This window comes from Salmo salar, chromosome ssa10 (genome assembly GCF_905237065.1).
Source record: "Salmo salar chromosome ssa10, Ssal_v3.1, whole genome shotgun sequence".
In the NCBI taxonomy this organism is placed as follows: domain Eukaryota; kingdom Metazoa; phylum Chordata; class Actinopteri; order Salmoniformes; family Salmonidae; genus Salmo; species Salmo salar.
The window spans coordinates 15,902,545-15,974,378 of record NC_059451.1 but is presented as its reverse complement, the minus strand read 5'-3'; the positions used below and the strand labels follow the sequence as shown (position 1 = coordinate 15,974,378).

Genomic DNA, 71,834 nt, shown 5'->3' with positions numbered 1-71,834 from the left:
ACTGCGCCTTGGTCTCCTTTAGACGACCCGCGTTACACATGTAGCGAATACTTTTTTTTTTACATTTTGTTTTGTATACGTTTTAATGATTCAAAATAGTTTTCCAAATCAGATACATTTTGATTTGTTTGAAAAATGTTCCTAATAAAATAAAGAGATTTATGACATACTGATGTTCAATTGTGGAATCAGTGTAGTAAAATAATATGTCAAACTTAAATATTTCAATGGTTGTATGCATTTTGTTGCAAAGATATAGTTTTACATCAATCCAGAACACCTCACTATGTAACAATTACAGAATAAGTGTTCGATAGATTCCGTTTCTAGTTCACAAAAACTGCATTCACTGGTAACATTAGGTATATATTTACAAATCAAGCTATTACACGGGTAGAATCTATGGATAATCATAAAGGAGATCTGCTTTACTTTATTGATCACCATAAATTTGTGTGGAGTGAGCCAAGCATGGCGCCAGTTTACATCTGTCACGACTTCCGCCGAAGTCTGTCCCTCTCCTTGTTCGGGCGGCGTTCTGTGGTCGACGTCACCGGCCTTCTAGCCATCGCCGATCCACTTTTCATTTTCCATTTGTTTTGTCTTTGTTTTACACACCTGGTTTCAACTCCCCAATTACATGTTCATTATTTAACCCTCTGTTTTCCCAATGGTTTTTGTGAGTGATTGTTTGTTGTATACGGTCCGTTATTTGTGGGCTAGTATTATTGCTTTGTAATTGTATACTTTTGAGTAAATGACATTTTATTACTCATATCTGTTGTCCTGCGCCTGACTCCGCTACACCAGCTCCACACAGGATTTGTTACAACATCAAACAATGAAGCCCAACAAAATATAGCAGGAGGAATAGAATTCCTGTATAAAATATCCCTTAATAAATGATTGTTGAATTTATTATCTAGTAAACCTATGCCATTCACCTGGATATCGCTTACAATAGGAGATGTTCCAAAATATGCATTATTCTGAAGTAAAGATTTTATCCCACTAAGTATAGCTTTTATAACAGTGTCATTATCCTAGCTTCAAACCTCACAGTTGTATCTTTCCATAAATTCTCTCCGCGTAAATACTAACTAATTGGCTGACAAGGACAATGTTTTTGGAGAACCAGTTACGGTAAAATTTCATCTTGTTTCTATGTAATATCGACCCATTATTCCATATAAAACATTTATGAGATGAAAAGTTGTGTTTATACAGCAAAACCCAGGACATTAAAGCCTGCTTGTGAAAAGCCGCCAATTTCACAAGAAGTTTACCCACAATATAGGGACATTGTAGTCAAAAATTAAGCCCCTAGCTTCTGAAAAACAAAATGAGATATAATATTCCAAAAACGATGAAGATTTTTTAAGTACCTTTTAACCCAGTTGACATTTGATATCTGATTAAATAGAGTGAAGTCTCAGACATTTAGACCGCCATCACAAACCCTGTTGGTGATAACATCTATTTTTATCTTATGTGGCTTGTTTTTCCATATGAAGTTGTACAATAGCCTATCTAAGGTACAACAAGTGGATTTGGGAAAGTCAATAGATGAAAAAAGATAAGATGCACGAGATAGCCCCTCAGCTTTTGATAAAAGCACTCTACCTTTTGATAGATTCAGTCACAGGATTCAAATTAAGATCATTCACCGCCTTAAGATTTTTGGTGATTTTACACCGAGGTATGTTACAGTATCTTTTTCAGAGATGCTGATTGACAGCTCCTTTCATAACAAACATCTCACATTTGGAAAGATTTAATACTAAACCTGAGGTTTTGGAGAACTGCTTCACAATATCCAAAGCTAATCTAGCTTGTGACACATTTTTCAAAAAATGGGAGGTGTCATCCGCCAGTTGGGATATCTTGATCTCTCTGGCCTGGAATGTAATGCCTTTAAATTGACTTTGATAAACTAATGAGCATAAGATTTGAGATACTAACAAAAATAGAAAAGGTGAGATTGGACAACCTTGTCATATTCCTTTGTAAATGTTAAACCTTGAGAATGTTCCATGAAAGAGTTTGATACAACTACTGCCACCATTATACAGAGTTCTAATAGCATCAACAAAAAAATGACCAAACTTCAAATGCTTAAGACAATCAAAGATAAAATTGTGACTTACGGTATCAAATGCTTTCTGAAAATCCAAAAATAAGATAACAGGGAAGTCATCCAATAGACCAGCCTCAGATTATTAGATATATGGCACCCTTTCATAAACCCTGATTGACATTCATCAATCAGATCATTCAAGCATGACTTTTACCTTTTCACAAAGATTGAGCCTATAATTTTGTAGTCGTTATTTAGGAGTGTGATTGGACGCCAATTATCAATATTTAAGAGATCCTTGTGTGGTATAGGTATAAGAGTAATAACCCCTTGCTTCAGAGAGGCAGGTAGTTCTCCCTTCTTTATAGCCTCCTTAATAAAGGTTTCGAGTAAATATTGTGCCATTTCTTCAGAGAAGGTTTTGTAAAATTCAGAGGTTAATCCATCACAACCTGGAGATTTGTTATTTCGTAATTGACCAACCCCATATTGGATGTCCATAATTGATCAATAAATAAAGACTGATTTAATTCTTCACTAACCGAGTTAACATTCTCTATAGAATCAAGGAGATCCTTAGAGTCACTCAAACTGTTATCTAAGGAGTAAAGATTCTCATAAAACTTAGTGGTAAAGTCTGATAATAACTCTCTATCCTCAGAGGTTACCCCATTAATCTTACATTTCCGAAGTGTGCTTAGTTTCCCGCTCCTCTTTTCCAAATTAAAAAAGTATCTTTTCGACTTTTTCAAGCCATTGTTTTCTTGATCTTATGAAGTTGATTCTGTAAATCATTCAATTTAGCTTTCTCATTAAGATCAAGATGCTCAATCTCTGCGATATCAACAATTGTCCTAGAGAGCTCAGCTACCTCACATCTCCTTCTTAAAGCAAGCCGTTTCCCATAAGTAATACAGGCTGAGCGGATTTTACATTTCAGCAGTTCCCAATATTTCCCATATTCTGCATTATAGGTAGCTAGATTCCAGTAAACAGAAATTAGATTCTTAATCACGTTTTTAAATCATTATGCAATAACAATGAGTTATTTAATTTCCATTAACCACCAGAATATTTCTTATCATCATTACTGCACATTCTACAGTCAGCCAAATGACTATGATTCGTCGGGACTGCAGGCAGTATTTTTACTTCTACAGTCTTGGGTTCAAGACTAGAGGTTATCACCCACAAGTAAATTATTTAAAAAATATTTTGTTTGTTTTTAGTTTTTTACCCCTTTTTCTCCCAAATTTCATGGTATCCAATTGGTAGTTACAGTCTTGTCTCATTGAAGGTTGAGAGCCATGCGTCCTCCGAAACACAACCCAACCAAGCCGCACTGCTTCTTGATACAGTGCCCACTTAACCCTGAAGCCAGCCGCACCAATGTATTGTAGGAAACACCGAACACCTGGAGACCGTGTTAGCGTACACTGCGCCCGGCCCACCACAGTTGTCGCTAGTACGCGATGGGACAAGGACCTCTCAGCCGGCCAAACCCTCCCCTAACCCGGACGACGCTGGGCCAATTGTGTGCCGCCCCATGGGTCTCCCGGGCGCAGCCGGCTGCGACAGATTCTGGACCGCACGTAAATTCTTGATTCTGGTGAACGATCTCTATTACTTCATGTGTACTGTTTCTCTCCAGGGTTTTTAACTCTTCATATGTCAATTAAGTCCAGCTTTGGCAGAAATTCACCAATTTGTTCACACCAATGTTAGGCCTATGGGGCAATCTATCAGTCTCATTATAATAAACCATATTAAAATCTCCACCAACTATAATCTGACTGGATGGATATTTTCTCAGAAGACTTTTAAGAATTTCTTTAATTTCCTCTAGAAGTAAGTCAGTTGGAGGACTAGAACAGTATCCATATAAATTACACAACACAAATAATCTGTCCATGTGGTTGATGACCGCCACTAGCCAATCTCCATTGGTGTCCATTTGAGTAAACAAAAATGTTCCTTTGAAATTGTGTGCTAAAATTTCAACACCAGCTGAATGATTAATCCCGTGGGCCAATCCAACTCGGAATTCCAACTCGGGAACTCAAGCCTCTTTCTAAAGCTCCTTTGCGACCTGAAGATTACTGACGTCATGATTTTACCTTGAGTTCCCAGTTTTGAACGTGGCATGAGTACCACAGTATCAGTCATAATACCCATAAAACCTAGAGGTACAACCCAGAAATGGTTCCAATCTTTTTTTGTTGTTTTTGATTTATTTATTTTTATTATTATTATGAACAAAACAAATACAAAAACAGAAATATACAAACAAGAGTACCTAACAGACAGTATTACATATCGAGATACATTTTCAATTTGTCAAAAAGTTTTATGGTAAGTATTGCTTTTTGGTTTTTACACTTACTATCTTAAACAATGTGAAGAGGGTTTTGTTCTCCGCCCACTTAATTTTATGGATAAAGAATCTACCATGAATAATAGGGTCCTTATCATTTGGATCAAAATAAAACAATATCAGAGTCTCTCAAATTAACATTAATAGTAGTTTATTTTCAAATAAAATATTTTAACTCACTCCAAAATCTTCTGACATAAGAACAGTCCCAAAATAAATGGTCAAGAGTTTCTGGGTCACAACCACAAAATACACATTTGTTATCAATAGCTAAATTGAATCTGTGTATAATAAAGGTATTTACAGGGTAGATTCTATGAATGAGTTTGTATGATACTTCTTTCACCTTAGGGCGGCACACAACTGGCCCAGCGTCGTTCGGGTTAGGGTTTGGCCGGGGTAGGTCGTCATTGTAAATAAGAATTTTATCTTAACTGACTTGCCTAGTTAAATAAAACAATTTAAAACCTTATTAGATATACAATATTTGACAGATAACAACAAGAATTTGTTCCAGTTCACTTGTCCTAGGGCTGCATTCCAGTATATTTTAGCAGGGGGAATAGTAACATCTTGACATAGGTTTCTTATATACATGTTATTACATTTATAGTTTAAAATGTAAATTCCTTCTAGCTGTATTGAGGCTACAAAATCCTCAACGGTTGCACTTGGAGTACTGTTATATTCTCCTAAAAGAATAATAGCACCTCAGGGACAGCTCTAACAACTATTTGAAACTCCTCAGGAGTGAATGTAACATTGTGTGTAATCATGAATTCTGGACAATCATATAGTTGTCCATCATTATTTAATAATTGTTTAACCCAGATAATGCTGTTGTCAAACCAATTTCGGAAAAACAAATACTTGTTTTTGTATTTTATGTCTTTATTATTCCAGATTGTATATCTGTGTGGGGGAAAATTATGTTTGTACATGAGGTTCCGAGTTAGAAGTACTTGTTTATGAAAGTTAGCAAGCTTAATAGGGATCTTACCCACATCAAAGTTGCATTTGAGTAAGAATTCTAGACCACCAATCTGTTGGAATATTAATCGCGTTACCGCACTGGACTCCTCGCAGCACCCGTCTACACCACTCCGGATTCTGGGATCTGAACCCGACTCCCTTTCGATCGTCCAGTTCCAAAAGGCGTTCGCCCATCTCTTAGGACTGATTGACCCATGTTCAATGAATTAGGGATTATATTCCAAATTAATTCCTTATTTCTTAAATAGTTTTGTATCCATTTGATTTTAAGATTATATTAGAGGTTTTAAAATCCAGAGCACTCCCTCACTTTGGGTGCTACATATTACCGCTTTTCTTAAATAATGAGGTTGAGTCCTCCGTATGAAGTTAAATAATTTAGTATCGACCATTTTAGTTTTTGACAGAGGAACTTCCAAGGCAAGGGAGGTATAAACGAATCTGGACAGACCTTCAGATTTTGACAAAAGTACACGTCCAGAAAAAGAAAGGAAATGGTTACAATCGTTTTTCATAATTTTTCCATCTGTGATTAATATAGTCTGTGTTTTGTGTAGGTTTACCCTGGTGTGACATTTTGATAACCGTGTAAATCTCTCGGACAAGGTAACTTTTATCAATATATTTGCCTGTAATTACCCCCACCGCACCCCAGCCCACTCCAGCCCACCCCCATAAAAAATTGAATGCTAATTAGCTGCTTAAGTGGCTATCATACAGAACTAGACATTTTGTCATAAGGTTTGACAACATCCCTCAATGAAAGTTTCTCCATGCAAACATATCAACAAGTAGAAAGTAACCAAGCAAGTAGATATTAAAGCCATTTTAGTATCTCATGTAAATAATTGATATTGTTTTTCTTGTGTTTATTCTTGTCAATAATTTCTCAAATTACCCAGCTAGCTACCTTAGCATTTTTATATTACTATAATTTGTTGAATTACCCTCTGGTGTTTGTAGCGAATTAGCAAACCCTGGGTCTCTCCGTCGATCAGAAGCAAGGATAGCTCTGTGCTGTACCGGTTTGTAATCACTACTACTGCGATAAGCACACACATGCATTTGATCGTTTTCCTACCTCTATAATCGAGAGGCATCGCTGAAGCGGTGTGATAAGGTAACCTCTGTTTGCTAGCTGCTAACAAGCTATTTTGGTTAGGTCAAATATCTGTGGTTATCTAATAGGTGCTTATGAAAATTTGTTAGATAACCACCAACCGTAGTTACATGTACAACACACATTACATTCCATACAAGTAAAAAGAACACCAACATAGGCTAGCATAATGACTGTTGTGACCTTTTTATTGACAAATTAAGCTTGCCTGAGGCTAGTACTGTTCAGACTGGGCTAGTAGACAATGTGACGAACTAGCCTGATACCAGTGGTGTAAAGTACTTAAGTAAAAATACTTTAAAGTACTACTTAAGTCATTTTTGGGGGTATCTGTACTTTACTATTTCTCTTTTTGACAGCTTTTACTCCACCACATTCCTAAAGAAAATTACAGTTGAAGTCGGAAGTTTACATACACATTAGCCAAATACATTTCAACTCAGTTTTTCACAATTCCTGACATTTAATCCAAGTACAAATTCCCTGTCTTAGGTCAGTTAGAATCACCACTTTAATTTAAGAATGTGAAATGTCAGAATAATAGTAGAGATAATGATTTATTTCAGGTTTTATTTCTTTCATCACATTCCCAATGGGTCAGAACTTTACATCCACTCAATTAGTATTTGGTAGCATTGCCTTTAAATTGTTTAACTTGGGTCAAACGTTTCGGGTAGCCTTCCACAAGCTTCCCCCAATAAGTTGGGTGAATTTTGGCCCATTCCTCCTGACAGAGCTGGCGTAACTGAGTCAGGTTTGTAGGCCTCCTTGCTCGCACACACTTTTTCAGTTCTGCCAACAAGTTTTCTATAGGATTGAGGCCAGGGCTTTGTGATGGCCACTCAAATACCTTGACTTTGTTGTCCTTAAGCCATTTTGCCACAACTTTGCTTGCAAGTATGCTTTGGGTCATTGTCCAGCATCTTCACAAGGTAGTCCTTGAAATACATCCACAGGTACACCTCCAATTGATTCAAATGATGTCAATTAGCCTATCAGAAGCTTCTAAAGCCATGACATAATTTTCTGGAGTTTTCGAAGCTGTTAAAGGCACAGTCAACTTTGTGTTTGTAAACTTCTGACCCACTGGAATGATGATACAGTGAATTATAAGTGAAATAATCTGTCTGTAAACAATTGTTGGAAAGATTACTTGTGTCATGCACAAAGTAGATGTCCTAACCGACTTGCCAAAACTATAGTTTGTTAACAAGAAATTTGTGGAGTGGTTGAAAAACGAGTTTAATGACTCCAACGTAAGTGTATGTAAACTTCTGACTTCAACTGTACTTGTGTTCCGCCATGTACTTTTTGTATTGTTTTGTTGTTAATAATAATAATAATAACAATTAAAAAATAAATAAAAGAAACAAATAAACAAAATAATAAAAAAAGGCTTCGAAGCCAATGTTCGGCCATATTGTTCGGCCCAGTTGCCTAAACATCAGACTGTTACCATGGTTACTCCATGAATATCAGTCTGAAAGAAGTTGTTCAAAAGAGCCAATGGTCTCTACAAGGCAGAATGCTGAATAAAATTATATTTGCATGTTACCGGTTGTACATGCTGTTGGTCCTTTTGTCAGTAGGATGTGGAGTGTTGCACGGGTAGGTTCTGTTGCTTTTCTTTTCAATATGTTGACGCATTGCATGTGATGCACAATATGTAAACAATAGCCGAACATAACCGACTGTAGTTGACCGAAGTGCGTTTCCTCGCAATCAGCTGAAAGTGTTTGCCTTTCGGTTAGGCTCGGCCATATTGTGAAAGATGGAGGCCTATCATTCATCTAGTGTATACAGTGCCTTCAGAAAGTATTCACACCCATTGACACATTTTCCAAATTTTGTTGTGTTACAGCCTGAATTAAAAATTGATTCAATTTAGATGTCTTTTTTGTAATTGACCTACACAGAATACCCCATAATGGGTATGGAATTGTTTTTAGAAATTCTTTGCAAATTAATTAAAAATGAAATGTCTTGAGTCAATAAGCATTCAAACCCTTTTTATGACAAGCTTAAATAAGTTCAGTGGTAAACATTTGCTTAACAAGTCAAAAATTAAGTTGCATGGACTCACTATATGTGCAATGATAGTGTTTAACATGATTTTTGACGTGGCCAAAGCTTTTGATATGGTAGACCATTCCATTCTTGTGGGCCGGCTAAGGAGTGTTGGTTTCTCTGAGGGGTCTTTGGCCTGGTTTGCTAACTACCTCTTTCAAAGAGTGCAGTGTATAAAGTCAGAAAATCTGCTGTCTCAGTAACTGCCTGTCACCAAGGGAGTACCCCAAGGCTCAATCCCAGGCCCCACGCTCTTCTCAATTTACATCAACAACATAGCTCAGGCAGTGGGAAGCTCTCTCATCCATTTATATGCAGATGATACAGTCTTATCCCCTCCCCAGATTTTGTGTTAAATGCTCTACAACAAAGCTTTCTTAGTGTCCAACAAGCTTTCTCTGCCCTTAACCTTGTTCTGAACACCTCCAAAACAAAGGTCATGTGGTTCGGTAAGAAGAATGCCTCTCTCCCCACCGTTGTGATTACTACCTCTGAGGGTTTAGAGCTTGAGGTAGTCACCTCATACAAGTACTTGAGAGTATGGCTAGATAGTACACTGTCCTTCTCTCAACACATATCAAAGCTGCAGGCTAAGGTTAAATCTAGACTTGGTTTCCTCTATCGTAATCGCTCCTTTTTCACCCCACTGCCAAACTAACCCTGATTCAGATGACCATCCTACCCATGCTAGATTACGGAGACATAATTTATAGATCAGCAGGTGAGGGTGCTCTCGAGTGGCTAGATGTTCTTTACAATTCGGCCATCAAATTTGCCACCAATGCTCATTATAGGACACATCACTGCACTCTATACTCCTCTGTAAACTGGTCATCTCTGTATACCCATTGCAAGACCCACTGGTTGATGCTTATTTATAAAACTCTCTTAGGCCTCACTCCCCCTATCTGAGATATCTACTGCAGCCCTCATCCTCCACATACAACACCCGTTCTGCCAGTCCCATTCTGTTAAAAGGTCCCCAAAGCACACACATCCCTGGGTCGCTCGTCTTTTCAGTTCGCTGCAGCTAGCGTCTGGAACGAGCTTCAACAAACACTCAGACTGGACAGTTTTATCTCAATCTCTTCATTCAAAGACTCAATCATGGACACTCTTACTGACAGTTTTGGCTGCATTGCGTGATGTATTGTTGTCTCTACCTTCTTGCCCTTTGTGCTGTTGTCTGTGCCCAATAATGTTTGTACCATGTTTTGTCCTGCTACCATGTTGTTTTGCTACCATGTGGTTGTCATGCTGTGTTGTCATGTGTTGCCGCCTTGCTATGTTGATGTCTTAGGTCTCTCTTTATGTAGTGTTGTGTTGTCTCTCTTCTCGTGATGTGTGTTTTGTCCTATATTTATATGTTATTTATTTATTTTTAATTCCAGCCCCCGTCCCCGCAGGAGGTCTTTTGCCTTTTGGTAGGCCATCATTGTAAATAAGAATTTGTTCTTAACTGACTTGCCTAGTTAAATAAAATAAAATAACAAATAAATTGAATGACTACCTCATCCCTGTACACCACACATACAATTATCTGTAATATTCCTGTCGAGCAGTGAATTTCAAACACAGATTCAACCACAAAGACCACAGAGGTTTTCCGATGACTCGCAAAGAAGAGCACATATTGATTGATGTGTAAAAATAAAATCTGACATTGAATATTCCTTTGAACATGGTGAAATGATTAATAACACTTTGGATGGTGTACAGTATCAATACACCCAGTCACTACAAACATACAGGCATCCTTCCTAATTTAGTTACCGGAGAGGAAGGAAACCGCTCAGGGATTTCACCATGAGGCCAATGGTGACTTTAAAACAGTTTCAGAGTGTAAAGGCTGTGATAGGAGATAACTGAGGATGGATCAACATTGTAGTTACTCCACAATACTAACCTAATTAACAGAGTGAAAATAAGGAAGCTTGTATAGAATAAAATTATTCCAAAACATGTATCCTGTGTTTGCAACAAGGCACTAAAGTAATACTGAAAATAATGTGGCAAAGCAATAAACTTTTTGTCCTGAATACAAAGTGTTACATTTGGGGCAAGTCCAATAAAGCACATTACTGAGTACCGCTCTCCATATTTTTAAGCATAGTGGTGGCTGCATCATGTTATAGGTATGCTTGTAAACATTAAGTACTGGGGAGGTTTTCAGGATAAAAAAATTAATGGAATGGTGCTAAGCACAGGCAAAATCCTAGAGGAAAACCTGGTTCAGTCTGCTTTCCATCAGACACTGGGATATGAATTCACCTTTCAGCAGGACAATAACCTAAAACACATGGCCAAATCTACACTGAAGTTGCTTACCAAGAAGACAGTGAATGTTCCTCTGCCGAGTTACAGTTTTGACTTAAATCTGATTCAAAATATATGGCAAGACTTGAAAATGGTTGTCTAGCAATGATCAACAACCAATTCGACAAAGCTTGAAGAATTTTGAAACGAATAATCAGCAAATATTGTACAATTCAGTTGTGCAAAGCTCTTAGAGACTTGCCCAGAAATACTCAGCCATAATTGCTGCCAAAGATGATTCTAACATGTATTGACTCAGGGGGTTGAATACTTATGTAATCAATCATTATGTATTTTTAGCTCATTGTGGATAACAGGAAGTCTAAAAGCTGCAGCCACGCCCCAGTTCTCATTGATGACACTGAGGTGGAGCGTGTGCCCAGCTTCAAATTCCTGGGTGTCTACATCTCAGAGGACCTCTTCTGGACCCTCAACACCTCAACCCTGGTCAAAAAGGCGCAGCAGCGCCTGTACTTTTTGAGGAGGCTGAAGAAGGCCTGCCTGTCTCCCAAGATCCTGGTGAAATTTTACTGCTGCATGGTCGAGAGCATTCTGACTAACTGCGCCACAGTGTGGTTTGGCGGATGCTCTGTGGCCGACCGGAAGGTCCTGCAAAGGGTGGTGAAAACCACTGGTTATCACTGGTGCCCAGCTCCCTGTCATCGTAGACCTCCAGCGCAAGCGGTGTCTGCGTAGGGCGCGCGGCACCATCAGGGACCCAACCATAAGACTGCTGAACAATTAATAAAATCGCCACCGTACAATTTACATTGATCCCCCTCTCCCTTTTGTACACTCGCTGTTTGTTTGTTATCTATGCATAGTCACTTCGCCCCCACATACATATACAGATTTTCTCAACTAGCCTGTACCCCCACACACTGACTCGGTACCGGTGCCCCCTGTATATAGCCTCGTTATTGTTATTCTTATTGTGTTACTTTTTATTTTAGTCTACTTGGTAAATATTTTCTTCTTGAACTGCACTGATGGTTAACGGCTTGTAAGTAAGCATTTCACGGTAAAGTCTACACTTGTTGTATAATAAAATTTGATTTGATTTAATTTGACTCTGACACTGCTTTGCAAAGTCTGATTAAGGACATTATTCAGTTCTACATGTACATGTCTACCTCGGTAACCTCATTCCTGCTATCCCTGTATTTCAGTTGCATGCCTCTTTGCACTTTAAATTTGCCTCCATTGCACATTTAGACTTGTCATTTGTACTTGCCATTTGCCTTCATTGCACATTTATACATCCCACTTAATAACATACATTGTACTTAATTGTTTCACTTGTACATTTTTTGAACTCTTTTATTTGCACTTCCGGTTAGATGCTAACTGTATTTCGTTGTGCTGTACTTGTACTTGTTCAATGACCAAGTTGAATCTAATCTAATCTAGTTATAAACTCAGCAAAAAAAAGAAACGTCCCTTTTTCAGGACCCTGTATTCAAAGATAATTCATAAAAATCCAAATAACTTCACAGATCTTCATTGTAAAGGGTTTAAAACACTGTTTCCATTGCTTGTTCAATGAATCATGAACAATTAATGAACATGCACCTGTGGAACGGTCGTTAAGACACTAAGAGTTTACAGACAGTAGGCAATTAAGGTCACAGTTATGAAAACTTAAGACACTAAAGAGGCCTTTCTGCTGACTCTGAAAAACACCAAAAGAAAGCTGCCCAGGGTCCCTGCTCATCTGCGCCTTAGGCATGCTGCAAGGAGGCTTGAGGACTGCAGATGTGGCCAGGGCAATAAATTGCAATATTCATACTGTGAGACACCTAAGACAGTGCTACAGGGAGACAGGACGGACAGCTGATCATCCTCGCAGTGGCAGAACACGTGTAACACCTGCACAGGATCGGTACATCTGAACATCACACCTGCGGGACAGGTACAGGATGGCAACAACAACTGCTTGAGTTACATCAGGAACGCACAATCCCTCCATCAGTGCTCAGACTGTCCGCGATAGGCTGATGGAGGCTGGACTGAGGGCTTGTAGGCCTGTTGTAAGGCAGGTCCTCAGCAGACATCACAGGCAACAACGTCGCTTATGGGCACAAACCCACCATCGCTGGACCAGACAGGACTGGCAAAAAGTGCTCTTCACTGACGAGTTGCGGTTTTGTCTCACCAGGGGTGATGGTCAGATTTGTGTTTATCGTCGAAGGAATGAGCGTTAAACCGAGGGCTGTACTCTGGAGCGGGATTTATTTGGAGGTGGAGGGTCCGTCATGGTCTGGGGCGGTGTGTCACAGCATCGTCGGACTGAGCTTGTCATAGCAGGCAATCTCAACGCTGTGCGTTACAGGGAAGACATCCTCCTCCCTCATGTGGTACCCTTCCTGCAGGCTCATCCTGACATGACAATGCCACCAGGCATACTGCTCATTCTGTGCGTGATTTCCTGCAAGACAGGAATGTCAGTGTTCTGCCATGGCCAGCGAAGAGCCCGGATCTCAATCCCCATTGAGCACGTCTGGGACCTGCTGGGTTGGAGGTTGAGGGCTAGGGCCATTCCCCCCAGAAATGTCCGGGAACTTGCAGGTGCCTGGGTGGAAGAGCGGGGTAACATCTCACAGCAAGAACTGGCAAATCTGGTGCAGTCCATAAGGCTACACCAGATACTGACAGTTACTTTTGATTTGGACCCCGCCGTTGTTCAGGGACACATTATTCCATTTCTGTTAGTCACATGTCTGTGGAACTTGTTCAGTTTATGTCTCAGTTGTTGAATCTTATGTTCATACAAATATTTACACATGTTAAGTTTGCTGAAAATAAACAGTTGACAGTGAGAGGACTTTTCTTTTTTTATATAATTTTTCTTCTACTTTAACAGAGTATTTTGTGAAGCTCGTTGACAAAAAAATGACAAATCAATTTTAATCCCACAATGAAATGTGGAAAATCAAGGGGTGTGAATACTTTAAGGCACTGTATATAATTAAATCATAACTGCTTTGTCATTTGTCACGAAGCGGCTCGAAGTTCGTAACAAAAGGGAGACAAGGAATAACAAAATATATTTATTAAAGTAAACTAAATACAATTAACAATGGTGTGTGTAATCAGTAATCCGTAGTGTGATGCGGGGTGTTGAAAGGTGCCAAAGCAAACAAAAGGCCACAAAAACACCACAACAAAACCTATAAAGGTGTCTGCATGGAAAGTCTCCTCCATGAATGGGGGAAGTGCTGTATTTATCCTGGGACACACCCGGGCCCAGGTGTGTCCCATGTCGCTGACGACCCTCCCGGCTCCGCCCACCGGCATCCTAATAAGGAAAACAAGAGCAAAGAGAAAGAATACAGCAGACAGAGTGGGAGGGTCGTCACACATTGCTGACATACATTTTCAATCTGATACAAATCTATATTCTCTGGACAAATAGACTTTATTTTCAATCTAATATAAATTTAGTCTAAAATCTCATATCAATTAAGGCATATTTTGATTATTATGGTAGCCTAATGATTATAGATAATACAATGCTGTAATATTTGTATTTATTATTATTCTTAATAAAAACAGGTGGTCGTTTCCTTTTCACGCATGGAAATCTGTTGCCTCTTGAAATTTCAGCTCTGTTGCGCTCTCTAGAGTCATATCGCCCAACATGTTCAATGCAGAGATGTAGGTAGTAAAGACGTTTCATTTTTTTATTAAAGAGAAGTCTTCAAAAAAAAATTCAATTCTTAAACATTTACATATCTAAAAGAGCAACATTTGAGAAAACACAATTTGTCCCCATACGGATGATTGATCAGATGGTAGCCGTCATCCTCGATTCCCTCGTTCCCCGTGAACACTCGCACAACTTCCCAATTCTTGCACCTTTGCCAACAGCACATTGCTGACCCGCATCACACTGTGGGTACAGAGACACAGAGAACATATTTATTTTTGCTCTAGTACACTGTGGCCTGCTTGAAATTATCAGACACAGAATAATGGTCACTCAAAAGATAAACATTTCAATGCTCAGGCATTTAACATGTTTCTACAATACAATTATATTACAATAAAGTAAATCCTAAACCCAATCCTCTTACCATGGGAACCCAACCAAACTTCTAATCCTAGGACAATGTCTGCTTACTGTAGAGAAGAAACAAGTTTAGTTCCATCTTCTGGCAAAGATGAACAGAGCAAAGTACAGAAAGATCCTTAATGATAACCTGCTCCAGAGCGCTCAGGACCTCAGACTGGGGGCGAACATTCACCTTCCAACAGGACAGCGACACTAAGCACACAGCCAAGACAACGCAGGAGTGGCTTCGGGACAAGTCTCTGAATGTCCTTGAGTGGCCCAGCAAGAGCCTGGACTTGAACCCGATCGAACATAACTGGAGAGACCTGAAAAGAGCAGTGCAGCAACACTCCCCATCCAACCTGACAGAGTTTGAGAGGATCTGCAGAGAAGAATGGGAGAAACTCCCCAAATACAGGTGTGCCAAGCTTGTAGCTTCATGCCCAAGAAGAATCAAGACTGTAATCGCTGCCAAAAGGTGCTTCAACAAAGTACTGAGTAAAGGGTCTGAATACTTATGTAAATGTGATATTTAAGTTGGTTAAAAAAATATATAAATTAGCAAACATTTCTGAAAACCTGTTTTTGCTTTGTCATTATGGGGTACTGTGTGTAGATTGATGAGGGGGAAAAAACTATTTAGAATAAGGCTGTAACCTAACAAAATGTAGCAAAAGTCAAGGGGTCTGAATACTTTCGAAGGCACCTTAAATTAAATACAAACTGAGTATCTCTTATTTATAACTCAATTTATTGCACACCCACGACATAATACCACAGACATTGAATAACATTATTCTTGTTGGATGTACCGGCTGGAGGTAGCCAATCAAATCAAAGTTTATTTGTCACGTGCGCCGAATACAAACAGGTGTAGACGTTACAGTGAAATGCTTACTTACAGGCTCTAACAAACAGTGCAATTGTTATGTAAAAAAAAAAAAATATATATATATATATATATATATATATATATATATATATATAGGTATTAGGTGACCAATAGATAAGAAATAAAAACAACAGTCTCACACAGGTTAAAGATAGACATGTAGGTAAGGAACACACACAGCAAACAGCCTCACCAAAGAGTCCTTGGGCGGTGGCACTAGAGGAAAGAAGGAAAAGGGGTGATTGTTTGGTTCCTCTCTTCGGCCACATGGTACATCTCGCTGGCCACTTGGCTTCTTCTTATCCCCATGCTCCTTGCCAAAGTCATAGCTGCTTTTGCCATAGTCTTTTCCCTAAATCTCACACACACACACAAAACGTACAACAAATATTAGAAGTCACATGCCATAGTGACAAGGCTGAAATAATTGAATGCAAACTTCCTTATCAGTAAACATCAGACCTCAAGAAAGCATGACCATTGGTCAACAATGCATTCCAGATGTCCTGAAACAGAGGGAACAGCACCCAGACTCACTGGAGCAAACTTAGGTGGCTGAGGTAAGGACAGCTCCTCTCGTCCCTCTTGTTGAGGTGTCCTCCAATCTCTTTCCTTCCTCTTCCAATCAGCGATGTTGTTACTAGTGGACCTGAACCCATCAACAGCCTAGGGACAAGAGAATTGCCTTATTGGGCAGACCCACGCACTGCTTTATCCATATACTGGATTGACTGACATGTTTGTGGTAATTTAAACTTTGATACTATAAAATGATGACCCTACAAGTAACACTTATTCCATCTGTCATACAAGGCCAAAAATGAATGTTCAAGTGAAGTGTTACCCCTTGTTGCACTTTGGCATCAACTCTTCCTCTGTGGCCTCCCAGTTCATCTGGAGATAGCAGGGTGCTCAGCTCCAGCTCTTCCTCATTCCCGTAGCCTTCAAACTTCACCCAGCAGCGTTCGCCTCTCAACCACACCAGCACCGCTGGGTAGACCAGGCCATCCTCGGAGTACACCGCACGACACCGGTAGCCCAGCCTCCACACCTGGTACACATAGTGATAAAAGCAAGCTTGAGAAAAGGAACCGAAAAGAAGTCAAGTTAACAGTGCTATCATGAATCTTTTACCATGGGTTTCTTTATTAGTCACACACCGTTGCAAAACGTTTTTACACCGTAGCACGTTTTGCTACAAGAACAAAGTGTTCTCCTGATGAAGACATAAAAAGTCAGAATTCATGCTTTTTGGTTTTGGTTAACTCTCATGATTTGGAAGGGGCCATCCGCTGACCACATGCCACAATCTCAGTCTTCTGTATAGCCCAACTCAGGGATGGCCAACTTTGATGGGAGTGGGGACCACAAAAAATCTGAACGCAGTGGCTCGCAGGTCTGCGTACCCACATCCATACCCACACATGCAGTCAGAGCCGGCTCTAGCCTTTCAGGGCCCTAAGCAAAAGTTTGTTGAGATTCGGGGAGTTCTGATTCTCTCCGTTTTGGTGGGTTGTCTCCAAGCTTCTCTTTCGCCATCTTTTTCATCATTACATCTCTAAAGGATGAAAGAAATACAAAAGGAGTTCAGTGTTTCTCCTAGGATTTTATTCAGTAGCGTTGGCAAAGGGAGCGTGGGGCAGGGGTCTACCCGCCCCCCCTGGATTTTTTTTTGTTGGGGGGGGACAGAGAAGGTCACTTCAAGTGACTTTTTAAACGGACATTCTACTCCAAAATAAATTCAAATTAACACCATCTGAAATATAATTTTCCCTTCAAAACCCATTATAACCTTTAGCTCAACTGATGCAGCATAGTGGCTTTAGGCTGAAGCATGGGGTTGCTCATCTGCATTTACCATTGAAAAACCCAAAGACATGCATCAAATTCTACTTGCTACAAATATACGTTGTAAATTGTCCCTCTGACCGAAAAACACATGTCTCTGCTAAGGCCGTTAAGGTAACCGTATTACTCTCCACACCCAGTAAAATTCCATGTGACCATTGAGTCCCAGTAATCTTCTCTTATGCACTCTGGACATGCGTTGGTAGTACCTAACTCACTAACAACCATTAGGTTGCTAAATGGCCTGGTACTCAGGGCTCTATTGTCCCTCTAACCACTCTGACATCAATGCAAATAGAATCAGAAATCAAACATTTCTCATCAAAACAGTATTGTGCTTTTAAAACTCACCCCGCTGTAATTAGTGAAAGAAGAGCAACATGGTTGTTGTGGATGTTGTTTGAAAGCCTAGCTTAACTACAAATAGACAGCGCTTCCTAAGGTGATGATTAATTCAAACACCTACCGTAATTTCCGGACGATTAAGCGCACCTGAATATAAGCCGCACCCACTGAATAAAAAAAATATATATATTTTGAACATAAATAAGCCGCACATGTCTATAAGCCGCAGGTGCCTACCGGTACATTGAAACAAATGAACTGTACACAGGCTTTAATGAAACACGGCTTGTAACAAAACTAAATTAGCTTTAACGAAGCACGGCTTGTAACAAAAAATAAAAAATTAGCAGTAAGCTTTAGTTGTCTTTTTGCACTGATTCAATTCCTCACGCTGCTGTTTCCAACGTCTTATCCGACTCATTAAGACCAAGCTCCCGTGCAGCAGCTCTATTTCCTTTTCCAACAGCCAGATCAATCGCCTTCAACTTGAAAGCTGCATCATATGCATTTCTCCGTGTCTTTGCCATGATGAGGGTGACAAAATGACTACCGTAATAAGTTTGAGAGCGCTCGATTTAATCTAAACAGTAAACAAAAAAGTTGTTTGACCTTAACCCGTTCGGCAATTTCATTGGTCTAATGAAAGCTTCATGCCGCCAAAAAAACTGAGCACGGCAAAAAACTGAGCACATCACAGAATGTGTTTTTTGGGAGAAAAAAAATTTTAAGCGGGAAAAATCCATATATTAGCCGCGTCATTGTTTAAGCCGCGAGGTTCAAAGTGTGAGAAAAAAGTTGCGGCTTATAGTCCGGAATTTACGGTATATACGTATATTGGAGCTTATGCCTGCACATAGGCCTATATATGAGCCCAAGCCCGAGAAATGTATTTTTTTGTTTAAATGGTGCTGTTATACAATACATAGCCTACTGCATATTACACACACCAGAAAAACAAAAACAGATTTAAGATGCCTTTGGTACATATTTGGTCTAGCCTACACAAAAATAAATAAATAAATAAATAAAATAAATAAAATCGCCTTTGAGTATGGACTGTATTATTATGCATACTGGATGGACTGGTTACGTTATGCTAAACTCCAAACTTCCTATCCATGAGTCTGGGTAAGAACATGTAGGCCTAGGCGATGCTGTAAGTTAATTGATTGTGCAGGCAGGCTTACAGAATTACCCTACAATTATAGTGAGTTTGGAATATCACCTGTCGCGCAGCACGATGCTGCATGCTCCTCAAACAGTGGTTGTTGATGTGTGGAGTGAAATAACCAGAGTAGCCTACCAGGCATGATTGAAAAACAAACTGGCCAGAAAGCAGCTATTTGAGTGCCGTAAGGATGACATGTCTTTTTCCCCCCCTGCCTATTTGATAAATGGGCCATTCTAAATCTAAACTAATTTCACATATTAGTAAAGACAAGATTAAATTGAGAATAGTCTGATGGGTGATAATATGATCACTTGATGAGAGAACAGAGTGTGCAGCTTGTGACAAGGAACTTTCTTTGCGGCCTTCTCAAATCATCAATGGCCTATAGTCACATCATTCAGCCCATATAGGTTTTGATTCTAAGACGTTCTAAAAGGTTTGTATCGTTCACAACTGAAGTTGCCAAATAACTCTAAATCTAGCACACAGGACCGGTTTCAGATGATCACATTTACGCTCAACATAGCTACTTCATATGTGCCCACGCTCCGGAATGAGAAACATATTCTATTTAACTCAGCTAAGTTCAAATATATTCTTACTATATAAAATCATATATGATATGTCATGGGACTTAAGCATATATTGTCTGCTAAATGAACAAGCCTACAGCCGATAGGATAGCGCATAGCCAGATAACATACAGTAGGCCAACTCATATTCTGTCCTTCTGAAAAACACTTTCTTCATATCATAATGTTCCTTTAGATATGCCTAAAAGAAATTATGGATTTATTGTGATGGTCTATATTAAATGGATTTAGACGTTTTTTTATTTTATGTAAATGTTCCAAAGGTGTACGTCAGAGGCTTGTATGCGTGGGGAGGCCTGGAGATGCTAAACATGTTTATGTTAAATAACAGTTCATTACCGTGAGACCGGCAACCTTTTGCATGACAATAATAGGCTGACAAAATTGAATGACCGCCACAGCCCAAGCTGCCAAATTAATATAGGCTAAACACTTGAGATAATTTAGGAGTCGTTATTTGATGATTGTTCTTCTGATGAAGGTTCAGATTCAGATCAACTTGCTTATCCCACAAGGGGGAAATTCATTTGGTCATGTGCTTAACAAGACAGTACATAAACACACAGAAACTACACAATAGAATTTATTGAAAGTGCTATAGCCTACAGATTTACAGTGACAGTGCAATATGCTGAATACTGGAGGGACCAACAGACTTTCCATTGTACAGCCTAATGGCTGTTGGGATAAAAGAGTCCCCATGTCTATCTGTTAGTCCCGTGTGGCTCAGTTGGTAGAGCATGGTGTTTGCAACACCAAGGTTGTGGGTTTGATTCCCACGGGGGACCAGTACGGGGGGGAAAAAAAATGTATGAAATGTATGCATTCACTACTGTAAGTTGCTCTGGATAAGAGCGTCTGCTAAATGACTAAAATGTAAATGTAATCTTCTTTTGAAGAAGTCTCTTTCCCCTTGTCCGGCTGCTGCTGTGACTGAGTTGAGTGAAGGGGACTTTTAGGAGGATGAGTTTTGTGTACAGGTTGGTGGCTGATTCTTGATCTTTACCAATTATCCTTCCCGCCGTCTTGATCAAGCGCTGAAGCTTGACTTGGTCTTTCAAACATGCATATCAGACCAAAAGGACAGCACACTCTGCAGGACAGATTTATAGAGCACTGGTAGGATATGACGGTCGACATTAAAATGGTTCAATTTGCGTAAAAAAATTAAGAAATTGCAACAGTTTTTGTTATCTTTGTAACGGCATAGTCATTGAATTTCAGTTTGTCTATTTCGATTCCCAGGTATTTGCATGTGGTCACTCTATTGACTGATTCCCCATTGATCTTCGTGGGGGGGGGCGGTAAGTGTAGTTTTGTTCCTTCTGAAATCCATTTCCATCTCTTGTTTATTTCAAGAAAGTTATATGTGCACTACTGGACGAATTTTGCCGTTTCTCTCTCAAAACCTTGAAGGGAGGCTAGGTCTAGGAGGAGGAAACCCACAACAGCGGTGTCATCTTCGTATTTAAAGAATGTGTGGTCTGAGTCAAAGGCTTGACAATCGTTTGTGTACAGTATCGGTGAAAGTACGCAACCTTGTGGGGCTCCCGTATTCATCGTTCTAGATGTAGCGATGGCGGCGTTAAACTTCACAAGGAAATTATTAATCCACTTGATCAGTAGAGAGTTGACACAAAAATTCACCAGCCTATCCACCAGTAGGTGGGGTTGGATGGTGTTAAACGCACTACTGAAGTCAATGAACACAATTTTCACTAGGCTATTTGCCTTTTCTAAATTTTCAGATCTTGTTCAGCATCAAATCAAATTTATTTATATAGCCTTTCTTACATCAGCTGATATCACAAAGTGCTGTACAGAAACCCAGCCTAAAACCCCAAACAGCAAGCAATGCAGGTGTAGAAGCACGACTAGTAACGCATTATTATAAACGCAACCATTTCAAAGATTTTACTGGACAGTTCATATAAAGGAAATCAGTCAATTGAAAAAAATGTATTAGGCCCTGAACGATGGATTTTACATGACTGGTAATACAGATATGCATCAGCTGGTAACAGATACCTTTAAAAAAAAGATAGGGGCGTGGATCAGAAAACCAGTCAGTGTCTGGCGTGACCACCATTTGACTCATGCAACGCAACACATCTCATTCGCGAGTTGATCAGGCTGTTGATTGTGGCATGTGGAATGTTGTCCCACTCCTCTTCAATGCCTTTGCGAAGTTTCTGGATATTGGCGGGAACTGGAAACGCTGTCGTGAACGTCGATCCAGAGCATCCCAAACATGCTCAATGGGTAACATGTCTGGTTAGTATGCAGGCCATGGAAGAACGGGGACATTTTCAGCTTCCAGGAATTGTGTACAGATCCTTCCAACATGGTGTCTTGCATTATCATGCTGAACATGAGGTGATGACGGTGGAGGAATGGTATGACAATGGGCCTCAGGATCTTGTCACGCATCTCTTTGCATTCAAATTGCCATTGATAAAATGCAATTCTGTTCGTTGTCCGTTTCTTATGCCTGCCCATACCATAACCCCACCAAGGGGCACTCTGTTCCCAACATTGGCATCAGCAAACCGCTCGCCCACACAACGCCATCCACGTGGTCTGTGGTTGTGAGGCCGGTTGGAGGTACTGCCAAATTCTCTAAAACAATGTTGGAGGCGGCTTATGGTAGAGAAATTAACATTACATTCTCTGTCAACAGCTCTGGTGTACATTCCTTTAGTCAGCATGCCAATTGCATGCTCCCTCAAAACTTGAGACATCTGTGGCATTGTGTTGTGTGACAAAACTGCACATTTTAAAGTGGCCTTTTGTTGTCCCCTGCACAAGGTGCACCTGTGTAATGATCATGCTGTTTAATCAGCTTCTTGATATGCCACACCTGTCAGGTGGATGGATTATCTTGGCAAAGGAGAAATGATCACTAACAGGGATTTAAACAAATTTGTGGACAACACTAAGCTTTTTTTTATGCGTAATGGAACATTTCTGGGATCTTTTATTTCAGTTCATGAAACCAAAACTTTAAATGTTGCATTTATATTTTTGTTCATCGTAGTTGGGATGAGAGACCAGAGAGAATTTGTTTAGTTATTTTTTCAAAACATTTCATAGCTACAGACGTCAGGGCTACAGGGCGCAAATCGTTATTTTCTTTTGGCCTGCTGTTTTGAAGTATTTGGACAATCAGCGACTTTTTACATAAGTCTGGATTTATCCCACTGTCCAGTGACAGCTGGAACAGCTTCTGGAATGGTAATGCGAGCTGGTCTGCGCATGCCTGAAGTTCCTTGCTGCTGACACCGTCTGGATCAAACGATTTCTGTGGGTTGACACGTTGAAAGCATTGCTTGACGTCATTCACTGAGCTCTGTATCTCAACAGCTGGTATTTATTTTATTTAACTAGGCAAGTCAGTTAAAAACAAATTCTTATTTACAATGACGGCCTACCCCAGCCAAACCCTCCCCTAACCTGGACAACGCTGGGCCAATTGTGCGCTGCCCTATGGGACTGCCGATCACGGCCGGTTGTGATACAGCCTGGGATCGATCCTGGGTCTGTAGTGATGCCTCTAGCACTGCGATGCAGTTGCTTAGACCGCGCCACCCAGGTATGCTGTCTATACTGTCCAGTGCCACTTTCTGCTGCGATGTCAAATCACATGTCAAACCTGCAATAGAAAAACTGTTCAAATCATTTGCAAAAACAAGGTCATTTTCGACAGTCACACAATGTCTCTTAGATTTCTAGCCTGTAATGGCTACAAAGCCTTGCCAGCCATTTCTACTGTCCTTGTCCTTAAAGGTTTTCTAATTTGTCGTCTTTGTATGTTGCCTTGCACTTCTCGATTTTGCTTTTGAGTCTCCTATGAATATTTTTTCTTTCCTCTTTACTGCCATCTGATTTAAAAACACTTTCTTGTTGAGGAGCTCTTTTAATTCCAAGTTACCCACAGTTTATTATTAGAGAAGATGCTGACTTTCTTTTTGGGAATAACGAGATCCTCACAGAAACGGATGTATATTCCAGGTCATCAGCGCTATCTGTCAGGGTTGCCCAGTCAGTAGACTCAAAACAGTCCTTGAGGGCTTCAGGAGTCCAGCTTTTTAATCTCCACCTTTTCAGCCTTCTCTCCTTGCAGTCACGGTTTGTAGATTGGGATGAGCTGAACCATGTTATGATCCCAACCCCTGAGATTGGGTAGTGCCTTGGAACAATACTCACCTGGGATGTTACCATAACAGAGGTCCAGATAGACCTCATTTTGGTTAGGACATGTAACATATTGCTGGTATGACGATAAATGTTCAGATAGACTGCACATGTTAAAGCCTCCCATTGCACATGCTAAAGCCTCCCATGATTAGCTTTACTGCTTCAGGTAACTGTCTCAGCCTGGGATACTAGGTCATGTCTCAAGGTGGCAGCGACTTGGGTGTCAGCAGCGGGGGATATGTAAACAAATAGTCGGACCTAATTTATTTCCCGTGGCAGGTAGTATGGCCGTAGGTTAAGATAGATTAAGAGCAAGGAGTTCAACGTCTTTAGTAGAGACCTGGTGCTTGGTTGTAATATGGAATTTCCTGTTGACGAATGCACAAACTCCTCCACCTTTTCTCCTACAGGAGTTGATGTTTCGGTCCATTCTAACGATTGTGTAGCCATCCAGCTCCACAACGGAGTCGGGATCCTGTTCCGTAAGCCTGGTCTCAGATGGACAGATCAGGCTCGTCGGTACTCAGAGGTATTGGGTACAAGCCCGTAGCTCATCAGTCTTATTCCTTATGCTTTGTACATTGCCATAGAAAATAGACGAAAGGGCTGTTTTTTTAATCAGATTCTGAATTCCTCCTTTACTATCACGCTTCCTTGGTTTAGATGCCTTTTCTTGGGAGAATGTTGATTGCGGTATTCCACTGTAGTAAAGACTTGCATCACAGGGTCAGCGATTACGCAGGACATCTTGTGTATGATATTCACGGTTGTGGATCGCTATATCTATTGTGGGTTAGGTCGACAGCTTGTTTGGTGCGTTTCACGACAACAACAAAAGTGATTAAAACTAACAGCCATAGTACTGTTATTTGCTATCTGATTTAATACCACAAAAAAATGTGGTTGATTGAGGAGGATCGCAACTTCAAAACACTTAAAAAATATATTTTAAAAAAAGGAGGGAAGGGATGAGCACAAATGACCGTGTCGCTGCGAGAACAGACGCAACACTAAGACATGGAGGAGACATTCATGCTGTTTGTTTTTGTTTTAACATATGCCCCGCGTCGTTCCGTTTCCATCGGTTTGCTTCAGTTTGGTTCCTAGAAAATACACCCAAAGTCTCTTGTTGCGTACGGCTCATCCTTTTCTCCCTCTTGGGCTGGTCAGCAGCTTCAGGTAGCAGGGCACTCTGGTCCAGCTCTTCCTCATTTCCGTAGTTGTCAAACTTCACCTTGCAGCGCGCCCCCTCCAACCAAACCAGGGTGGCAGGGTAAACCAAGCCATTTTCTGACCACACAGACTTGCAATGGGCCTTAGGGCCAATTTCAAGTTTTCATAACAATCGGTAATCAGCCTTTTTGGATGCCGATTATGTTGCAATCCACGAGGAGACTGGCAGGCTGACCACCTGTTACGCGAGTGCAGCATCAAAAGGACCTTGTGGCTGCAAGGAGCCAAGTAAGTTGCTAGCTAGCATTAAACTTATCTTATAAAAAACGATCAATCTTCACATAATCACTAATTAACTACACATGGTTGATATTACTTGGTTAACTAGCTTGTCCTGCGTTGCATATAATCAAAGTGGTGCCTGCTAATTATCATCGAATCACAGCCTACTTCAACTTCACCAAACGGGTGATGATTTAACAAAAGGACATTCGCAAAAAAAGCACAATCGTTGCGCAAATGTACCTAACCATAAACATCAATGCCTTCCTTAAAATCAATACACAGAAGTCTATATTTTTAAACCTGCATATTTAGTTAAAAGAAATGCCTGTTAGCAGGCAATATTAACTAGGGAAAGTGTGTCACTTCTCTTGCGTTCAGTGCAAGCAGAGTCATGCGGCAGTTTTGGCCGCACCATTTCTTCCTAACAAAGACCGTAATTAATTTGCCAGAATTTTACATAATTATGATATAACATTGAAGGTTGTGCAATGTAACAGCAATATTTAGACTTAGGGATGACACCCGTTCGATAAAATACGGAACGGTTCCGAATTCACTGAAAGAATAAATGTTTTGTTTTCTAAATGATAGTTTCCAGATTTGACCATATTAATGACCAAAGGCTCGTATTTCTGTGTTTATTATAATTAAGTCTATGATTTGATATTTTATAGAGCAGTCTGACTGAGCGGTGGTAGGCAGCAGCAGGCTCATAAGCATTCATTCAAACAGCACTTTACTGCGTTTGCCAGCAGCTCTTCGCAATGCCTTATTGCACAGCGCTGTTTATGACTTCAAGCCTATCAACTCCTGAGATTAGGCGGGCAATACTAAAGTGTCTATAAGAACATCCAATAGTCAAAGGTATATGAAATACAAATGGTATAGAGAGAAATAGTCGACGCGTCATAATTCCTATAATAACTACAACCTAAAACTTCTTAACTGGGAATATTGAAGACTCGTGTTAAAAGGAACCACCAGCTTTCATATGTTCTGAGCAAGGAACTTAAACGTTAGCTTTTTTAAAAGTGTTCATTGTTCATTCAGTACTGTTGTAATTGTCATTATTACAAATATATATATTTAAAAAATAATAATAATAACATTTAATTTAAAAAAAAATTGTCCGATTAATAGGTATCGGCTTTTTTTGGTCCACCAATAAATCGGTATCGGTGTTGAAAAATCCCAATCGGTCGACCTCTAAATGGGACCCTACCTCCCACTATTGAAAGAATCACAGAAAGAGCACTGTGGAAAAGCTTCATGCCTACATATTCCAAAAGTGTTCATTTTCAACCTATGCCTAATTGATTACCTTTGAGTTTGCCTTTGGGTCAACTGGTCCTTTGCTTGGCACATACGATTCAGACAGTGTCTGTGGGTTGTCTGCAAGCTTCTCATCCCGCTCTTTTTCATCCCTCTAAAAGATGAAACAATGGAGATTATTCAGGATTCCGTTTTGGAAAAGTGTTCTTCTATTTGGGTTTAAGACATTCCTCCCATCATCAATTCACAAGGATGAATCTCATGACTTGGAAGGTGCCATCTGCTGACCACATCCCAAAAATCTCAAGTCTCCCGTATACCCTAACTGATTACCTTTGAGTTCGCCTTTGGTTCAACCGGCTCCTTACTCAACACATGAGATTTGGGGAGTTTTGAGTCTGTCAATTTCGGTGGGTTGTTTCCAAGCTTCTCTTTGCTCTCTTTTTCATCATTACAGCTCTAAAAGGATGAAACAAATATTACAGGAGAAAATGCAGGATTCGTTATTGGATCATTGTCATGTCTTGGGGGTATGATATTTGACCCTCTAACTTTCTCGTTCATCATTATTCACAATTCATTCAGGATCACCCGTAATCATGGTAGCATCCACATTAATGTAGAAGTGTTTAGAAACATATTTTATTCTTATTTATATTAAAAGTCATTCCAAAATGACACAATACATTATTTACCATTCATTTCTATTGGGCACAAAATAATCTGAAAGGCAGCCAGACATGAAGGAGACATTTATGATATTTGGTTTTGGTTTTAACACGTGCCTCCCATCTTCGATTCACAAGGGGTGAATGTCATGAGTTAGAAGGGGCCATCCTCTGACCACAAAACATTTAGAGACTCAGAGACCAAATCAAAGATCATGAAAAAAAGCTTCAAGCCGACACACCCCAAAAACGTCTTCTATCCATAGACTTATTACCTTGGAGTTTGCCCTTGGGTCAACTGGTTCCAGACCTGGCACACAAGATTCAGACAGTTCTGACTCACAGTTTCTGTAGATTGTCGCAAAGCTTCTCACTACTCTCTTTTGCATTGTTTAAGCTCTGAAGTATGACTGAAACAAAGGAGATTCATTAGGGTGATATTCATGTGCTGTTTTTCGTTTCAAGACATCGCCATCAACAAAACAAGTTCTACAGGCCCTAGTTTTGTCGTACCTGGACTACTGCTCAGTCAAATTATTGCCCCCACAAAGAGGGACATAGGCAAATTACAGTTGGCCCATAACAGAGCAGCAGGGCTGGCCCTTAAATGTACACGGGGAACTAACATCAATAACATGCATGTCAATCTCTCCTGGCTCGCAGTAGAGGAGAGATTGACTGCATCATTACTTGTCTTTGTGAGAGGTATTAACATGTTGAAAGCACCGAGCTGTCAGTTTAAAATGCTCAGACACCCATGCATACCCCGCAAGACATGCCACCAGAGGTCTCTTCACAGTCCCCAAGTCCAGAACAGACTATGGGAAACGCAAAGTACTACTGCAATTTGTAAGTCGCTCTGGACAAGAGCGTCTGCTAAATGACGTAAATGTAAATGTAAAAATGTTGTTAAGAGATAGATGAGAGGGGTTGAGTGGAGCTGAAGGGTGGGACTAAAACCAAAAAAACAAAGATAACTAATGTAAAATATATTGTGTTTGTAAAATTTATATAGTTCTGTAGGTTCAGAACTTTTGTGAAAAAGCACAGTTAAAAATATATGGCAAATAGAAATCTCCGACTTCCGACTTCAGTGTGTTCAAGACAATTGGAAACTTGGGAAAACGTGCTCCGATTGGGAAAATGTGTTTTGAACCGTCATCCAACTCGGAATTCCAAGTAGGAAACTCTGGCATCTTTCTAGAGCTCCGGCTTGAAGGTCATGATTTGGCCACTTTTTTTTTCCCAAGTTCCCAGTAATCTTGAAAACACAATTAGGCTTACATTAATGGTTCGTTCAAGACAACTGGCAACTCGAAAAAATACGGGGTCAAATCATGACGTCAATGATCTTAAGGTCGGAAAGTCAGAGTTCTAGTTGGCCCTCAATATTAATTACCGTATGTTAGGTTAACCACAGTGAGTTCCCTAGGGCGTCTTGCCATGAACCCCAGATGAAGAACGCGAGACCTGTGTATTACTTTTTTTTAAAGCACGCAATTCCCCCTCATAATCAGATACCGTTCGGAAGGGGCTCGGGCAAAAGTTTAGAACGTTCACTTTCATATGTGACTAGAGTTTCACACAGATATGAGTCCATAAATTCGGCGCCCAGAAATACTAATGATCAAGTATAGGCTAAGCAGTCACATCTATTTGTCAATAACATAATCCGTCGATTCATCAAGGAATTGATCAACTGTTACAAAGTTGACAATGCATGACATCGTCACCAAGGGAAGAAGAACATCTATTGTATATATCAAAATGATTACAGGCGGTATCGATAGCCTATCCGAAATAGATTGTATTTGGGTACTAGTGTGCTATAATTTGATTTCATCACAACTGCGCTATTCACAGCTCAAGATAAGCCTTTCCAGTCGCTTGACAATTTATGATATAAGCTTATCAAACCTGAACTACACTACTGCAGTATCAAGTAGTGGCTGCTAATTGTCCCCATTGTCTATTTGGTTGACATTCATTTAGCGTGAAACGCGTGATATCAGAATTGAGAGCAGATCAGGGAACAAATCAGCGCATGTCTCCAAACCGGGCACACTTGATACTGTGTAAAGCGCGACTAGTCTGAATCAACATCATTCTTCGAGAGTGTAGATATTCAATTGGCCACGAAACGGCGCTCCACGCTAAGAAGAATGACGTTTTATTATATAGCCTCACTGTACATACGGCTTTCTAATCACTGTTCTGGCACTCTCATTAGGTACATGATTAAGCAAACAATTAAAGTTTTGAGCAAATATGACTATTAAAATATGTAGCCCTTGGAGTTGAACAATAACATGAGGTTTATTTAAAAGTTATATATTTATACAAATGAGTAAGCAGTCTAATTTATCCATATGGATTTCATCTGCAGAGTATCTGCATTATCTGCAGAAATGTGGCTTTTTCAGTAGAATGTGAGCGCTTGGTCTTGGTCTCATGACACTATTCAGCATGGGGCATAAGGGGGGACAATAAGAGTTGTAACTTGTTACAACAAGTTTCAACTTGCAGTTTCCTTGCGATGCAGCACTGAGTCCACTGAGGGGCGACTCGTGGTGAGCAATCTGATGCGAAAACCCACTATTCTTTCTTACAATCACCAGACTGTATAGATGGAACAGGCCTTAAGAAGATATAATTGAAAACTATTCCCGAGAGTATTGGCTAATAATAACAATGTAATAAGCATTCATAGGCCCATACAGTAAGTAGCCTTCAGTATCATGCAACATGTGGATGGAAGAAGTTATAATTGAGACGAATGGAGTAGCCTAGTTTACTTGTCTGTCTGTAAGGTGAGATGTCGTAATAGACAGGATAACACAATCCACGAATAGATCCTGTGACTGCAGATGCAATTTGCCATGGTGGAACTAGAAGCTAGGTATAGGTGATGAAAGTTCCAGGTAGTTGAGTTCACTGCAGAATTTCGGCCACATTCTAGAAGATATACGAGTTTCAGAAATAAAGGTAGGGGAGCGGATACCCCAAGAAAATGTAATTTACATTGGTTTCACTGTCTGGACGCATCTTGGTTACACAGTACAGTACTATGGGCTGCTTGCTGCGCGTGGTTTAACAAGAGGGAGGCCAGGTGCTATGGTAACAAACATGGACGGTAACAATGTATCCCTCTCTGCAAACTCCTCTGACTGCGGTGCAATCAACCAACGGACTTTGTCACGTTATTTTTGGCATTAAAAAACGGCATTAAGTTTTGTATTGAACAATGTAATGGAACAATATATCTTATGTTAAATCAAACATACTTTCATAGACATGTGACGACCCCAGTATGAAGAAATAGGCAGCAATGGAGAAGCTAAGGGAATTAATTCCATTGCACTCCGTAGAAGTAAACAAATTGATACAGAGCGAGGAAGGTGGGGGGATTCTCTGAGACAGCCCACGTGGGTCCCCGAAAAGCGTTGGCGTAAATAGCCAATGGTTGAAAAGAGTAGGGATTCCATGTGTACCAATGGACCAATCAGAAAAGTAGCGACTGAGTAGCACCACGCCCATGACGAGAGTGGCTATAACCGTTGAGTTTCGCACGATTGTGTCAGAAACCACTGAGCCACAGACAGAACTAATACAAGGACTTTGCAATTTAACAACGAGCGAGTTTACGCTGAAACACTGCAAGTTAACCTATATCGTATTGGATTACTTCATTGACAAGGACGTTCTGCAAACCTCGATTCGGGAATATACTCATTGGAGATTATCCTGGATATCTTTGTGGATTATACAATTACGGATTTCAATATGACTCTGGAAGAACTCGTTGGATGCAATATCACTGAGAAAAAGTAAGTTCCTTGTACATTTGTCGCTCACAATAGCCGACATATTGCTGTAACATAGTGTGCATTGAGAATAGATGGTTTGGCAGTGAACCGTGAAGCACATGTAGCCTCAGTACTGAATTCACCAGGTATTAGTAGCCTATTCTCAATTGTGGTGCATAACTAACATAATGTATTTTTCTTGAAGGATGGAGACCGTGAATCAAGCACTAGAAGAGCTGCTGGTGGCAGCGCAGCAACAAGACTGCCTGACTGTGGGAGTCTACGAGTCTGCAAAACTGATGAATGTGTAAGTACATTATTGACCATTCTATCCTATGATTGACCATTCCATAATATGAGTCAATGGCTGCAAGCATGATGCGCATTGCAAGACTTTTGTCGCCATATGTATCTATATTTACAGAACAGATCATTAATGTACTATTCCCTTTCTTTCTGCAGTGATCCTGACAGTGTTGTGTTGTGTGTTCTGGCGACTGACGAGGATGTCATTCCACTGCAGATTCACTTCACGCTCATCCAAGCCTTCTGTTGCGACAACGACATCAACATACTGCGTGTCTCCGGCATGAGGCGCCTCGCTCAGGTTCTTGGCGAGCCAAGCACCGCTGACAGCAACGGCAACGAGCCCAATGATCTGCACTGCATCCTTGTCACTGTAAGTACATCCTCCTATCTTCTTATTGGGATTACATTGACCGGGCAATAGGCCTTGTGCGTAATTGTTCATTTTGAATACGTCGACATGATCTAATATCATCACAATTTCCTAATTCAAGACATTCCTGACGATATATCTCCTCTTTTGCCTACAGAACACCCAGTGCCAGTCTCTGAAATGCCAAGCGTTGCAGGATGTCAGCAACTACTGCGAGGAGAGCCGCTGCAAGAACCAATGGGTACCTTACCTGTCCCTGCAGGAGCGCTGAACGAATGACCCTCGCCGAGAAACGTGAAAGCGATTCAAATAAGTAAACAAGTCGTCATTCTTGAAGAATGAGAAAGGCGTTCAAGAAGGGGCATCGTCGACATGCCTGTGTTTGCCTGCCCTGGTCCGCTATCCAGTGACGGAGTTGAGCATGCGAAGATTCCGATGGACAATGCGCATACAACCATGACGCATCTGACCCCGCTCTCTTCCTTCGCGGAAAGGAACAGTGTCGGCCGGAGTGGGGCGTAGGAACGAACTGTAGAGAAATCTCGCTGCTGTTTGCCCAGCCATGTTGGAACAACCGGGGGCGGCTGCATCGCGTGGGAACGCACTTGCAGTTTCGTTATTTGAGAGGAGGGACAAAGCAACTGTATCAATGAGAATACAGACTTGAAACTGAGTTTAACCCTATGCTTTCTGACGTGGAAGTCAGTGTGTTTATGATCAAATGCAATGTGAATGACTGCAATGCTCTACAGTTGGATGTTATGAGTAACAGTGCAATGAAGAAGTCTTCAGAGCAACAATGCCTATGGGTTGTTATTGTGTAAAAGATATTGATAGGGTATTGTGTAAAAGATATTGATAGGGTATTGTGGTTACACTCATAGCCAGGTGGCTGCCTGTTAAGAGGGTCAAAACAATGTAACAATGCCACAATGTAACAATGTATTCATTTATTTGACATTGACACAATTAACTAATGTATTGCTATTATTTAAGTTGAACAGAGTAATATATAACAGTGAAATGCATTGTTGAATAGAATGTTAAACCTATTTGAATAAATTATTGAACTGAAATTGAATTCTCTGAGTGCTTTATCCTATGGGAAAGGGGGCATGCAATTATTTGCTGAGGTGTGCTTTGGGTACTGTTTCAGTGTTCTCCAACATTGTTTCTGGTAACCTAGGCCTACTGTACAGTATTGCACATACATGAACTTCACTCCAGCTGGGAACCAATTGTTTACATTTTAGTCATTTAGCAGACGCTCTTATAGTAGTGAATGCATACATTTCATGCATTTATTTTAGTACTAGCCCCACATGGGAATTGAACCCACAATCCTGGCATTGCACACACCATGCTGGCATTGCAAACACCATGCTCTACCAACTGAGCCACAGGGAAGAAGACAATCAGACAGTAATCAGTAGGCCTATACCTATTGGATTATAGGGAACCAATTCAGAGTCTTTTATATTCCCCCGTGTCCTGTCTATAATGTACACATGGAATCAGCAACACTTCTTAAAACAGTTCCAATACTTTACTTATACTTTATACCATTTCAACTATACAGCCATGAATTAAAACCTGCATCAAATGTAGCCTATATATTGTTTTTCCACGGCTGGAGTTTTAAATGACACCCAGCCTAATGCATATGAACTAATGTCTTGCTATTTCTCACCAAAATGTAGGCTTCACAACACCATTATTAAATGCAATCTTGGACTTTCATGCACATTGTTGAGATGTACTGTTTACTTCAGGCCAGACAGTAGCTTTCTGATGCTGTGATGCATCCACAGTAGCCTACAGTTTGATATCCAGAAAGCCTTCATCACTCAAACGCCATGCACGGGTAGTTGGAAGCATCTAAGGTCTAAAATCTCTAATGGGTCTACGTAAAGATTGGATCCGTTCACCTGAAACAGAGTTCGAGTTTCTTGTGCAATTCGTGTAAAGACAGGTCAAACCTAGTTTCAGTTATGGGTCTTTTGTTGTGTAAAAAGACAAATAGGAACCAACCAATCAGGTGGGCTCTACCGCAGTTCAACCAGATTTTCCCTCACAATAGGCCCTCAATGAGACACTAACTGAAGAAAGGATTACAGCATAGCTTGTGGTATATTCTCCTTCCTTATACTGTTGACTGCACTTATCCTCTTTCAAAACCCCTTGTGCAAACAAACAGAGTGTATCTAGATCTGGGTCTACAGATAGCTGAGGGTGCAGACATGTCTCCTGGCTTACTGGTAACTACTTCACATCCTGGATGTGACATCCTTAACATGGCGGCCAGTACTGTTGTGACACCCTGCCCCGGAACGGGCTGTGACTCCATATAGGCCCAGAAATGCAGGACACTTCCTTGACTTGGCAGTTGTCCTGGACCTTTCGTGTGCCTAGGGTACAGCTTAGTCCTAGAAATGGTCACTAACGGCAGTTCACTCAATCTATTGTTGGCCTGACTGGGACACAGGTAACAGACAGTTGGCTGATCTAGATAAGGCTTAAGGTTTGGATCACGACAGGTTGATACATCGGAGAGACAAGGGTGCCACTGGGTTGAGATGTAGCCTAGTAATGATGTTGTAATAGGCAAATAGGTCCAAATCCTCTCTCCAAAAAATTGGACAGAGAGCTGCAATATATAGTAAAATAAGCTGCAGAGGTGGTTTAAGGGGGGGGGGAACGAGTTTATCTGGACATCTACAGTGCATAATTTACATACTGCAGGCTATACTACACTGAGTGTACAAAACATTAAAAACACCTTCCTAATATTGAGTTGCACCCCATTTTGCTCTCAGAACAGCCTCAATTTGTCGGGGCATGGACTCTACAAGATAAGCGTTCCACAGTTATGCTGGCCCATGTTGCCTCCAATGCTTCCCACAGTTGTGACAAGTTGGCTGGATGTCATGATACACACCGGGAAATGTTGAGTGTGAAAAACCCAGTAGCATTGCAATTCTTGACATACTCATACCGGTGCGCCTGGCACCTACTACCATACCCCATTCAAAGGTACTTAAATATTTTGTCTCTCCCATTCACCCTCTGAATGGCACACATACACAAATCATGTCTCAATTGTCTCGGCTTGAAAATGATTCTTTAACCTGTCTCCTCCCCTTCATCTACACTGATTGAAGTAGATTTAACAGGGGACATCAATAAGGGTTCATAGCTTTCACCTGGATTCACCTGGTCAGTCTATGTCATGGAAAGAGCAGGTTTTTCTAATGTTTTGCACACTCAGTGTATGTCCTCTGATACACCTTTCATTATACATATACAGTACATACAGTAACATTCAAAAGTTTGGATACACCTACTAATTCAAAAGTTTTTCTTATCTTTTTTTTTTTTACTATTTTCTACATGTAGAATAATATTGAAGACACCAAAACGATGAAATAACACATATGGAATCATGTAGCAACCAAAAAAGTGTGAAACAAAGCAAAATATATATATTTGTTAGAATCTTTTAAGTAGCCACCCTTTGCCTTGATGACAGCTTTGCACACTCTTGGCATTCTCTCAACCAGCTTCACCTGGAATGCTTTTCCAACATTCTTGAATGAGTTCCCACATATGCTGAGCACTTGTTGGCTGGTTTTCCTTCACTCTGCGGTCCAGCTCATGCCAAACCATCTCAATTGGGTTGAAGTCGGGTGATTGTGGAGGCCAGGTCATCTGTTGCAGCACTCCAACCCTCTCCGTATTGGTCTTATAGCCCTTACACAGCCTGGAGGTGTGTTGGGTCATTGTCTTGTTGAAAAACAAATGATAGTCCCGCTAAGCGCAAACCAGATGGGATGTCGTATCGCTGCAGAATGCTGTGGCAGCCATGCTGGTTAAGTGTGCCTGGAATTCTAAATAAATCACAGACAGTGTCACCAGCAAAGCACACCCACACCATCACACCTCCTCCATGCTTCACGGTGGGAACCACACATGTGGAGATCATCCGTTCACCTACTCTGCATCTCACAAAGACACGACGGTTGGAACCAAAAATCTCAAATTTGGACTCATCAGACCAAAGGACAGATTTCCACCTGTCAAATGTCCACTGTTAGTGTTTCGTGGCCCAAGCAATTCTCTTATTATTATTGGTGTCCTTTAGTAGTGGTTTCTTTGCAGCAATCAACCATGAAGGCCTGATTCACGCAGTCTCCTCTGAACAGTTTATTTATTTATTTCGCTGCAATTTCTGAGGCTGGTAGTCTAAGGAACTTATCCTCTGCAGCAGAGGTAACTCTAGGTCATCCTTTCCTGTGGCGGTCCTTATGAGAGCCAGTTTCATCATAGCGTTTGATGGTTCTTGAAATTTTCCATATTGACTGACCTTCATGTCTTAAAGTAATGATCGACTGTCGTTTTTCTTTTCTTATTTGAGCTGTTCTTGCCAATAATATGGACGGTCTTTTACCAAATAGGGCTATCTTCTGTATACCACCCCTACCTTGTCACAACACAACTGATTGGCCGAAACGCATTAAGAAGAAAATCAATTCCACAAACTAACTTTTAACAAGGCACACCTGTTAATTGAAATGCATTCCAGGTGACTACCTCATGAAGCTGGTAGAGAGAATGCCAAGAGTGTGCATAACTGTCATCAAGGCAAAGGGTGGCTACTTTGAAAAATCTATTTTTGAAGAACACTTTTTTGATAACTACATGATTCCATATGTGTTATTTCGTAGTTTTGATGTCTTCACTATTATTCTACAATGTAGAAAATAGTAAAAATAAATAAATAAAAACCCTTGAATGAGTAGGTGTGTCCAAACTTTTGACTGTTACTGTACATATGTGCAAACAGTGAACATAACCTAATCTAAAACCACTGTCACTGTACTTGCAGGTTTCTATCAGTGAGGTTGGGGAATCCTGTCCAGACAAAAATAGAAGGGGATAGACAGGGAGAGAAAGTGAATCGTGAAAGAAGTCCTAGTAATAGGTGTGCGGCGGGATCATTGGTCTCACACACACACACACATACACTATAATTAGGTCACTATGGCAACCACAGATCAGTGTCCGAGACTAAATAGGCCCCAAACTGGTGTGATAAGGCTTTAGAATAGACTGTGTCATTTATCCCTGCAGCACGTCGTACTAATCGGCAGGAGTTACATGTAACCAATGATACCATGAACAGGAGCCCTAAGTAGTAGTGGTCCTGTGCGGCTCAGTTGGTAGAGCATGTCGCTTGCGTTTCCAGGGTTGTGGGTTTTGATTCCCATGGGGGACTAGTATGAAAATTAATGCACTCACTGGATAAGAGCATTGACAAAAATGTAAATTGTAATTCTGGGATGGCTTTTGCCATAAACACTTACTCTCTATCAGAAGGGCATGTGGTTTAGAGCGTAAAATGGAATCCAGTGTGTGGCTCCAAGATATGCATCATACCTGTGTTCTGGCTGTCCTGACAACCAGACAGACATCAAACAAATGTCACAGAGTTTTCCACGTGTGTGTGTGTGAGTGAGTGAGTGAGTGAGTGAGTGAGTGAGTGAGTGAGAGAGAGAGAGAGAGAGAGAGAGAGAGAGAGAGAGAGAGAGAGAGAGAGAGAGAGAGAGAGAGAGAGAGAGAGAGAGAGAGAGAGAGCGCAATATTCTCTCGTCTCAACATTTGCAAAAATATTGATTGTCATTTTGTGGACATCATTCATGGCCATTACTACAGCCAGAATTGAATCTCCCTTCTAGCTTTTAAGATGTATTGAAATACACGAGGCAAACACATGAGAGACTGTATATGTCTCATTCTGTAGACATGTAAGATAAAGATTTTTCACTAGAAAGCAACAATATTAGCTCTGGTAAATCTTAAAACAGAGTTTCTTGCATTCCTTAAATAGAAGGCATATTTTTTTTGTTACAGAGACAGAGGGCTATTTTCGAAGTCTTCATTCTCATAGCATCATGCCCAGATCTATTGCTGCTCTGTTTTTATGGAGTGAGATGGCCACATACACACAATGCAGCTCGGTAAAGTGTGCGTCACATTGCCATAGAAACGGTAAGGGGTAGCCAGAGCATCTTTGCTGGCTCTGTATCAGTGTTTCTAGTCTTTATCTTTGTTAAATAATGAGTACAACCTGAACCAATCGCACTTGGCTACTGTCATGTATTCCACCACGTATGGGTGTCCTGCGGATTCGTCATTGCTAGGGCCCTGAGTTTTGGTGAATCACGTCACATGACCTGGATTTTAACCTTTATTTAAAGAGTTTTCATCAAACTGTCCCCTTTTCTTTTTATGTCGGATGGTCCAGCACCATCCTCAGAAAATGTCATTCATTTTGGTCTAATTCTAATTTCTGGAAAAGGCTTAACATTTTAAAAATCCAGGTCATGTGACATAAAACAAAGGGTCCTAGTTTCATTTCCCATGTAAAGTTGGATTTGAGACACTGGATGCTGCATCACAGCATCACAGTCACAGGAAGATGATCAGTCATAGCAAAATTGAGAATTTCTGGTGCTGAGAAATGTGGCGGGCTTTTTGAAGAATTTTTTTATAAATCACGACAATTATATCCGCGAACGACAACGTTATAATACTGGACGGCACTCAGGACAGGGAAATACTAGTTATTTGCTCTAATGTCATATATTTGTTATTGTTGTTTAATTACACATCATCACCACGACACGGTCTGGTTCACTCATGAGAAAACGAGAATCTCCTACGATTTCCGCCGAGGTTCTGTGTCGTGCGTGTCGTGCATAGGCAGCAGCGCCGCTGGAATGCAAAGAATGCGGACCGAGTGGCGCGTCTTGAAGGGAAGTGCGCTAGAGTAGGTTTTTCAAACGTGCCATTTGCATAGCCAGAGTGGCGCTCTTTTCCAGAGCGAAGTCAGTTAGGCAGGCTAAAGACACACACACACGTTCACTTTTGCACACACAATGGAGCTAAATAAAAGATAATTTAACATAAGAGCTTGCATTATAAAATGCAATAAAACAATTCAGTGAAGCAGCAGAACACAACGTGCCATTGGAACACAGGAGTGATGGTTTGCTGATAATGGGCCTCTGTACGCCTATGTAGATATTCCATTCAAAATCTGCCATTTCCAGCTACAATAGTCATTTACAACATTAACAATGTCTACACTGTATTTCTGATCAATTTGATGGAAAAACGTTTTTCTTTCAAAAACAAGGACATTTCTAAGTGACCCCAAACTTTTGAACGGTAGTGTACATGTTTTAACGCTAAGCTATTTTTCTGGAATTTGTCTTTCAGCATAAAAATAACCTACCTTTCCTCCACCAGTGAATCAACAACGGCGAACAAGCAGCACTTTAGGTATTTTGTCTTTGTATTGCCTAATCCTTATGACAATAGATAATGACTACGAAAGCTCAGGATTTGCGGTCAGATTGGTAACTAAATCATCCTGCCTGGTCTAGGTGGTTTGTGACTGCTACTTACAGGCATGATCATAAATATTTCAGTTATGGACTATCAAATATTACATGATGTTGCATGTTTTCTCAAATGTTAGAGTGAAAACCTTAGGATTGTAAAATGTAACTTTGTCATCTTGCAAACAGGTTAATAACTTGTAGTTACACAATTGCCTTCCATCCATGGTCCCCTTTCTTATGCGCTAAAGGGTCATCACTAAGGAAAGCCTGCAGGATGAGGACCACAAGGCAGAGCCGCCGGAAAAAGTGAGGCCACATTTGCCACACGCAGCATTTGCCAAAGCACTTTTGATTTAGTTTAATAAAATATATTGTCGCCAAAGTAAAAAGAGGGCTAACATACTGTTTTTTTAGAACGATTTGCATCACGAATTATCAACTCGCGCACAATTTATCTGTCCTTCACATCCGAGTCCTTCACATTCGTGTGTTTCTACAGGCGCTTTGTGTATCTTGACCAATCAGATTCACGGAAATCGCAGGTCGTGCGGGCAGGGAACAACCCACAAAGATCGAGGCGAGCTCTCTACTTTCCTCCGGTATTTATTTAGTAAGAGTGATAGTAAATCACTCACGACAGACACAAGAACAAATCCTTACAGAAATGTAGCAGCCTATACACCTAAACATTAGCGATCTGATATGCTGTGTTGCATGGAAACGAGACACTTTTTCAGTCTGATCAACTGTAGGCTACTAACAACAGCAGCTGCATAGTCTAGCCTACTATGCGCCCTGTCCAGAGTAAACTTGGGCTGAATACCTATACTTTTTTAATACAAAATGATTAACTGGAATTAATCAATAAACACAATAGCTGACACAGACTGAGTTACTTTTTAATTAGGCCTACAGTTGCATAGGACAGGGCTACATGATACAAACCTGCATAAAGCAAGCTCAGCCATTTGAGTTTTATTGTCCAATCATGCTGTTTTGGTGTCCACATTACTAACAAACTATCATGGTTCAAACACGCCAAGACAGTTGTGAAGAGGGCACGACAAAACCAATTCCCTCTCAGGAGACTGAAAAGATTTGGCATGGGTCCTCAGATCCTCAAAAGGTTCTACAGCTGCACCATCAAGAGCATCCTGACGGGTTGCATCACTGCCTGGTATGGCAACTGCTCGGCCTCCGACCGCAAGGCGTTACAGAGGGTAGTGCATACGGCCCAGTACATCACCGGGGCCAAGCTTCCTGCCATCCAGGACCTCTATACCAGGCGGTGTCAGAGGAAGGCCATAAAAATTGTCAAAGACTCCAGCCACGTTAGTCATAGACTGTTCTCTCAGCTATCGCTAGGCAAGCGGTACCAAGTCTAGGTCCAAGAGGCTTCTAAACAGCTTCTACCCCCAAGCCATAAGACTCCTGAACATCTAATCAAATGGCTACCCAGATAATGTACTTGAGGACTACTCTAGAAATGCATAGTTTGGTACAGGAAACACCTTCCAGCCGTTGTCAATTCCACAAATTACCACCTGCTAAACGATGACATTAAAATGCCTATTTACCCTGTTACATCTGACTGTGCAATCCACTGTCTCATCAGCCCAGCCAAGCAATTTATAAACTTGATCTCCACTATAAAAAGCATCTAGACATTATTTCACATTTCTTTTACACTAACATTTAGTTTTCAACAGCGGAGATTTGTATAAACCTTGCTGTCTGTCTCTCCGACATTTGCAACATTGATTCAATATTCAAATTAGATGTCCAGCTGTCCCATAGTAATGAACGTGTAGGAGTCGGGACAAGACAGACAGACAGGCAGCGTTTCTCAGCCAGTCGAAATCATGAATCAGCTGGCATAATTTTTATGCATATATACAAAGAAATGTCAATTGAAAAAACGAAGTGCAGCTAGTTTGCAGTGTTTCCAGCTTCAGTTTGAAGTAATTATGTTAGCTGTGTTGTTGGCTAGCTCCTCTGAACAACAGTGTCCTGATGAGTGAGCACATTTTCTATGCCAGGCGAAATCACGTCTCATTAACTCATTGTTATGGATGTATCCAAATAAATGTCACCAGAAAACAGCTTAAACAAATGCAAATGCAGCTATTTTGCAGTTATTCTGGCTGCAATTTTTGATGTGACTGTTAATTAGCCATAGTTGGCTAGCTAGCAAGCAAGGGATAAGAATGTTGCCAGCTAGTATGGCAATGGAACATTTAGAATGAATATCCATAGATACTGAACAAAAAGACTAAACGACCAATTCAGCAGGCTATGGTGTGAAATAGGCTTGTGCAGTCTTTATTTTATTACTTGTCTTTAATGCCGTCTTTGGTGTGCTTATCAAATCACAAGCACCCTTTTCCCACTCCTATCGTCCCTTCCCTTCTTCTATCTATGGAACAGCTTGTTGCGTTGTGGCCATAGACATTTAATCCATAGAAGGGTTTTGAAACCTCTAACCCTGGGAAATTGACTGTTAAACTCACGGGTACAGTAGCAATGGCTCGGCTGCTAGTCTTGACTTTAATGGGAACTACCATCTATGAATTACATGTCTATGGTTGGTTGCAGCTGTCAGTTTGCCAATTAGAATATTCATATATTAAACATTCACACACAGTGATTTATTAGATTTATTAGTTATGATTTAAAAATAAAATGTATGCATGGATGCTTTAAAAGAAAATGTCTGCATGGGTGCTTTAAAATAATATGTCTGCATGGGTGCTTTAAAATAAAATGTCTGCATGGGTGCTTTAAAATAAAATGTCTGCATGGATGCTTTAAAATAATATGTCTGCATGGGTGCTTTAAAATAAAATGTCTGCATGGGTGCTTTAAAATAAAATGTCTGCATGGATGCTTTAAAATAATATGTCTGCATGGGTGCTTTAAAATAATATGTCTGCATGGGTGCTTTAAAATAATGTCTGCATGGGTGCTTTAAAATAATATGTCTGCATGGGTGCTTTAAAATAATATGTCTGCATGGGTGCTTTAAAATAATATGTCTGCATGGATGCCTTAAGGGTGCTTAATATAGCAGTCCTTCCATGGTTCTGAGCGCAGAAAAGTCGAGTCAGAGTATTCTAAAGTGTGTAGGATGGGAGAGACTGGCAGGAGACTTGCAAAGGGATACAGCTAAAAAGAGAAGTTTGGTTCTCCCTCGACACAGACAGACAGGCAGAGTTGGAGACATACTCTAGCATAGCCTAACGCCCAGTTTTTCCGACTTTTTTAATGCTAACTCACACAAAATATAAAGGCTTGATCTGTGTGTGCAGCTGGGATGGCTGCCACCCACCCTACCACTGTGTCTGTCTGCCTGCTAGTCTGTCGGGGGAGGTCTGCAGCAACAGGAAATGTGGATTATAATTAATGGACATTTGTGTAGGGGTTGATACATTTTTCGTAAGGGAAAATCAAGTCTGAAATTTCTAAGTGGAAATGAAAGACTTTTTAAACCCCAAATACACTACACATAAAAAATGTCCTGCATTGCAGGAATGTTCTCCTGTAACAGGGTGATCAAATTAAGATCCTAAGAGCCAGCGCAGCCTACAGCACCGCTAACCTAGTTTAGTGCCAGACTAGGAGTCTGAGGTCACAGCAAAGCTGCATATAAACAGAAATTAAAAGACACCAGGCGTGTTTTACGACCTCAATGCCATCCTGCAATCTAGACCAAATCAAACAGGAGCAGCCAATGAATCCAACACTTTAATCTGACTAGGATCAATGCTTTGTTTCAACATTATAAACTGTAGCAGAGTAGCGATAAACTGGGCCTCAATTGCACACTGAAAGGAGGTTTACAGCAGATGCCAGTGAACAGAATGCTCTCTCTGCCACTGCTGCATGGCGGTCATATCGGTACTCAGCATTAAGAGAATGGGGTTGAGACTGAAGTGTCAGGAAATAAAGAAACAATGAGAGTTTATTTCGGTCCAATATTCCCCCCGAGCGTGTAACAAGGCACCACGTGGGGCGATTATAATGTGGCGCATTGTTGAACTTGGTCTAACAGACTGACTGCGTCTGGAACCGTCCTTGCCCACAGGTTCAAGCTGACTCAAGATACAGAGGCTGCAAGGGTGAGTGGATAGTGTTTCGCTGTCTAGGGCAGGTCCCATAGCAACTATGCTAACAGCACACCAAACAGTCAATAAGCATGTTGTTTGACTTTCCCTTGTTAAACCATAGCTATAGTTAAGTCCCCTAGTCCCTCACTGATAAAAGAGCAAAGCATAATGATAATGAACCATGACTAAGGAGCAAGGCAAGTGCGTGAGCAAAACCACAGAACAAACACATTATTGTCAACTGGCCAGGGTACTTGAGGTCAAATGACCTCAAGCTGTTAAACACGGTAAGATGATACAGTTTAAGTGACTGCATGGTGGCAGAGTGATCATCCTATGGTAACTCATGAGGGCAGCGATACCTTTTGTCATCTTAGCAGAGTCGTGGAATAGGCTTTGGACATGTGACATCCTTCCAACGAGGTCTCCAAATGACACTGCTTGACCTGACATTTTCGATGTACTCTCACATCTCGGCTTTTGGGCACTCATAAAATAACCTACCTCCCTCACTGTGTCTGAAGCATCAGTGCCAATGAATCATGGGCTGGCTACCTTTGAAGTAAAATAAAGTGCCATTATTGTTTCGAAGGTGATGGTCAGGGATATTTTAGAAGTGCTTCAACCCCAAAGCCATAAAAACAGCAAAGATAACTCAATGCGTCAATGGAGAGTGCGAGTGTGTGAACCCTGCGATAATAGGATCTATTGTGCGACAAACACTTCTCGCACCGAGAGACAATGCCTTGCTGTGTCTTCCAAGTCACAACAGCCACTCTGCAAAAAACGGTGGAAAATGTTTTAGGAGCTGCCCTGAGGGCTGCCGGGCCGGCACACCGAAAAGCACAATAGCTGTGTTCATGGTCTCTGCACGCAGGCTCCACTACAAGACAGGGCGGCAGCAGTCTGGAGCCACGCACGCTGAGCCCAGCTGACATCAAGCCAGCCGAGCAAAAAAAACCAAAAAAAACTACAGGAACAGGAGCCCTTTTCTTTCCAGCAAAGCCTTACTCTGCCCCATTTAATGTTGCTGACAGAATTAAATCTGTAAGACTCCAGCTATAAATAGCGGGCTGAGAGGACTATTTTTAGAAGGCTCAGGCTATATTTAAATGTAAAGGGAGTGGTACCCTCTTTAGACTGAGGGATTTTTCAATTGACTCTTCCTTTTTTGAAGAAATTAAATCTTCCACTCAAGGTTATCCCCCCCCCTTCACATCAAATGGCTACAGAGAAATGTGGCGACTCTTTTGTGTGTTGGCGAGTGCTAAGTGGGGACTCAGTGCCTGTGAGGTGGCTGGGCCAGTGTAGAGCAGTGGCTCTTAATTACAGACCCACGTTAGGGGCCCCCAACCCATTTCCCCAATGTCTCAAGCGTCGATGAAAGGGGACCAAAACGCAGCGGGTATAGTGCTCATCTTCGTATATTTATTAAAGAGAGTGAACACTTAACCAAAAATAACAAACCGACAATCAACAGTTCTGTAAGGTTCACAGACTATACAGAAAGCAACCACCCACAAAAACACTGGAAAAACAGGCTGCCTAAGTATGGCTTCCAATCAGAGACAACGAAAGACACCTGCCTCTGATTGGAAGCCATACTTGGCCACACATAGAAAAAGAAACATAGAAATAGAAAACTAACACCAAAATCCCCTAGAACCAAAAAAACCCAAAACACACAAAACAAACACCCCCTGCCACGCCCTGACCATACTACAATTACAAATGACCCCTTTACTAGTCAGGACGTGACACCCAACCCCTCCACCCCACTCCTTAACCCCAACCACTCCCCACCCACCCAACTTCTCTTTATTCTGAAACCAACATCATATTACCCTAATTCACAATCGATTGAACAACAGAGGGACATTTATTAAGATTTGTCCATCTAACCAGAAGAATAACTTAACTGTTCTACTTGGTGAGGTGAACCTTGCAGTTGTCGTGCGTGTCTTTTCTGTGACTGTCATCCTTTTTGAAGAATATACATTTTTGCATATGGAGATAATAATATCTCAACCAACAGATGGAAGTTTCAGTTCTCAAACGGAGGAGTCATGTTGCAGCCTATGCTGTGTATTTGCATCTCATGAGCTAGTCATCCTGAATTACTTGAGTTGAGTAAAATCCCAAGTCAAGGGGAGTTTTTTTGGCCCATGGGGCCTCGGGGGGCAGCCCTCACCACATGACTCAGCGGGGATGCCCAAGGTGTCCATGTAGGTAAACCCTGCTACAGACAGCGCTTTGCATATTCACTGAGACACAAACCTTAGATTAACAACTGTGTCCGATGGGAATAATCTGTGGGACTTTCATGCTTTATTAAGATTATAGAGCATTTGCTTACAGTATATAACCTCATGCCCTCACTCACTCACTCCCATAGGGGTCCTATCACTCATTTACTATGTACCTTTTCAATTCTAATGAACAAAAGGGAAGTTAGAGTCAAACCAATGGTAAGCCCAGGATCAGTTTGGATTGTGTAGCTCATGATGGTTAAAGGTAGGACTGGGGAACCATGAGCTGAACTGGAATCAGTTGTTCAAGGCGGGAAAGCAGCATGATCAGCTATCTCCCTACTGAATACCACAGCAGGCCTTTTACAGTGGGGGAAGGTATAATTAGGCAAACTAATGAGATAAGAATAAACAAATCAGACCTTTTGCATTTAGAATTTGAACAAATCCCCCTTTAACCATTGTAATCATAATCAGAAAAGCCCCAAAATGCTTTGTGGTTGTGTTTATACACTGTACCCTACTGTTTATAATGTGTGTGTGTCAGTTTTTTTCTTCTTTCATCTAAATGTCTGTAAAAAAAATGTTTTTAGCACAGTCATATCTTGGGTGGTCTCGTTAATTGTGATGTACTGTAACTGGCTTATTGCCCAGAAACATTTATTGTGTTTGTTCTTTGCTCCCAATCAATTATTAAAGAAACTGTTGCAAGAAAATTATACTTGTCCTGGTCCTGTGTGGCTCAGTTGGTAAAGCATGGCTCTTGCAATGCTAGGGGTTGTGGGTTTGATTCCCATAAGGGACCAGTATGAAAATATATGCACTCACTACTGTAAGTCACTCTGGATAAGAGTATCTGGTAAATGAAAAATATACAGCAGCCTATTGCGAAACCCAATAGGAAGTGAGTTGAGTACCTACATGGCCACGTATCGCTCACCTGCACCAATGCTATAGTCCTTTTATGACCGCACCATCCCATAAACATATGCTACTTTGCCTTTTAGGGCGCCAGTTAAGTAGGGAGTAATGTAATAAAAAGCCTAATAGAAAGCATACCCCCTTTTCCACTGGGCACAAGCTGGTTGAATCATTTATCAACGTATTGCGACGTGGAATCTGCTGCACAAAGAAAATACATTGGATTTGAAAAAAGTCATAAACGTCAACTGTTGTTTTGAGGGTGACATTTCAACCGCAAGAATATGTCATCATTGTAACCAATTTTCAACATAGACAACCCTTGTATAAAAGATGTTGAATTTGTACCTTTGAAACAACGTCAGATCTTCAACGTTATATCCACTATCAAATAAAAAACAATCGCCTGGGCAGCGCCGACTGGAGAGTTGATCTACAACTATTCATTTGGTCTTCAATACGGGGTTTTAACCAAGCCCAGCTTAGTTTTCATATTACCTACTACCAATGCGCTATCATGAGAAGGATTGTTCAGAGACCTCTTAATAACTAAATATATTCACTGTTGCTATCGAAGTCATTCCTAAAGGTAGGTTAAAGAATAGGACTAAATCAAATCAAACTTTACATGCACTCTAAGTAAAGTTTGATTTGATTTAGTCGCATTCTTTATCTTTGATTCTTGGTTGAGATGGCGACGGGAATCCAACATATAAATTATTCATTTTGTGACAAAGTGGAATTTCTTGCCGTGAGGGCCTTTGGCTGACCCCTGGCTCCCCATGACAAACACAATACAATATCACTTTTGCAATATAGTAAATAGCCTATTAACTTGTTGACAAGTTAACAAATGGTATGTTGGATTCACGTCTCCAACTAAACCAAAAATCAAAGTTAAAGAATAGGATTAAGCCATTGGCTCAGATGAAACTATCCTCCATTGTCAACCAAACACAATTCAATCATCTTTTTCTAATACAGTAAATAGCCAAAAGTTAAGGCTATCTTACAAACTAATGTAACAGTATTTATTCACCCTTAAAATGAGTAACACATCCATGGCCACATTTTGAGGTTAGCCTACTGCAGGGCTTCCCAAACTCAGCCCTGGGGACACCAAGGTCACAGCTCTGTGGAGATCTTCACAATTGCAATAATAATCTGTGCAGAATCTCGAACGGCATTGATCACTTGCACTATGTACTTTTAATGTAATCTCAACTGCAGTCCAGGTCATTTGGTTCTGCTATTAGATGAAGCACAGTGATAACACATTCATTTATTGTATAAATTCCCATTTGAAATTTGTTGTGCTTTTAAATGGTTGAAAGCACGACGATAAGACATTTAGATGCCAACTGAAAGCATAGTGATAACACATTGGTAATTCAACAAACTTCTGGCTGTCTTTTTGAGTAGGTGAATAAAGTTTGAAATCTCACTGATCAACGTCTCAATCAAATATTACCAACATTTCCACTTTTAAATGACACAGTGTGCCCAGTGGGTTGTGATAGGTTTCTTTCCCTAGCAACAGGAAGCTTACTGCAGAAGCCACCTCCTGATTGCCTACTGTTTTACACTCGCTGCATTATGGGTGAATTGTTTGGTTGTCATTGGTTCTCACAGTTCGAACCATTTCCTCATATTGTTCCTCTGTATTCTAATCATAAAGCCATTTTGAGAACTACATTCAACTGCAATTTTGCAGGAGATGGGCAGGACATAGCATGCTAAAAAAAACTCACTTCAACAATGAAAATAGATAAATGCTGTTTTGGTTTTGGTTTTGTCTTGTAACTCCAGAGGATGGAGTTGAGGTGACACTCAAAATAAGCTGTTAAAATACTGGTGGGGTGCAGAAGTCACTGGAAGCCAGTTGACCTCAAACTCAGGCCTCTGCGACTGAAGCTAGGCCATTGTTTGCATTGTCATTTTCTTTGTCTAAAATGGCCGCCTAATTGAAAGGCACCAGTAAAACCAGGGGGAGACCACAAAGTCATGAGGAGTGCTGGTCTGATCGCCCATCAGCCAAGGTTTCAGTGAGAATCAAGGCTTTGTTCGGGTCCCCCGAATCAGAGGGGAGTTGAAAGAGACCTCAAGTGAGGCCAACTCTTCCCCTTCTCTCTCTCTCCCCCTCTCTCTCTCTCTCTCTCTCTCTCCCATGCAGCCACAATCAGGGGTTGGTGGGGGTGTAGTGGGTTGTTGGTAGTGGGATAGAGTTGGGCAGGGTGGGGTTTGGGTGTACAGTGATACAGAGGCAGCCAGGCATGGAGAGGGAGTAGTGTGTGTAGGGATTAGTATTGTAGCTGGGGAAAAAATGCATAAGGACGTTAGTAATGTGAAAGAGACCCAGAAGTTTCAGGCAGAGCCAGGGGGCTCTGAATTGAGGTATAGATTTCTCATTGGCGTCAGTGTCTTCATTTGTTTAAGTGCTTGCGTCAACTTGCTTTTGTATATTTCAAAGAATGAGAACGAATGAGCGCGAGAGAGGGTGGAGGGGAGGAACGGTGTGACTAACTACATAATGTACACACTTCTGCGGTGCTGTCATTGAAATGTGCGTGAAGAAGAGAAAATATGCTACTAATATGCTTCTCCTCCCAATGAGCCCCAAAGCACTTCACACATACATACTGTACACAGTCCAAGATACGTGGTGCTTTACTCACCACAGAGAAGGCACAGACTGTCTGTAATGTGATCACGTCCAGAGTGCTGGAGAGTGACCAAAAGAACATCATCTGACCCGTACTGCTTCACTATATCAAAAAGACTCGCTCTTCTCATTTGAATCTGTGTTCTAATCTAGATGCAGTAATTCATTTTGAACGCAGATCAAAGCACTGGAGTGTTCCTTCTGATTTCCCTTACTTAGAGGACTTTCATGCCTTTAGAAGGCAGTCGTTACTCAATGTGCCCTCATGCCTTTGTCATGTGACCTGACGTGATAGTGTGTGAGTCAGATGAAATACTATTTACAGCTTTACTCCCAGTTCTAAAGCCTGTAATACTTTGTTCTTCGCGGTGTCTTTGTGAAGGAGTAGATAGCTCTGGCTGGTTTCCTCTTTGGTAAATTATCGATTCAAGGCCATTTAGTGTTCACAAGGAGAACCTGATAAAAGGTCAAATGCATGACCTTTGCAGTGTGGTTACACATTTAGTGCGCCACACACGGACGCACACACACACACACACACCACAAGTTTAGTTTAGTTTATTAGGATCCCCATTAGCTACTGCACATGCAGCAGCTACTCTTCCTGGGGTCCACATAAAATGTCCAAATACGGTGCATTCGGAAAGTATTTCCTTTTTCCACATTTTGTTACATTACAGGCTTATTCTAAAATGTATTAAATAATTTCCCCCCTCATCAATCTACACACAATATCCCATAATGACAATGTGAAAAAAGGTTTTAGATTTTTTTGCAAATATATCAATAAAATAAAAAACGGAAATATCACATTTACGTAAGTATTCAGACCCTTTGCTAAGACACTCGAAATTGAGCTCCGGTGCATCCTGTTTCCATTGATCATCCTTGAGATGTTTCTACAACTTGATTGGAGTCCACCTATGGTAATTTCAATTGATTGTACATGGTTTAGAAAGGTAAATACCTCACTATATAAGAAGCAAGAACCAAGCCATGAGGTCGGAGAAATTGTCCGTAGAGCTCCAAGACAACATCATGCTGTTGGGATGTTTTTCAGCTGCAAGGACTGGGAGACTAGTCAGGATAGAGGGAAAGATGAACGGAGCAAAGTACAGAGAGATCCTTGATCAGAGTGCTCAGGACCTCAGACTGGGGTGAAGGTTCACGTTCCAACAGGACAACGACCTTAAGCACACAGCCAAGACAATGCAGGAGTGGCTTCGGGACAAGTCTCTGAATGTCCTTGAGTGGCCCAGCCAGAGCCCGGACTTGAACCCGATCGAACATCTCTGGAGAGACCTGAAAATAGCTGTGCAGCGACGCTCCTCATCCGACCTGACAGAGCTTGAGAGGATCTGCAGAGAAGGAAGGGAGAAACTCCCCAAATACAGGTGTGCCAAGCTTGTAGCGTCATACCCAAGAAGACTCAAGGCTGTAATCGCTGCCAAAGGTGCTTCAACAAAGTACTGAGTAAAGAGTCTGAATACTCATGTAAATGTGATATTTCGATTTTATAAATTTGCAAACATTTCTGAAAACCTGTTTTTGCTTTGTCATTATGGGATATTGTGTGTAGATTGATGAGGGATTCTTTCAAAAAAAATCTGTAACATAGGCTGTAACATAACAAAATGTGAAAAAAGTACAAGGGTCTGAAAACTTTCCGAATGCACTGTACATGACAAAGTACAGAACAGTTACAGACAAGGTCATTAAATTAATAATAATAATAATACAATATACATATATATGGTTTGTGTACCGTGAAGAAACCCATAGTGTGGGTTTGGTGGGGTATGTATGTATCTTTTTGAAGTATATGCAAATAGATTATGGTTAGGCATTTTCAACACACACACGTTTCTTAAAAAACAAGAAGCAAAGTAGTCAATTTCTCCTCAACGCTCAACCATGAAAGACTATCATGTATGTTGTTGATGTTAGCTCTATGTGTGCACGAGGGCACAACAACACCGATTTCCCATCATGAGACTGAAAAGATTTGGCATGGGTCCTGAGATCCTCAAAAGGTTCTACAGCTGCACCATCGAGAGCATCCTGACTGGTTGCATCACCGCCTGGTATGGCAACTGCTCGGCCTCCGACCGCAAGGCGCTAAAGAGGGTAGTGCGTACGGCCCAGTACATCACTGGGGCCAAGCTTCCTGCCATCCAGGATCTCTATACCAAGCGGAGTCAGAGGAAGGCCCTAAAAATTGCCAAAGACTCCAGCCACCCTAGTCATAGACTGTTCTCTCTGCTACCGCACGGCAAGCGGTACTGGAGCGCCAAGTCTAGGTCCAAAAGCTTCTTAACAGCTTTTACCCCCAAGCCATAAGACTCCTGAACATCTAATCAAATGGCTACCATTTGCATTGACCACCTCTTTTTAAAATATTTGTTATTTATTTTTTCCCTGCTGCTACTTCCTGTTTATTGTCTATGCATAGTCACTTTACCCATACCTACATGTATATATTACCTCAACTACCTCGACTAACCTGTACCTCCTGTTATTGTTATTTTATTGTAACTTTATCATTTTTTTTACTTGAGTTTATTTAGTAAATATTTTCTTAACTGTTATTTTTCTTAAAACTACATTGTTGGTTAAGGGCTTGTAAGTAAGCATTTCACCGTAAGGTCTACCTACACCTGTTGTATTTGGCACATGTGACAAATGACATTTTATTTGATTTTGATTTGGCGGTAATGGCAAGGCGTGTTGCTTTGTTTTCAGCCAGCTGCAACATTACCGGACAGTAATCAAGATGAGACAAGATCAGAGCCTGAACAACGAGTAGAGTTCATCTTTGTGTCAGAGACGCACAGCATCTTTGTATAACAGACATACCTCTCAACCTCGTCACAACAACTATGTCAATATGACTTGACCCCGATAACTGACTACCCAGTGTTACTCCAACTTCTTCAACTTGTTCAATGGTCACACCCTTTATACACAACTCCTCTTGAGGTTTAGGTCTAATAGAATGCTTGGAACCAAATACCATGCTTTTGGTTTTAGATGTATTTAAGACCAGTTTATTGACACTGACTGTAACTCCTTGCTAAGAGTCTCTGTGAGCTCACTGGCTGTAGGCGCTGATGTGTAGAGTGTGCAATCATCAGCATACATAGTCATTTTAGCTTCTTGTAAGTGGCAAATCATTTGTAAAAATAGAGGAGACTGCCCTGATGGATACCACACTGTAAATACAGTATCTGATGTTAGAGAAGCTTCCATTGAAGAATACTCTCTGAGTTCTATTGGATAAGTTACTCTCCAACTATGTGATGGCAGGTCATACAAAACAAGTGAAGAGAGGGCTATTGCCTAGTACTGGTAGCATCCTTATTCATTAGTCTTTGTCCTCTAACAAAGACATCTCACTAGGCCAGGTGTCTACAGAGGAACTCAAGGTGTCTCCTGAACTATTTGACCTATTCTCTAAGACCCAACCATCATAAATGCCGTGAAACTGGACAACTAGTGCTACTGTGTCATTAGTGCGACTTTGACGGCCACCATTGACTGTAGATGCCAGATGTAACACTGTACACCTTCAGGAGTATAAACCTCAGCCGTTGGTAAGGTTACCTGGGCTACAACAGGCTTCAGACACTGTCTGGAGTGACATGTCAAACCCTCAACAATAGCTTTCTTCCTCATTCCTGATATAATGACATAGTACCGCACTAACCTGTTGGTTACGGGTTTCCAAACAACCCTCTCGCTCTTTGTCAGAGTCAAAGGCCCCCTGTTCTGATTGTTAAGTCACCAGACTGTCAACGGCCCTTCCTCTGGAGACACCTACCACTCTGTTCCCTTCCTTTGCCCTCCTCTCTCTGTTTTCCTGAACAAAGAGAGACTAAGGGGGACGAGGTCTCTGTGTTGGGTTTGTTGACGGTGGATGAGGGCCGGCCTACCCAGCTGGCGTGACACCTGCTTTGTCCAAGGGCGACGTGTGCTGCAGCCGCCCGCCCTCGTGCTTTATTGGGGGTCAGGGTTGGTCCTATTCATCAGCACTTTCCCAGCTTTCCATGGCCTTCATGGTGTACAAACAACAATGAAACTAAACTACTCCACACTTCTAACTCCACAGTGTTCAGTCATGATACCGTAGACAAGAGTAGCACAATGGAAAGAGGATTTGACTTGTTGTTGTCACTGGAGATGGGGTGTATCTGTTAGTTAATTGGTTGGTAACTCGCCGAGTTCATGGAAACGACTTTGGTGAGTGGATGAATAAAGCTAGTCCTTCTTAATGTTCCTGGTTTGCTCATTTACAAATCGCATGTCAAACTGAGACGTCTTGCTGTGGCTTCTCACAAGGCTTGTGTCACGCCTGCTCCCACTCTTCCCCCCTGGCGCTCGATGGTGCCGGGCTCCCCAACATTACGCACTCCTGCCACCATCATTATGCACACCTGCTTCCCTCGTCACAGACATCAGAGATCAACTGGACTCACCTGGACTCAGTCACCTGTGTTATTTCCTTCCCTATATCTGTCTGACCCCCAGCTCTGTTCCCCGCTTCCGTATTAATGTTCGTAAGTCGTTTTTTTTACTTGTGTGCTGACGCTGTTCCTGTCTTGTTCCTTGTCTGTTCTTCATTAAATGTTTGACTCCTTGTACCTGCTTCTCGACTCCAGCTATGGTCCTTACAGCTTGCGAATATATCCGGGATGAAGCAACAATGTGTGTCATACTACCAAAACTGTCCCTACCCACACTCTGGACACACTGTGTGCGTGTCCAAACTATGCTCATACATTTGGTTGTTTATGTGTACAGAGTGTACATTGACTTTCTGAGTAGCCTAAATCCCTTGAATGGTATCAGGAGAGGAAAGCATGGCAGCGCCCCCAAGGTCAGGGGTCAAATCTGTTCATAAAAGACGAATGTGGCACTTTGGAGAGAACAATGCCCTCTCCTCCCTGGCACCACTGCCCGCCTCTAATCTCCACAGCAGCGTGTGCCACCATTTACATCACAAAGCTCCAGCAACCCCAACGTATCCCCCCTCCTCCCGTCCGCCTGGCCGCAAAGGCTGGCCCAGTCCCTAAAAATAGACACCCACCCCTGGCGCCCTGACCCTGTCTCACCCACCTCCTCCCCCTTCTCCCCAGTCAACGCCCTCTCCATGCTGTTCCCATTTTCTAGCCAGCGAAGGCGAGCGGGTGGCGGGGGGATACTCCACTTGGAACTGAACTCACGCTGCTATGATGAGCGTCGGCTGAGTGAAACCTCTCCAGGCTTGTATAGTAAATGTTTCAACTGCTTGCACAAGGCCTGCGGTTGTTGCATGTACATCTCACAGAAGTCGGTTGCATCTATCGATTGCTCCTGCGTTTGCTTGCTCGTTTGTTTTGCTTAGTGCATGCAAGCGCTAAAGTACTTTGTAGAACAAATGAAGTCAAACTCTAAGGGAACAGGACGACGAGTTGAAAACAGACATCCTAGATGTACGGAATCTATGTTCTCATAGCAGGATCTGAGTGCACTCTGACTCATCCCCACCACAGGCGGGGATACATGCCCAGTCTGAAAGTGTCTGGAAAGCCAGTGCTCCACCCTGTAATAATAACGATGATTGAGCAGGGCACATGAGCCAAACAACTGCACACGGAGTCCCAGAGTAGACACCCACCCACCCGCCCACCAGGCCAGTCAGTCAGTCAGTGAGACGTCTGATCCCTCTGACTCTCCCCACTGTCTCCCCACAGTCCCTCTGCTCATTCATAGGCTGAGACTACACACAGAGATACAGACACAGACGCACAAACATATGCATGCATGCGCAGACACACGCACACACACACTACCGAGAGTAACATTTTTGAAATAAATGGCAAGAAAGCCGTGAGTTGAAATGTGAGACAATTTCCTCAAGGGCCAACATAACAAGCCAAACGTCCCACATTCAGCTGCCCCACAGCCCCACAGCCCCACAGCCCCACAGCATTGCTCACAAAACCAACGCTCTTACTCACTGGTTATCTCACATCACAAACCCACCCCGACGCTTCCTTTGGGTTGGTATAAATAGCTTTTGTCCAAATGTTTCTTTCCCAAAACCTCTACACAAACGTCAAACCCCAAGAAGAAATACAAAGTTCCAGGCGATGGTTTTGCTCTGGTCTTAGTTATGCAGCCGAAATGTCTAGCGCTTCTGTGCGCGCATTTAATGTCAGGGTCGAAGACAAAATGCATTGTCGCACAATGTCTTTGGTACCAGGTAAAAGAAAATAGGGGATTGGTAAGTTTAGCCGCCCCTGCAGCAGTAAACCTAACAATCCGACATGATAATTATATGTGTGGAAGAAAAATGTTCGAGACAGTGTGCAAACAGTATGTCTTTCCTGTATGTGCATAACAAACACTGACAAACATGTACATCTGTGAGTTCCTGTCCTTGAGTGTTGCAGTGAGATAGTATTACACTTCACTCCCTTTTTGCATTGAATTGACCAATTAATGCTGTTAGTTTGCTACTACTGCTAAGAACCTATGAGCTCAACTAAGAAGATACCTTAATTAAGCCAGAGGTCTAAAACATGAGGCCAGGGGGCCATTTCTGGCCCACCACCTGATTTAATGTGGCCTACACTAGTTCTCACATCACTTGTGTAATACCCTGTTAAACCAAGTATTAGAAACACTACATTTTTGTATTTTTTGGAATTGCATTACATCAAACAATTGTGTTGCTTTCGTGTTTCAACTTCAAAGAAGCGTTATGTCAATAATTTAAGAATCACATTGAGTTCTTTGATATACCATCCACTTAATTATTTCCTTATATTGTGATTGATACCGTTGATGTGAACTAAAGTAACCTGGTTTGGTTTAGCCAATTAGAAGCCTTGTTAAGTTTTTGGGCCAATCGTGTGAACTCTGGGTTTGCTGTAGCACGGGACTTTGGAGGCACTGGAAGGCCTGATTCTGCTCGAGATATAAGGAGAAAAGAGACAACACTATTTGTTGTTGAGCTTAAAACTTTTACATCGGAAGAGATTACGAGTTGCATTTAGTAAAACAGACTGTTGCTTGGGTTTCCATTCATTTTGTTGAATAATTCATTATACCTTAATTTGAGCTCCAACGTGCGCACAAACTTTAGCTTGCAAGCTTGCTAGGTCGAACAGTGTCAATGACTGAGTCTTATAAGAGTGGACTCTAATACCTGGGGTTTTTCTATTTTTATTGCTATACATTGTAATGGATTGTATTGTGTAACTGATCATTTGTTAAATTGCATTGAGTGTGTGGTTGTATTTCATTGAGTCACTGCATCTACTGTTATTGCATGGGAGAAAATTCAGTCCATTTTTGTCAATATTCTACACAAAATATTCTGTGATGTCAAAATGGAAGAACAATTATAACATTTGTAAAACAATTCTGAAAAACAAAACAGTAACATATCTTGATTAGATAAGTATTCGACCCCCTGAGTCAATACATGTTAGAATCACCTTTTGCAGAGATTACAGCTGTGAGTCTTTCAGGATAAATCTCTAAGAGCTTTCCACATCTGGATTGTGCAACATTTTCCCATTATTCATTTCAAAATTCTCTGTCAAATTGGTTGTTGATCATTGCTAGACAACAATGCTCAGGTCTTGCCATAGATTTTCAAACATATTTAAGTCGAAACAGTAACTCGGCCACTCTTCTTGGTAAGCAACCAGTGTAGATTTGATGTTTTAGGTTATTGTCCTGCTGAAAGGTGAATTCAGGATGAACCAGGTTTTCCTCTAGGATTTTGCCTGTGCTTTGCCCCATTCAGTTTATTTTTATCCTGAAAAACTGTCCAGTCCTTAACGATTACAAACAAACCCCTAACATGATGCAACCACACTATGTTTGAAAACATGGAGATTGGTACTCAGTAATATGTTGTATTGGATTTGCCCCAAACATAACATTTTGTATTCAGGACAAAAAGTTAATTGCTTTGCCACGTTTTTTTGTAGTATTACTTTAGTGCCTTGTTGTAAACAGAATGCATGTTTTGGAATATTTTTTATTCTATACAGGCTTCCTTCATTTTACTCTGTCAATTAGGTTAGTATTGTGGAGTAACTACAATGTTTTTATATCCAGCCTCAGTTTTCTCCTATCACAGCCATTAAACTCTGTAACTGTTTTAAAGTCACCATTGGCCTCATGGTGAAATCCCTGAGCTGTTTCCTTCCTCTCCGGCAACTGAGTTAGAAGGACGCCTGTGTCTTTGTAGTGACTAGGTGTATTGAAACACCATCCAAAGTGTAATTAATAACTTTACCGTGCTCAAAGGGATATTCAATGTCTTCTTTTATTATTTTTACCCAGCTACCAATAAGGTGCCCTTCTTTGCAAGGGATGGAAACCCCCCCGGTCTTTGTGGTTGAATCTGTGTTTGAAATTCACTGCTCGACTGAGGGACCTTACAGATAATTGTATGTGTGGGGTACAGAGATAAGGTAGTCATTAAAAAATCATGTTAAACACTATTATTGCACACAGAGTCCTTATTGCAACTTATGTGACTTGGTAAATACATTTTTACTTCTGATCTTATTTAGGCTTGCCATAACGAAGGGGTTGAATACTTATTGACTCAAGATATTTCAGCTTTTCATTTTTTCTTAATTTGTAAACATTTTGAAAAACATAATTCCACTTTGACATTATGGGGTATTGTGTGTAGGCTAGAGACCAAAAAAAATCTTGAGGCTGTAACACAACAAAATGTGGAAAAAGTCAAGGAGTGTGAACACTTTCTCTATCTATTAGTAATATACCTCGCCTCTCATTTTCCCCCTTGCGAGTCAATATCATACAAGTTAATTTACAGAGATGTCCTTTTCACCATGAAAGGGTTACACTTTCTTCTCAGATCATCTTAAATATTCAACCCCTAAAATTCTACCCCACAAGCCACAAGACTGCTAAATAGCTAATCAAATGACTACCCGGACTACCTGCATTGACCCTTTTTTGCGTTAACTCTCTTGCACTGACTCTGCACACACACCGGACTCTACCCCACCCCACACACACACACACACACTTTCACACTCACCACATACGCTGCTGCTACTGTCTATTGTCTATCCTGTTGCCTAGTCACTTTCGTCCTACCTATATGTACATAGCTACCTCAATTACTTTGTACCCCTGCACAGCAACTCAGTACTTGTACTCCTTGTATATAGCCATGATATTTTTATTTCGTTATTGTTATTCGTTATTCACTGTGTATTTATTCCTCGTGTTACTATTTCAAATATAATTTTGATCTTTATCTATAACGCTGCATTGTTGGAAAAGGACCCGTAAGTAAGCATTTCAATGTAAGTCTACACCTGTTGTTTATGAAGCATGTGACAAATCCAATTTGATTTGATTTGTTAAAGCTTTGGGCTCAACCAGGAGGATCCTCTTGCCTAACTAATCACACTGTGACCTAGGTTTAGGAGGGATGAGAGGGGTTTATGCGAGGTCATGTTCCACAGATCCCACCCTCACCTTGCTGAACAGACAGTTGTCATTTACCGATACTGTCACCCTAACGCCGGGCCCATTTGCACCCATTCTACAGCAGGATAGTTCCACGAAGGCAAAAGGAACTGCTTTGTGGCCCTGGCTGTCAGGCGGTCACAAGGGTTAATAAGCACGGCATAATGGGAGCCTACATGTGGCGCCCCGAGTGTTGGGGAAGCTACTCTGAAAATATAGTTTACCAAGCCACCAATTACTTCACAGTGAAAGAAGTTAAGCTACACTAAAGGTACCCTTATGAAAAATATAGTTTACTTAACTAAAGTTACTTTAAAAGTAGTTAACTACACCGCTACATGGCAAAAAAGTAAATAACTACAGAAAACACTACAAAGATTTGTATTTAGTTCAACTACCACCAAGCTACTGCAAAATGTCGCTAAATTACTGGTTGAACTACATGTAGTTCACTACTCCCCAACACTGGGCACTGCACTGTAGAGATCCATACCCAGCTCCAGCAGAGGCACTGCTGTGTCTCACTGCTGTGTCTCATTTTATTATTTTTTTTAATTTAACTAGGCAAGTCAGTTAAGAACAAATTCTTATTTTCAATGACGGCCTAGGAACAGTGGTTAACTGCCTGTTCAGGGGCAGAACGACAGATTTGTACCTTGCCAGCTCGGTGATTTGAACTTGCAACCATTCGGTTACTAGTCCAACGCTCGAACCACTAGGCTACCCTGCCGCCCCTGTGTCTCATTGCTGTGTCTCATTACTGTGTCTCACTGCTGTGTCTCATTACTGTGTCTCACTGCTGTGTCTCATTACTGTGTCTCATTACTGTGTCTCATTGCTGTGTCTCACTGCTGTGTCTCATTACTGTCTCACTGCTGTGTCTCACTACTGTGTCTCATTGCTGTGTCTCATTGCTGTGTCTCATTACTGTGTCTCACTGCTGTGTCTCATGACTGTGTCTCATTACTGTGTCTCATTGCTGTGTCTCATTGCTGTGTCTCATTGCTGAGTCTCATTGTTGTGTCTCATTGCTGTGTCTCATTACTGTGTCTCATTGCTGTGTCTCATTACTGTGTCTCATTGCTGTGTCTCATTGCTGTGTCTCATTACTGTGTCTCATTGCTGTGTCTCATTGCTGTGTCTCATTGCTGTGTCTCATTGCTGTGTCTCATTACTGTGTCTCATTGCTGTGTCTCATTGCTGTGTCTCATTGCTGTGTCTCATTACTGTGTCTCATTGCTGTGTCTCATTGCTGTGTCTCATTACTGTGTCTCATTGCTGTGTCTCATTACTGTGTCTCATTGTTGTGTCTCATTACTGTGTCTCATTGTTGTGTCTCATTACTGTGTCTCATTGCTGTGTCTCATTACTGTGTAACTGTACTACAGCCCCTTGTGTCTTATTTTCAGGAATATTTCAATGATGTCATTTTTCATCTATGTTTGGGGGATTGAACACGGGTGGCCGTCTGTGCATACATTGCGTATTCCTGTATGTGCAAAGTACAACATCTAAGTAAGTGCAGCGATTTGTTGCAAAAGTACTTTATTCAAACATATAAACAATTATGATGATTTTAACTTTTATATTTAGTGCAAAAGTTGAACAAAAGAAAAATTGATGGAAAATGCAACAATGGCTATTATCTAATAAAGTATTGGTTTTAAGGGGAGTGGCCAAAGGGTGTGAACTTCAGAGCCCTCCTCCCCCTTCACACCCCTCCCACTGACAGTGGAACAAGTCAGCAGGTCAGGTCAGCCAGCCCTGGGACCCTGAGAAAAACGGAGAGAGAGAGAGAGTTTACAGATCAGTGGGCCTCATTTCCCCTCTTTCTGCAGATTTGACCTGATTCGGCCAGCTTTCACAGCGCTGGGAGTGACCCAGTAACTCTCACACAGAGACGCTGCCTCTGGCTCTGTGTGTGTTGTTTGCGTGTATCTAGGGGTCCCTGCTGCTCGGTTCACAGTCTAGGCTGCCTGCTTGCTGACTCGCTCAGACGCACACCACGCTGACACAGCTGGTGGGGTGGGAGTTGGGGGGTGGGGACCGAGGGGACAGTTTTGATTAAACAAATGTCCCTGTCCAGAGTCCCCCCCCTCCACACCTCCACCCTCCAACCCAAACCACTCCAGTTGCTAGGCAATGTTAGCTTGCAGGCGACCTACTTCAAAAACCACTTGCTTGTCTGCCCTGGTTTCCTCACAAAGTAAAGATTATTTGCCTCTCCTTCCCTTCACTTTTACGGTCATTTAAATTTGCCTCAAGCCGATGATGTACTTGAATAAACATTGTGAAAGAAACAAGTCGTTATTGGGGGTGAAATTCACAAACCAAATTGTCATCATGCCCAGGAGAATTCCTGTTAAGCACAGCATGAGTGTCCTGAAAGATTTCAGAAGAGAGCGCAGAGGAAGCCTCTTCGTGGCCTAATTTAGATTCTCAGGGAAACACAGTGGATTCACCATGAGAGCTGTACCTATCTTCAAAATGACCCCAATTCTACACAATTTGAACATACTTCAAATTAGGATAACAATTGATCATCAGAAGTATCTATGCATTTTAAAACATATTGTTGGAACAATTTGATGTTACCGTGACAACCGTGCGACATGCATAGTATTGTTGGTGCACCTCATTGGCGCAGTATTGTTGGTGCACCTCATTGGCAAACAATGCCCTTCCCTGACTAACAGAGAGAACACTTTGTTGTGCAGACAAGATAGAAGCCACGTCAGTTACCTGCTATGTTACGCTAATCCCCCATGCCTCAGTCAAGTTGAATAGGAGTGTGTGTAAGCAGGCTAGGCACACCTATGAGAGAGGGAGGGATGACGAACTCCCTCCCTCCCCTTGTCTCGAACAACAAGACCAATGCACTCTGCCGGATGGCCGCAACCAAGACACAGGCTTAGTGAGAAGAGAACAGATCTTAAGCAGGATTCCACCGTCGTAATGTCAGAAATGTCTCGGTTAGAATTGGAGGCCTGTACTTCCACGGAATGCAGACTGGGAAAACATGGATGAGGAATTACAAAACTGTTGGTGTTATCACATTCTTGCCTGCATACTGCACATTCCGATGTCAGTGGTAATGAGAGGTATGTGGGAGTGCGGACAACACCCAGAAAACGTTTCATGGCCTTTGCATCGGCTGCATGTGATGTTGCTAGGGTACTTAGATGAAAGCAAAGTCCATTTATAGCCTGTGTGTGTTTGATGACTTCCTGGTTCCAAACCTAATGACGCGATCTCTTCCGTTAAAAATGTTTCATGTTCGGTTGACGGCTGCAGCAAAATAAATGAAAAGCTAACAGATTACAATTCTCTGTGGGGGATAGTTACTTCCAAATAGACCTATGGCATTTTCTTGAAGTGGTTGAATAGGAAGGAACGTTTTTTTTTTTTAGAAGGGAGAGTGCGTTGTTCCTGAATAAAAAGCATGGTGGCTGACTGTAAGGTCAGGTTGCAGAATATCTGTCTGCAGCCAGGTTCCCCAATGCAAATCATCTATGTATGGGTCAAACCCTTTCAGCGATCAAAAAGCGTTCAGGTATGCAATAACGTCACTAATCTAGCTATTTGCAAGTTTTTGCATGACTTTGCATGCGGAATAATATACGGTACATTAGACATGTTGGTCCCCGACCCCTCGTCTCATCCCCTCCCCCCTCTCCTTCCCCCTCCCCATCTGTCTGTATCCCTCTGTTTGTTCCAGGTTCAAATTTGTGCTTAGTCTTTACTCTTCCTGTCTCTCCCTGTCTCATTTCTCTCGCTCCCTCCCACTTCCTGGCCCGTTCCACGGTGGCACGCCCCAGTCTCAGTCTGCTTGGAGAGGAAAAGAAAGGTTGGAAAAGGAGGGAGGGAGGCTGGAGTAGTTCTGAGTCACAGAGGGAAAACCCAAATACATGTGCCAAGAGAGGTCGGGGGAAAGTCTTCCCAGACAGTCTAAAGAGGAGAAAGAGAGAGAGAGAGGTAGAGAGAGAGAGAGAGAGAGAGAGAGAGAGAGGTAGAGAGAGAGAGGCAGGCAGGCAGAGAGGTAGAGAGAGACGTAGGCAGAGAGAGAGAGAGAAAGAGATTCAGATTCAGAGCATTCAGACCAGACTATCTTTGCTTTAATCATACAGGTGGCTGGGAATGTCTTTCCTCCCTCCCTCACTCACTGTCTCAAGACTACACAGACAGGCAGACTTTTATAGACTAGACAGTATGACTCAATCTTTGCCAAAGGAACTGCATGTTCCTAAGAGTCTGACACTGAGAGACACTGAGATATTTCTTCCCAGGCCATGCCATATTTTGTACATGGGAAAAGGACTCAAAACTCATTTCAGACATTCTGGCGACTGATTACACTCTTATAACCAATAAAGGAATGATTTAACGTGTAGCTTTATCTTTATAAACTAGGCAAGAATTGTGCAATGTGGGCAAATTGAACAAGTGCCTTATTAACACGCTGCTCATAGAGCATCTTGTATACCCCATCTCTTTAGCTACACAGTTTATACACAAAGCCACACTGCACAGTTTCTTACTTTTCCCTGCAGCTTCTGCTACTGTTCAAAAGGTACAGAACAGAGGTATATCAAGCAGTAGAGCGCAGGGTCTGAATACTGTCTAGCCTGTGCCATATCAGATGACTATCATGAAGCTAGCACCTCAAAAAGCCCTGCAGATAAAATACTATAAAAATGAGATCAGGCAGTTTCTCTAGCCTTATAAAGCGGCCAAGTGTTTGATGACATAAAACTTCAAGAGAATGAGTCAATCTCACAGGCAACGGCTGAATCATGCGTAGTGAAAAGAATCATTACATTTTCAACAAAACCACATTTTGTTTCTCTCTTAGCAGTAGATATTATGCAATGCAATACCTTGTGGACTAATGATTCATGTTAGCTATGCGATGTAATCGTCATGGGCAAAAAAGTAATAATCCTCAATAATCCACTCAAACTGTGTAAAAATAGCACTCATCTCCACAATAGCACTAAGTGGAAACGGAGATGGGATGACCTGAAATGTCATGTTTTCATCCTCATTCAAGTAGGGGTGTGTGTGTGTGCGTGTGCGCGTGTGTGTGTGTCTGCCTGGGTTTGTGTTCCTGCCTGCCTGCATGTGTGCGTTTATAAAGTGAATCCAAACCAACAGTCTTTAACCTCAACCCAGACTTTTCCGAGGCATCACGACTATAAACACAAACATATTTCCCCCTGTTCCTTATCAACTCGTTATGGACGCCTTTGAACTTCTTTTCTCGTATCGCTCCAGCCGCGCACCTCTCATGGAGTCCGACTCATAGCTACCATCCCCAGCCATCTTAGACAGTTCAGCTGCAATGATGATACACAAAGGTCTGGATGTTGATTGAATGGCGTGGGTCATACGCAAGATCTAGGATGAGAGGTCCCTAAAAATGACTCACAACCCCAAGAGGTTGACTGACTCAGACAGAAGATGCACATGATACCCATTTCAGGACAACAGCATTTATTATTTATGGGCCCGGAGAGTAAAAAGAGAGGAGAGGCTTTCAAGAGCAAGCTATTTAGTGGTCGATTCAACCACAAGAAGTGAAAACGGTGGACTCACTTAAAACAACCGTTTTGGCTTCGTTACTGTAACAAATAAATCACCCGTAATTGTAGCTGCATGTGGGATGGTACGCTCCAAGTTCCAGACAAATATATGGCACTTACTCAGCCACAGCCGGTAAGACTTCCAGAAATGTCAACTAATATCATTCCTACAAAAACAGAACACACAACAAGGAATGAGTGAAGAGTGTGTGACTAAAACTCAGGTCTCATGAATAAACTTTCATCCACGCTTAAGCGACAACGACTTCCCCTTCTCAAGGCACATGACCATCTTTCTGATTGGACGATGAAATGTTGAATTGAGTTGAGTAATTCATGGGACACGTGATGCTAATTCAAGTAATGCTAGTGTGGGACAATAGTTTACTGTGCCTAGTATTACAGCTAACACCGACATATGTCCCCGTCTGTCCCCACTTTGCTTCCTCTGTCCTCGCTGTGCTTCCTCTGTCCCCACTCAGAGGTTGAACTGTCTCAGTCTTCATTGAACTGCTCTCCGGAGTAGGAGGGGGAATTAAGGTCCCCTTAGGCTAAGAAACTAGTCAACCACACACACGCACACACCGGCCTGGCTTTAAATACTCTGCCAGAGCCGCTGCTCACACACATACAATATGTGCACAGACACACCACTGACATATGAAGGCACACACCGACTCAGATGCAGACACAGATAAACTCATCATAGTCTGTACTCTGTACAACAGCACACATTGTTGACAACTGACTGGAATTGGATACGTGTCAGCAAACTCGTCTTTCTTCCTCTTTTTTTTGTTTTGCCTTCGCTGGGCAAAGCTAGGAACGGACCACATAGAAATATATAACATGTTGTAGTTTAAAGCTCAGTGTGTGTGTGTGTGTGTGTGTGTGTGTGTGTGTGTGTGTGTGTGTGTGTGTGTGTGTGTGTGTCCATTTGTGTGTATGTGAGTATGTGTGTGTGTGTGTGTGTGCGCGCGCCCTTTTGTGACTGCACATGCTGAGATGGGCAGAATTTTCTATTGGAAATAGGAATTTCAATTACTTCTGAGTATTTTGTAATTTGTATTAAACTGGGCTGAACTACACTTCAATGTATTTTGTGAAAACATACTTTCGAGAGCTGTCACTTGTATTTTCATTTATTTTTTTTTATAGCGGCTCACCGTTTTGTGGCCCCCTTTCACCCTGCCTTGGTATCAGAAGTCCGATGGCACTATGGTCTGATGAGCGTCTGCTAAATGAACTAAATGTAATTGTATATGTAAAAATGAACAATTGCAAAGCATGCTGAGTATTATTCTAATGAGCCCCGCCCCGAAACAAGGCCAATAATAATACCAAGTGTGCTTTTCAGTTTATTTCGGTATGCTAATTTTCACATGAACATTTTGGTCAGGGGTAGCAGACACTCGTATCCAGAGTGACTGACAGTCAGTGCACTCAACTAAGGTAGATAAACAACAACATTTCACAGCCATAGCAAGTAAAACGTTTCTGTAACCGTTACTGAGAATGTTGTTGCTGTTCGTAAAATACAAAATACAGTTGAAGTCGAAAGTTTACATACACTTAGGTTGGAGTCATTAAAACTCGTTTTTCAACCACTTCACAAATTTCTTGTTAACAAACTATAGTTTTGGCAAGTCGGTTAGGACATCTACTTTGTGCATGACACAAGTCATTTTTCCAACAATTGTTTGCAGACAGATTATTTCACTTATAATTCACAGTATCACAATTCCAGTGGGTCAGAAGTTTACATACACTAAGTTGACTGTGCCTTTAAACAGTTTGGAAAATCCCCAAAGATGATGTCATGGCTTTAGAAGCTTCTGTTATTTGAGTCAATTGGAAGTGTACCTGTGGATATATTTCAAGGCCTACCTTCAAACTCAGTGCCTCTTTGCTTGACATCATGGGAAAATCAAAAAAAATCAGCCAAGACCTCCACAAGTCTGGTTTATCCTTGTGAGCAATTTTCAAACGCCTGAAGGTACCACCTTCATCTGTACAAACAATTGTATGCAAGTATAAACACCACGGGACCAAGCAGCCGTCATACCACTCAGGAAGAAGACGCGTTCTGTCTCCTAGAGATTAACATACTTTGGTGCGAAAAGTGCAAATCAATCCCAGAACAACAGCAAAGGACCTTGTGATGATGCTGGAGGAAACAGGTACAAAAGTAACTGTATCCACAGTAAAACGAGTCGTATATCGACATAACCTGAAAGGCCGCTCAGCAAGGACGAAGCCACTGCTCCAAAACCGCCATAAAAAAAGCCAGACCACGGTTTGCAACTGCACATGGGGACAAAGATAGTACTTTTTGGAGAAATGTCCTCTGGTCTGATGAAACAAAAATAAAACTGTTTGGCCATAATGACCATCGTTATGTTTGGAGGAAAAAGGGGGAAGCTTGCAAGCCGACGATCACCATCCCAACCGTGAAGCACGGGGGTGGCAGCATCATGTTGTGGGGATGCTTTGCTGCAGGAGGGACTGGTGCACTTCACAAAATAGATGGCATCATGAGGGAAGAAAATTATTTGGATATATTGATGCAACATCTCAAGACATCCGTCAGGAAGTTAAAGCTTGGTCGCAATTGGGTCTTCCAAATGGACAATGACTCCAAGCATACTTCCAGTTGTCGCAAAATGGCTTAAGGACAACAAATTCAAGGTATTGGAGTGGCCATCACAAAGCCCTGACCTCAATACTTTAGAAAATGTGTGGGCAGAACTGAAAAAGTGTGTGCAAGCAAGGAGGCCTTTCACATGCATTGCTTGCTGTTTGGGGTTTTAGGCTGGGTTTCTGTACAGCACTTTGATATTTCAGCTGATGTACAAAGGGCTATATAAATACATTTGATTTGACTTGATTTGAGTTACACCAGCTCTGTCAGAAGGAATGGGCCAAAATTCACCCAACTTATTGTGGGAAGCTTGTGGAAGGCTACCCGAAATGTTTGACCCAAGTTAAACAATTTAAAGTCAATGCTACCAAATACTAATTGAGTGTATGTAAACTTCTGACCCACTGGGAATGTGATGAAAGAAATAAAAGCTGAAATACATAATTATTTCTACTATTATTATGACATTTCACATTCTTAAAATAAAGTGGTGATCCTAACTGACCTAAAACAGGGAATTTTTACTAGGATTAAATGTCCGGAATTGTGAAAAACTGAGTTAGAATGTTTTTGGCAAAGGTGTATGTAAACTTCCGACTTCAACTGTACATGTAAATGAAGTATTATGTATTTTTTTTATACATTGATCTTTATCGTATTTTGTAATTGTAATTTGTAATTTTTGCCCATTCCTGCATGTATGCACAATCAAAAGCACTCTGAAAATTAAATACAGATGTAGGATCTTAATTTGAGCTAGTTTGCTACAGCACAAAAATAATCCTCCAGTAACAGCAATTTAGAATTATTATGTGGATTATAATTAATGGTCATTTCTTAAAGGGGTTGATCATTTTTTGTTCGGGCAAATCAAGTCTGAAATTTTAAAGTGGATTTTAAAGCGTTTTTAAATATTGACTACATTCAAGTCTGCATCTCCGGCTGTGCAGGAAAATTCTCAGCAACAAAAGAGTGATCAACTAAATTACAGAGCAACACAAGGCAACAAACACATTGGCTAGAATGATGACTACACATGTTGCATGATGATTTATAAGTGATGCCCGTCACAGCGTCACACACGTATGCTTATGCATGCATTCACAAACAAAACCACAGTGCAGGTGCCCTACTAGTAAACACATCATTTACTCCGTCTAAGAGACTAGGGGCTCTATCCAATCTGTATCGCTGAAGTGCTACAGATTGCACAATAGAAATGTAAAGGTCATTTCCAATTGACACATGAATGCACTCCGCTAACATGGAAACGTTGCCTTTTAAATATCAATCACACTGTAACGCTGAACTTCTGCGATACAAATTGAATAGAGCTTTGGGTCTGGGTAATTGGCTCTGTAATAAACCCATAAGTATTATGTTATGGATCATTGACTTATGAAAATAACCTACCTGCTATAAGAAACCTATACCATGATGTTAGGGTTTGAACTATCAAAGACAATCTATCTTCTGCTGGGTCTCAGCGTCTCAAAAGGAATCTCTCGTTTGAATCGTAAAAGAATCCTTATGATGAATATCCAGTTAGGGTGGTAGCAGGGAGCATGATGGGCATGGGTGGCTAATATCTCTCCCTACACAACTAGCACTAATAAAAACTCCCTTTTCTATTCTTCAATGGATACTAAACAATTATTCTGTGAACTTTAGCACATTGACAACTGGGTGGTAACCAGAGGACATGCTACTTGAGGCTGTTAGCCAAAGGGAGGCGTGAGCTACAAGTCAAACACATGAGAAGGTATGCTTTGTGCTCTGTCCTAATGCCAAGGTGTGCGTGCTTTGGTTAGGCTGTTCTACACACGCAATAAAATGACTAGACGCGGCAAAAACAACCACTGTGCCAACACTCCATTCTCATACTACCGGTCCGACTACTGATACCACTGTTAAAATAATATAAATACTACGACAGCAACAATTACTACCACTACTACTACTTCTACTATTACTACTGTTGCTAATACCGCTATAACAGCAACAACCACCCAAGCTTCTGTAAAATACTTTGCTTGTCTTATGACGGATGTTTTTTTTTGTAATGCATTTTCCTTTTAATACTACCTTCGTTAAAGCGACATTACAGCTATCATGACAGTAACTCCTATTCCTACTACTTGAACACTACTTCAATGCATTGGTCCCACAGCTAACTACCTTTCAATGGATGTGTGTGTGTGTGTGTGTGTGTGTGTGTGTGTGTGTGTGTGTGTGTGTGTGTGTGTGTGTGTGTGTGTGTGTGTGTGTGTGTGTGTGTGTGTGTGTGTGTGTGTGTGTGTGTGTGTGTGTGTGTGTGTGTGTGTGTGTGATGGACAGACACTAGAGGATGGGTTCACTAGTGATGGCTGTGGGGGGACCAGGGCCGGACAGGGCCAGACCCAGGCCAGGCAGGGTGAGGGTCCAAACCAGGACAGTGCTTTGTGTTCACTGACACTCTAACACACATGTATGTACACACACGATGGGCATGAGCGCCAGATGCACGCACGCACGCACGCACACACATCTCACTCACTCACTCTCAGCCTGGATAACTAGCATTTGGACAGACCAAGAGATGGAGGGAAAGAGAAAGAGAGGTAGGAGAAAGATAAATCATTGAGTGTTCCGAGCTGATTAAGTGAGAGAGGGTAAAACAGAAAGAATAAAGCGAGTGAGTAAGAAAGCTTCAGAAAGAGAAAAAAAGAGAGTGATAGACAGAGAGAGAGACATGGGAGAGATAGAGGCACATTTCCTGCTTATATCTAACTCAGCCGAGCATGAGACAAAGCCACTTCCGGTGTCTGAAACAGCCGTCATGCTTCACTTCCCCCACTTTGGAAGGCAGCACTTTGTACCCCTGACAAAAAATACACATGCAGGTCAACAAATGGTATGATTTTCATTGTCTAATCTTCAATCAAAGTCCAAATGCCATTGTCTGCAATTTATCATTTCAAACCAAACAAAGTCATGCCATGACAAACAATGAAAAATGAAATGTCATTTTCCACATCGAAACTTTGTCATGCTGCCCTGGTATGGTTATTGTTAGTAAAGAAAGACACCTATTGATATTGATGATGACGTGCAATACCGTCAGGGGAATATTAAGTGTGTAATCAAGGTCTCAGCTTGTCATACAGGATGGCATGCTCTTAACTGCATCAAGGAAACCTTTGATGCAAATGCATGTAAAACATTTCCCATATGCACACACTATAATGCTAATACAATGTTCTCTCTCTTGCAGGACAAATGTCAGAGCTGGCTGTGTCAACAGTGGGAATATCCTGCAGTATCGAGTGTGTTTGTGTGTGCACACGTGTCTGCATGTGTGTATGTGTTTGTGTCAGGTGTGCATGTGTGTATGCAATATGTGTGTGTGTGTGTGTGTGGGCGAGCACGTGTTCCATGCGTGCCTGAGTATGGGTGTGTGCGTATAAGTGTGTGAGGAGGATACATAGCTTGGATGCGTTTATTGACTCAACGCTCCTCTCAGTGAATCATGTTGCCTGGATTCATGGGAGTAGACACAGGATCAACCAGCGCAGCAGCTCACCTTTGGTTGGGACACACGCATACAGCCACACCAACACTACCTCAGAACACAACATACCTCATCAACCCAGTGTTGCACAACAATCTCCTGATCAATAACAGCAGAAGGAATGTGGGCTTCAAAGAGCACAAACCAAGGTGCCACCACCTGTATTGTGTCAATTACAATTACAAGTTCCAACTATGAGAAATATTCTGGGCTGGGAAGACTGAGGGGATACTGAAAGGGTTATTAATACAGGGTGCAATAAATTGTCGTTAACCTTTTACTGCAGTGGGTTAAATCAGGGTCACACAGAGTGTTTCTTTGTAGTCTTAAACTTTGAAACAGAAGTATACACCTCACACACATGGTTATGGTCTTGTTGAAGTCACTTGTACCATGTCAGATATAGAGTTTTGTATTTGCATCCCAATATTACACTTTATATACATCACAGAAGACTGAAATATAACAAAATCCGTTTGACATACTGTAGAAACACCAGATTTCTGGCGAGTTAAAAAAAATAATGTTTATTAATGATGAAATGATGACAAATATGAGTAAAATTCCCCCCCATGAGGTCACTAGGTCATTTGACTGCAGGAAAGGGCTACGTCTTTCTACTGAGGGAAATCGACTGGCTGACTAATCATGTGGCAGCAGACATGTTCTTTAGATTTTACGAGGATGAGTCATGACGCACCTACAGCATCTGTAGGCGGTATAGGGAAAGTTATTGTGCATATCACCTTGCCGGCAGATCCTTAACTCACATAAGGGAAAGTAAATCCAACTGTTGAGAGCCTATCGAATCAATCACCAGCCAATACACATATATACACACACACACACACACACACACACACACACACACACACACACACACACACACACACACACACACACACACACACACACACACACACACACACACACACACACACACACACACACACACAGACATACTGTACACACACATACTAGGGCCTAGATTCAATCAGATCAGGTGTTAACTGGCGATATCCAACAGCGGCATAGCGTCTGTTGTTTTTGGAGTTGTCAGAGGTGTAACTGTGTTTGAACAGCTGCTAGTGTGGTCATTGTCACAAAGTCACAGCGGTCCCACTTGTGTAAGAAGTTCAGAACCAGAAACGCAACACGCAAGAATTTCAACGATTTTACTGATTCACAGTTCATGTAAGAATATCAGTCAGTTGAAATAAATTAACTAGGCCCGCAGCCATGGGTGGGCCTGGGAGAGCATAGGCCCACCCACT

At 41.4% G+C, this 71,834-nt stretch overlaps 2 protein-coding genes and 1 long non-coding RNA gene across 6 annotated transcripts; 2 read left to right on the top strand and 1 right to left on the bottom strand.

The window, feature by feature from the left end:
- Window positions 1-14,037: 14,037 nt before the first annotated feature.
- Window positions 14,038-28,152, bottom strand: LOC106613607 (survival of motor neuron protein). Of its 4 annotated transcripts, XR_006756901.1 has the most exons (9): window positions 27,721-28,152; window positions 27,111-27,236; window positions 26,827-26,931; window positions 16,738-16,944; window positions 16,431-16,559; window positions 16,087-16,245; window positions 15,024-15,069; window positions 14,725-14,839; window positions 14,038-14,245 (listed from the first exon to the last, which is right to left on the bottom strand). XR_006756901.1 is itself a non-coding variant. In XM_045687384.1 (8 exons), the coding sequence occupies exons 1-7, from the start codon at window positions 27,832-27,834 to the stop codon at window positions 15,067-15,069; spliced, it is 843 nt and encodes a 280-aa protein (XP_045543340.1). In that variant the 5' UTR covers window positions 27,835-28,152; the 3' UTR covers window positions 14,260-14,839; window positions 15,024-15,066. The 4 variants fall into 4 exon arrangements, 3 of the variants coding, with proteins under 3 accessions (XP_045543340.1, XP_045543339.1, XP_045543341.1); XM_045687384.1 differs by lacking the exon at window positions 14,038-14,245 and having other exon boundaries at window positions 14,260-14,839; XM_045687383.1 differs by lacking the exons at window positions 14,038-14,245; window positions 14,725-14,839; window positions 15,024-15,069 and having other exon boundaries at window positions 16,001-16,245; window positions 27,721-28,150.
- Window positions 28,153-31,024: 2,872 nt separating this feature from the next.
- Window positions 31,025-33,006, top strand: LOC106613608 (growth arrest and DNA damage-inducible protein GADD45 beta). The gene is made up of 4 exons (XM_014216042.2): window positions 31,025-31,272; window positions 31,457-31,558; window positions 31,714-31,930; window positions 32,088-33,006. Exons 1-4 carry the CDS (start codon window positions 31,229-31,231, stop codon window positions 32,199-32,201), a joined length of 477 nt encoding a protein of 158 aa, XP_014071517.1. The 5' UTR covers window positions 31,025-31,228; the 3' UTR covers window positions 32,202-33,006.
- A 28,641-nt stretch (window positions 33,007-61,647) lies between these two features.
- LOC123724603 (uncharacterized) lies at window positions 61,648-70,838 on the top strand. Its single transcript, XR_006757140.1, has 2 exons — window positions 61,648-61,888; window positions 70,264-70,838. It is a non-coding gene; the product is annotated as an uncharacterized lncRNA (long non-coding RNA).
- Window positions 70,839-71,834: the final 996 nt, after the last annotated feature.

Bases quoted from the DNA above. Each gene is read 5' to 3' on its own strand.
- LOC106613607 (XM_045687383.1), bottom strand. From the start codon at position 27,834: ATGCAAAAGAGAGTAGTGAGAAGCTTTGCGACAATCTACAGAAACTGT. The intron at 27,237-27,720 runs GTAATAAGTCTA...TCATCCTTTTAG, and splicing joins ACCCAAGGGCAAACTCCAAG to AGCTGTAATGATGAAAAAGA. The intron at 16,560-16,737 runs GTAACACTTCAC...TCTTGTCCCTAG, and splicing joins ATGCCAAAGTGCAACAAGGG to GCTGTTGATGGGTTCAGGTC.
- LOC106613608 (XM_014216042.2), top strand. From the start codon at position 31,229: ATGACTCTGGAAGAACTCGTTGGATGCAATATCACTGAGAAAAA. The intron at 31,559-31,713 runs GTAAGTACATTA...TTCTTTCTGCAG, and splicing joins TCTGCAAAACTGATGAATGT to TGATCCTGACAGTGTTGTGT. The intron at 31,931-32,087 runs GTAAGTACATCC...TTTTGCCTACAG, and splicing joins TGCACTGCATCCTTGTCACT to AACACCCAGTGCCAGTCTCT.